The sequence below is a fragment of the Melitaea cinxia genome, chromosome 20 (genome assembly GCF_905220565.1).
Source record: "Melitaea cinxia chromosome 20, ilMelCinx1.1, whole genome shotgun sequence".
Taxonomy (NCBI): Eukaryota; Metazoa; Arthropoda; class Insecta; order Lepidoptera; family Nymphalidae; genus Melitaea; species Melitaea cinxia.
This window is the reverse complement of record NC_059413.1, coordinates 10,547,222-10,619,310: the sequence shown is the minus strand read 5'-3', so window position 1 is coordinate 10,619,310 and position 72,089 is coordinate 10,547,222. Positions and strand designations below refer to the sequence as shown.

The 72,089-nt window shown below is 31.8% G+C and overlaps 1 protein-coding gene and 1 long non-coding RNA gene across 2 annotated transcripts; one reads left to right on the top strand and one right to left on the bottom strand.

Annotated features, from left to right (window-relative positions):
* Nucleotides 1-20,182: 20,182 nt before the first annotated feature.
* LOC123663216 (ras-like protein family member 10B) lies at nt 20,183-47,901 on the bottom strand. The gene is made up of 3 exons (XM_045597913.1): nt 47,826-47,901; nt 29,453-29,601; nt 20,183-21,305 (listed from the first exon to the last, which is right to left on the bottom strand). The coding sequence occupies exons 1-3, from the start codon at nt 47,899-47,901 to the stop codon at nt 20,682-20,684; spliced, it is 849 nt and encodes a 282-aa protein (XP_045453869.1). The 3' UTR covers nt 20,183-20,681.
* On the top strand, nt 37,554-40,022 carry LOC123663217. Its single transcript, XR_006744629.1, has 6 exons — nt 37,554-37,781; nt 37,975-38,183; nt 38,278-38,440; nt 38,632-39,095; nt 39,504-39,770; nt 39,927-40,022. It is a non-coding gene; the product is annotated as an uncharacterized LOC123663217 (long non-coding RNA).
* Nucleotides 47,902-72,089: the final 24,188 nt, after the last annotated feature.

Sequence of the window (72,089 nt, the reverse complement as noted above, 5' to 3'; positions counted from 1 at the left end):
AAAAACTAGAAAATAAAAATAGGTAAAAAAACTTTTTAAGTTAAACGGTTTTATGTTAAACATACATTGCAATGTTTAAGATAAATGTACTAAAAACCAAAAAATAATAAAATAGATACAGTCGTGGGAATTATAAACATATGCATAGACTAGACTAAAATAAAACCGTGGGGCACGTCAATTGTCTACAATCGTTGATTAAAATGTTTGTTTTGTAATGTTACACTATAATTAGGCAGTTGTTCAACCGACAAAGATGGACGTGTGATAAGTAGGGCTTGAATGTGGAAACAAGCTAGCAAGCTCGATTATAAGCGAGTTTTAGGGTTTCATGTTCCATGAGCAAGAAAATAGTAAGTAATTTCCTCACCGTCTGCGGGCCAACTGCCTATTTTAACGACGAATTAAACGATCCTTCTATCGCACATTAAGTCGATAATTTGTAGACAATTGACGTGCCCCACGGTTTTATTTTAGTCTAGTCTATGCATATGTTTATAATTCCCACGACTGTATCTATTTTATTATTTTTTGGTTTTTAGTACATTTATCTTAAACATTGCAATGTATGTTTAACATAAAACCGTTTAACTTAAAAAGTTTTTTTACCTATTTTTATTTATGATGAGTTAGATAAAGAAGTTAGATAATGTTGCTACGTTACTTATTACATGTCTGTTAAAGTAATAAGTTATTGTAGTGAGAGGAAATCGTAGAGAAATGGCAATAATCAAAAACAAAATATCTGATACTCTAGGGAAATAAGCACTCAATGTATTTTATATAACCATTTATTGATCGATACCTCGTAGCACAGTGATGTTATGTAACGATATACATACACCGACCTCTTGGCTAATGACCTCTTCGCCTACTAAAACGAAAAGTTAAAAATTAAATTCGCTGTAAATTTGCCTGTATTTCCTGTATTGCGCTATCCGGAAAATTACTTTAGAAAATCCTTCAGGTATTATAATCAAAGGCAATTATAGTAATTATAGAAAAAAACATTCTTTTGATTATTTTTATTAACCATGTACTTAAATAATTATTTAGGTAAAAAAAAATGTAAATTTTATCTATATCACGGTACAATAGTGGTTTGAAAGTACTTATAATTACGGCTTGCATTTAAATTGTAACATAAGCGCGCCATAAAACGCTGCTGTGTAAAGTTACAAGGAACGTACAAAATTAAGCATTAATTATTGCTTTCATTAATTTTCCATTTTTAACTGATTTAAAAATAGGAGAAGTAAAATTATTTTAAGCGTGTATTTCCTACTACTGCGCTTACTACGCTTCAGCCTATAATATCCCACTGCTGGACATAAGCCTCTTTCCCAATGTAGTAGAAGGAACAGAGATTGACCCACCACGCTGCTCCAATGCGGGTTGGCGGATATATTACCTACCTAATATGAGTAACGATCGCTGTTAGGTGTACATGATAACAAACGGGACCGATAGCTTAACGTGCTTTCCGAGGCACAGTGGGTAGACTCACAAGGACTAACGATCAGACCGAAAATAAATATTTGTATAAACACAAATATCCACTCCAAGCGGGAATCGACCCCCGACCTTCGCTGTTTAGGCACCGCCGACACGGCACACGCACCATTATACCAGAGCGCTCGTCAAACAATACAAAACACACTACAAACCTATTAATTTAACAGAATACAAGAACTTATTTCTCGTAAAATGATTCGATATAAAGGTTTTCGTAGATGTTATATTTATTAACATCTTTTCTTCACAGTATTTTTGAAGAGCGCTCTGAACGCTTATAGAAGAGCTTCCGATTTCCTAGCGAAGTAAAGCGCCCGTTTTAATATGACACGTAGAGCTTCAATTTAGATGAAGGTTGAGGCAGTGAATTTTCATTTTTTTTTGTTGAAATAAGTAATTATAAAAAAGAAACTGTCATTTTTTACTTTTATGTTAAAGGAAGAAAACAAATTCGTCTTTGTTTTTTTTTCACGAATCATGTTTTTAGAAGTAAACTTGTGTCATTTTTTTATATATGTGTACTATTTATTAATAATAATTGTGTTTGCTCACAAATGAAAAAAATCGACTTCAATTACATCGACAAGCAATACAACATAAGTAGACGAATAAAATTAACAAACGGACTAGTCACTACGATTTTCGAGGGTGTCCCTCAATTTCTCTGGGATCCCATCGTCAGAACCTGGTTCCTTTGTCATGGTACCACACTTGGGATATCTCCTTTAAATAAAATAGAAGAATTATCAAAATCGGTTCATAAAGAACGAAGTTATCCCCGAACATACATTAATGAAATGAAATAATGAAATTAAATGAAATGAAAACATTAATTTTTTTTTCGTCATATTGTGATATACATACTTAACGAAAGTCAAAATAATGTCATTTACAAAAATGATAATAAAAATAAATTAAGAAACAAAACTCGATGGTAATAAAAGAAAGTTAAGGTAGTAAAAAAATCTAATAATATAAAAATAATAAATTAAAAATTTACATCTTAACATTGGGTACATTACAAACTTAGGTAATAAATATATCCAGTGTTATGTTCAATCTTAACTTAGTCTAAATAATCAAAATATTAACTAACTTTAAATTTATAATGTCTCGGTAGACATTACCTTTTCATTATGTCCTCAGCTTTATTAAATACTAGCTGCTGCCCGCGACGTCGTCTGCGGGAACGCTATACAGCACCAAAAATACCTACGATTATACCTTTTAAAATAACATTCATTTACCCGTTTCTTCTTTACATTTCATATCAACAGAAAAATCTCATAGATGGCGCTGCTTTAAGATTGTCTTGTCTACTTATATTCATTTAACTATGTTTATCGGCTTAGTTACTTATATTGCGTAATTTTTATAGTGTGAAGCTAGCTTATATAGCATGGTTATTACCATGATAACAACAACAATCAAATATGCTTCGTTAGATTACACGTTGTTACAGAATGCGTTGAGGAAATAAAGGTTCACTGCTCGTTCCCCGTAGGTGATAGCGTGATAATTTGTAGCCTATATGTTGACCCGACTTCTTAATAATATTCGTGCCAAATTTGAAGTAAATCCATGCAGTACTTTTTGAGTTTATCCCGGACATATATACAGACAAACAGACAAAAATTCTAAAAGCTATATTTTTGGCTTCGGTATCGATTGTAGATCACACCCCAAGTATTCTTTTAAAAAGATATTCAATGTATAGTTTAAACTTCCCTACCATTTTATTATATGTATAGATTACAATAAATAAGATAAACTAATGTCCCTAGTGTAGGCCGAGAGAAAAAAAAACCGGAGGAAAAACTCTCGGTACTCTTTTAAAAATTTAAAGTCATATACAAGACAAAAAGTAACAGTATGACCATGAAGTGATCAGGACAAACACGAGACAGCCAATCGTGTGTGTCGAAACCACCACATGTCACCTGCTCACAATATTTTAACTATATCTATTTACAGATTGAGATCAAAGACATAGCCGGTCGAGCTTTATTCAATCCCATGCCTTTTCATCATTAAGATATTCATTGATGTTATAATAGGCTTTACTACATAAAGTTCGCTTATTAATTTTTTTAAGCTTCAGTAAAGGCAGAGATTGAAGCGCAGCCGGAATCTTATTGTATAATAGGATAGAAGACATTCCTATAAAGGAACTACTTTTTTTCCTGAGCCGGCATTTAGGAAATATTAATTTGTGGTCGTTCCTAAGTGTTACATCATGGGAGGCATGTCGATCACTATGAGTAACAAATAAATGCCTATTTTTCCGTATGTAAATATTTTTTATATAAATATACTGCGATGCAAAGGTCAGGATAAGATACCCTTTTCTGCAAAATAAAAATGACATAAATATAAGCCGCATTGCCCCATAGCAAAATGCCACAGGACATTTTATACCATGGAAGTAGCTGAATAATATATATATATATATATATATATATATATATGCGGTCGAATTGAATAACCTCCTCCTTTTTTGAAGTTAGTTAAAAACAGTTATTATCATAACGTGTGAACGAAAAAAGTTTATTCTGTAGTATTGAAATTTTTTTTTTGAAAAAAAGATAAATTATTATTTATGTATTTTTTATGATAGTGCTAATGATAATAATAAATTCTTTATTTTATTATAAGTATTTGAATGTAGACATTTGTATGTAAGTTTATTATACATCTACACCACCTACCCAATTTAGATAATAAGTTTCCTTTCTATGTATGGGTTGTCTGGAAGAAATGGCTAATTAGCCATAAGTCCGCCCATTGTACTTCACTGTCTGTAACTATCTTTATGCTTTGTTTGTAATATATTTGTGGTGTACAATAAAGTATAAAATAAATAAATAAATAAATGTCAAAGAGCTTAAAATATTAGGTTGTCATTGTGCATTCAGTCAGGTGTAGCAAACCAAAGTATTTTATATTACATGCATGTTTCAAAGTAAAACGCATTTATTTATTGTTACTAATTGGTACTCACTAATCCCGTATTCTGCCTTGATATTTGCAAAGTAAAGGCAAATATGATTTTTTTTAATACACATACTTAAGATCGATAGAGGTAGCGCAGTATTACATCACATGCATTCCGTGTATACTATTTCATTCGTGTAGCGTTAAAAACGGACATTTTTTGTATTTACTTACATTATATTTACTGTTTCTATATTTAAAAAAAAAAAGAAATATTTAGTAGGGAATAAATAATACCTCAAATCTTTGTTCGGATAGCTTAAAGATTGATTTAATTTTCTTGTTTGTTACACTACTACATATGACATTTAAGTGTTCACACCATTTCTGGCGCGAACTTGGGGAGCCCTATGTCCAGCAGTGGATTGTGATAGGCTGAAGCGATGATGATGAGTGGTTATATGTATTAATTAAATTAATATAAAAATAAAATTTGCTATTACTACAGAATCTATGATTGCGTAGTTTACTTAAAGGGATGAACTTAATAATCATTATAAATAATATTGACACGTCTTTTATTTATTTTTTTAAATATCTTTTTTAAACGTGAGCATGTATTCAATCTCGTTTTATTTTCGTAGCCCTAACGACACGACTTTTGTAGAAGCTTTTTTTGTTTCATACATCTACTTTTGGTTCCTTTTTTATTACTGTATATTACACGATCTAAGATCATAGTAATTAATTTTCTAGAGGAGGTTTCTTAGATTTTTATATCAGCAATACGAAACATAAAATAATCGTAAATACGAAATCACTCACAAACTTATTACACTTAAGGAATGACTTGATAATAAATTGGTTAGTGCTGTGACGTAAATTACGTCACTTATTTTGTGCTTAAAAATATTTTTTTATATTTGTAGGAAGGAGGTCACATTGATTAATTACAATGTAAGGTAACACAAGATAGTTCTTAGTCAACGGGGGGGAGACTAACTTATTATTAGCATTCGATGGATTCACCGTGTGGGTGCCGGGTCCATCGTGTGGCAGAGGGCGTGTGAGAAACTCAGAGCAGTTCCTAGGACCTGAAACCTAGGTGTACGTCAGAATGTGATGTCAGAATGATTCGAAAAATAGAATGACTGAGGGTAGGTGAGTATCAACGATATGCAAGGTGGCGTGATCCGTGCATCTGTTGTTTTTACATTCCAACCTAATTGCCTACGACAGCGCGAACATATTAATAAACTTTGCTTATATTAGTATAAAGAAAAACAAATTAAATTCAGTATAATATTAACCGAGTAAACTATTTATTAAGTTTACTATACTTATAATATTATTATTATACTTATAGACAAAGTTAGGGGATTCAGAACTTTATATGAGTGCCGATCGTCTTAGGGCAACTTAAGTAAAATCCTCTTTATCCTTGTTTTGGTTTAATCATTATTCTTTTTAAAATTATTCTTACCAATTTTTATTAAAAATTAAAATTAAACATATTTTAGATCTTGAATTTACTATTTCACATATTTTTAAATAAAAAAAATATATTTATATATTGTTATATTTTGTTGGAATTCAGAGTTAATTATATTTATATGAGATTTAATTTTTTTTCGTGCGACAAAAATAATATAATTATGATGGTGAAAATCTACGTTGATGTCAATTTCTTTATTTAAATAGTAACTGCGGAGTTTTGTAGATACATTACGAATCGGTTGTAGCTCACATTAATTATTATGTTTAATTTAATCAATCAAAAGAACTTTTAAAGCCTATTTTTTTATGTCACTAGGTCGGCAAACAAGCGTACGGCTATTTTGTTTTATTAAATTTATTACAAAAATTGATTGATTGATTGAATTGATTCTAAATCAAGATCGTTTTCTGATATTTTTAAAATTATTTACTTAAAAGTATTCGTGGCAGTCATTTCACAGCTCACAAGTAAAGAAGTACTACTTAAGACAGAAGTGTAAAATAAAAATAAAACCTTTACTTTCTTTAATGTATTAATAACTAACAGGACCACCATATCTTCTTAGTCTTTCTTTTATTTTATATTTCTTATACAACTAGGTCGGCAAAGCCTAGTTGTATAAAAAATATAAAATAAAAGGAAGTCAGAAGGAAGTGAGAAGTAAAATAAAAGCAAGTCGGGTAAGCGATTACCGTAGCTTATAGACACCTGCAACACCGAAGCATCGCAAGCGCGTTGCCGACCCAATCCCCAATCCCCCCAGGAGCTCTGGTCACCTTACTCACCAACAGGAACACAATACTGCTTGAAAACAGTATTATTTTGCTGTGATCTTCTGTAAGGTCGAGGTACTACCCCAGTCGGGCTGCTCCAAATTTTGAGCAGGAAATTCCTGCTGTGCCCTACCTCAGTTAAATCCTCAGTTAAATAGTTAAGCCTATCTGTATGAAGATTTTTTTTTGGATTGTAATCGTAATCTGTAACTGGAAAACTTGCGCAATCTGAAAACGTCGCTCGTACAAGTTTTAAAGACATTTGCTCAATATGGCGTTTGTGGTCAATAAAAATAATTAATGGCTGAAGATGGCTGCATTTCACGAATGTCAGACTATATAATAAATATTCTATATTACTTAGAGTAAAATATAGGCGATTAATTAAACTAAGTAGTTAAAAAATGAAAGATTTAGTCAATCGATAGATACATATTGTGATAATTTTTGGATGCATTGCAGCTGGAGGTATTATAAGATCGCGGAAGTGCAACCACGCCCCAGAGGTGGAGGTATGTATATAACATACGTATATAAAACGTGTATATTGACGAGATTAAATAAATAACTCGAAGCTAGCTAGCTCGTTTGTCCAATAGTATATTTCCCATGGGTAAACTATCTATGAACTTTCACGAGACCGAAGTAGAAGCTTTGGTAGTATTCTCATCGGTATATCGGATTTTATTTTGTTTTTATCAAGTCCATGAGACCAAAAACAATTATAAAAAAGATTAATTGTTAAAGTTTTAATAAGAAAATGACAATGTACATGAATTATCTATGTACATACATACAGATATACTACATACTAGTTCATATTTTTAACGCTTAGAATTATTATAATAATAATAATAATAATTCTGGTTTTTTTTTGTCTTATCTCTAGTTTCTTTCAATTTTTTATCTTATACTAGCTGTAGTCTGCGCGTGTTGTTACGCTTTTTCTTATTTATTTATTTTTGGTCGTGCCAACTCAGAAACTCTTGTTAGCTCATGCACAACGCTTTCCTGAAGATCGTGACATAATCAAATGCATCGTTTACGATTTTATAAAGGACATACAGACAAATATTAACTTTTATATATATATAGACTAGCTGACGCCGCAAACGTTGTTTTGCCATATATGTTATTAACCCCCTAATCTCCACCCCTTATAACTTAGGGGTATGAAAAATAGATGTTGGCAGATTCTCAGACCTACCCGATATGCACACAAAATTTCATAAATTTCGGTTCGACCGTTTCGGAGGAGTACCTATTGTAATTAACATTATGACACGAGAATTTTATATATAAGATTTTTCACTGAATTTTTTATTCAATCACAATAAAATATAGCTTATACTCCTAAATAGTGTAGCTTTCTGTTAGTGAAAGAATTTTCGTGATTGGATCAGTATTTGCGAAGATTACCCCCTACAAACAAACAAAGTTAGAAACTTTACCTCTTTATATTATTAGTATAGATTACGCCTACTCCACTGTTGTTACAAGTGAAAGCTTTGTTGTATATGTAAAATATGTATTATTAAACGCTATTTGTTTTTCAATTAATATATAAATAAATAATTATCTAAGTGTTCGTAAATAATTTACGGTAATACCTATTACATGGAGAGTGTGCTTAAAAGCTCTTAGGTCGGAAGCTTGTAAGTAATTTGATAACCGTATAAAGACAATATAGGACATTGATAATTTGATAACCGTCAATACAATTTAGTATCTCGCTACTAACAAAATGTTGAATAATTTAATGAATAAAAGCATTTGATACATTATAATAATCCAAACGACGACACGACATATAGAATTATTGATTTTAAATAAAATGTAAAACTATTTATAAAAAAAGTGTAAAATGATTTTTGATACAGTGGTCCGATTTTAATTTTTTTTTTTTTTGTGGTGAAACGTGTTTTTATTTTACTGACGATCTTCATTTTAATTAATTTGTAAATGCGGAAATTCTTTGCTTGAATATCCGTTACTTTTACACAAAACTCTTGAGTTAAATAAGATTTAACTTATTATATAGTTTGTATAGTATACATAGTTGGAAAGACTTAGTAATAAATTAGTTACTTTATATTCTTAAATTCTCTAAATATCAAAAGATGCGCAAATAAAACCGCAAGATATAGATAGTAGTGTATGAGGAAAAATTCAACGACTTTTAGTAGTGGATGTAACCTCCAATAAACGTCTACGCGAATGACTTCGGAATGTTCAATAATTTATATATTCAGTATAGACTTTTCTTGCTCCTATATATTTTTTTTTCTTTGTGGGGTTACAATAGTTCATTCTTTTGATACCAAAACTTCGAAGCCTGTCCAAGTAACAAAATCAGTCTAAATAGAACAATAAGAGTTCTTATTTATTGAATAAAACTATCGACAATTAGTTCTTTGTGATTGTGTAGTAAAGTAGTTTCTTTATTAAGTTCTTATTGCTATATATTTATATAATTTATTTGTATGTACTTATTTTCTATCAACTTATTTTCTTACATCCATATTTTTTTAATGTTTATTTTGATACACCAATGTCTGAAAATGATCTCCTTTATTTTCTAATTAAAATATCTTTATAGGCATTATACGACAAAGTGACAAAAACTTGATTATACTTATTTACACTCAGTGAAATTTTGAGACTTTCCTTCAATATCGTTTCGTATTCAATTTGCCGTTTTGTAGTGTTGTCCTTTTGAGAAAAAATTCAATTTGCATATCAAAGGCTCACTTACATCAGCAAACATTTTTTTTTAATCTAAAAAGATTCAATCATAGTATTCCCGAAAGTAATCTTATAGTCAGAGATGTTTCTTTACTTGAATTATTTTTAATGCTATAAATATTAATGTCCTACACTTAACTAAATAATAATAATTATTATTATTTATTTATTCACTCCTTTAAACAAAAAAATTTACACCACATTAAATATTCACATTTTAAACAGAAACATATACAGGTTAACGTTGGCAGCCGTAATAGTATGTATAGACTGTGATACAGCTGCCTGGAAATAAAATAAAAATCAAGAATATGCTTTGCCAAATACATCCAACTGGTAATATTTTTATTAGTTGAGGTTCTATGTTATATTTTATTGTATTTTTGCCGATATCTCCATCAATTATAAACTTATTCTTAAAAATATTTTTGTTTAAATAAGCTCACCGCTGCTTTGGTTCTATGTTCATCAAAACTATCGCAAAAATAGTACGTTTTAGCATTTTTGTTTTTGCACATCAATGTCGTTTCTGGACCAAATTGTATTAATTTATTTATTTCATTTTCGTTAAATCAAATAGCAATCGATGATCTAATGAGTAGCTCGCGAAATTTAACAGAACCTCTCCATGTTAATTAGTAAATCAAAAGTGATACAAAATTGTCACTATTATCTATTTCTTGCGAAGAATCGACTTAAAAATAGTTAATACTCATAAACTTATTCGTTAGCTTCAAAATTATCTTCAATCAGCCTCCTCGGTAAAAATGCATTATGTAATTAATTAGTAAATGTCAAAATTTGTAATGATACAGCGGTGGTACCGATCAATAAAATTTGTCACTCTAACACGCTAATATTTTTGAACCGTTTACTTAACTTAATGTCCAGACAGTTGAAGACCTAAGTAACAAACTTATCGTCTAAATTTTAATGGAATCGAGACTAGGAACAAAAGAAGTACAAATTAATATAGTAAATTTCAGTTTTAAATTAGCAACGTATTTCAATTTAAACTTGCATAGCGCCTTCACTGCTGAGGTGACTGTGAAACTCTGGAAGCTAGTTTAAAATTATAACCAACGTTCAAATTTCATTTCATTAGCTACATTACTTTGTAGCATTTTAAGTTCTTAAAAACCTTAAAAATAAATAGGGAAATACATTTTTAGTTAATTATAAATCTTAACGCGATTGTACCTACTATTTAGTGACTTTAATTACTTTTCAGAATACTCTCATGAACCTTAACGGGGAAATTGAGGTTCGAATCCCTCTTGAATTGAACATTACCGAGTTTAAATATCAAATTTGTTTGAGAATTCGTCTCATGCTTTGTGGTGGAGGAAAACATCGTAAGGCAACTTGATCTCGAGAGCATATCTGGCACATGCACAATACACGCAGTATTTTAGCCGTTTTTATTTTTATTAATTCTATTCATTTTTCTTAATGGAATAAGACACTTTTTTCTGATTAGGTGCTGGTAGCAGACTTTTATAAATAAAATTATCTCCAACAATATGTTTTAGTATTAATTTAAGGTACAGCTGGAAGATTGTAGCTCAAAAATTGGAACAGCTCGACTTGCGAAGCACCTCAAACTTACAGAAGACTACAGTTAAATAACAATGTTCTCATAGAATTTTGTGTTCCTGTAGTGAGTAAGTAACCAGTGCTCGGGAGAAGAGTTGAGATAGGGTCGGTTATGCTATGATTGCAATGCCCTTGTAGTTGCTAGTATCCATAATCCATGCACCCGTTTACCAGCGTACGGTTTTTCGTCACCTTTGTAATAAAAAAAGTAATATGATTGCAATGATATATAATAGGACAAAGGATAAATATTATTTTTCTCATCCTTCTTTATTTTTTTTTTTTTATTTTTTGATCTCGACCTTGTATAAAAGAGAGTTACGCGTTATTAAAATAAATTAAAAAAATATAAATTGGATTATTACGAGGAACAAGATCTGCAACACATACAGAAACCCATTTGAAAGGTGGGTTATAGAAGATGAAGATTCTCTATAATAAAGTACCTTAAGTACGATATCAATAAAACCCAAGAATAAAAGTGTCCACAACTTTGTATTTACTTCGTGTAACATTTGTATAACGTTTTCTTATTCCTCAACTCTACACAGCAACAATTATTAATGTTCACACTTATATATTTACAAACTTAAACATTCAAAAACAACACATTATGTATACTTATGACCTAACAAACACTTAATGTACTAATTACAAATTAATCTTAAATCTTAGTGTAATAACATATTAATTAGCGACTAAGCAAGTAGCAGCCGTGTAGATTAAAATGATATGTTTATAAAAATAATTTGAAAGATTATAATGGTAGCGATACTATATAACAATTATTTTGATTATTAAAATAAATATATAACTATACTAAATATTTCGTTATACATAAAATTATCAATCAAATAATTATTAAGATCACAGCAAAATAATACTGTTTTCAAGCAGTATTGTGTTCCCGTTGGTGAGTAAGGTGACCAGAGCTCCAGGGGGATTGGGGATTTGGTCGGCAACGCGCTTGCGATGCTTCTGGTGTTGCAGGTGTCTATAAGCTACGGTAATCGCTTACCATCAGGTGAGCCGTACGCTTGTTTGCCGACCTAGTGACATTAAAAAAAAAACAAAATGTGTAAGTCACAAAAATCATATATTAGTAAAAAGATGGCACATCATTCTGGAACACATGACATAATAAACAACATTTGGTAAATGAATGCTAAATAACCTTTTACCAAAAGGCATCATCACAAATTACCGCAGTGGATTAACGGGGAGGTTGGCTTTGTTAACCATAATTATTATTAGGGGTATGTTTGTACAGAAATAATTTCCATCAATTTTCATTAACGTCAATTTTATTTACCACTTTCGTTTGATCAAAATTGTTTCTGATAAATAATTGTTTAATTTTATAGTTCGATTAAACTTTTTTCAAGCTTAAAATAAATTTGTGTATCTCTTTTTTATTTTAATAAATAAATAAAATAATATAAGCCTTTCACTTAGTAGTCACGAGTTATATGCCTTTTTGTCACTGTGCCGTCTTATCGTTATAACAACAAAAGTATTATTGTATTTATTTTGTTTATATTGTTCAATAAAGACGTTAGCCTAATACTTCATTTAGGTTAACTCACTGACTTTTTATTGTTTTGTTTCTAATTTGTTCATTGCTCTAAGTAATAAAATGTGATTTTTTCACGTTCTGTAACTTAGTTTTAAATGACATATCGTAACATACCGACAAGTATTTTTTTAATTGTCTGATGATATTCCGATATTATAATTTATTTTAGTTTTTACATGAACCACACCACGAAAAAACTTACAATTTGAAAGTTACACTACAAACGTGACTTGAAATGCAATACCCATAATCAGTATTGCAGTAATACAGCCATGAGAAACAGACAAAAGCGTTACAAGTAGGTTCGCTAGATTTTAACTATCTCAATCCTCAACCCAAAAAACACATTCATTTATAGTATTAAAGTATTAATAAAATATAATTCAACATTTCTGTGGGTTTATGGTGCTTAGAAGAAATAAGACTATTTGACTTCACTATCGCTATATTTATAGCACAAATGTAATCTTACAACTTAGGTATCGAGTTATAGATACTATCCTATGTACAAATCAAAATCAAAATATAGCTTTACTTAAGTAGGTTTCAAAAGCAGTTTTTAATCGTCAATTTACAAAACTATAGAAGATTGAATATTTCTGAAGTTCACATATCACAATTATTTTTATACGGAAGTCGTGAAGTGTCAATTTTCGTTTGAAGAATCGAATTCCTTCCACAGTTTTGAAATATGTAATATTTGCAGAAGATCGTTCAAACCTTGACGTGATAAAGAAGGTATTAAACAATGTAAAATTTTACGAATTCAATGGAAATTTTGGATCATATATCTTCGATGCCTATATATCGTAAAAGCGTGGTAACATAACACACTATTTAGCATTTCTGTCACAAATATAGTTTAATTTAAATATTTTAATATGCTGAATAAAATCCTATTTCTATTAATATCACCACTATTACTCTAGAACGGTTTAAATTGGATTTACCACACTCCTCTCTAATTGTCACATATCACTTCGACCGTAGCGTACAATCTAATTGGATGACGTATACCGTATAATGGTGACGAGAACATTTTGTAGTGTCACTTATGTATGATATACAACTACATAAAAGTTTATTCAGAATGACATTTCAAATGTGTGTGATTCTGAAAATTATTTTTAAGTTCGTAAGGTACAACATATAGGGTCGAAGTAATTACGTCATAAATGTCAAGGCATTAGAACCTGGGCTGTGTAATAACATTTATAAAATGCACATTATTTGCATTATGCATATTAAGAAAAATACAATTAAATTATGGCTTTAGCAGTTTTAGCTTCGACTTATTTACTAACGAAATATTTTAAGCGCACACTTTAAGTTATAAGTGCTGATAAAAGAGATGCGTGAATATTTGAATCTTCGGTGTGTATTTAAGGCTTTCAAGCTTGTGTTAATAATAAATCTATCGAAAACGTACCGCGATGAACTATTCGCCAGAGACACTACATTTTGCGGTTAAACATACGCAAGGGGGTTTTTCAATATAACGGAACTATTATAATATATATAAACTACAATACTTCTTGTAAAATATTAATAATTTGTTATTATTTAACTTATTTTTATTTTTAAATAAAACGCTTGACACTCATAGATACGACTTACTCATGAGGTGGGGGTTACGAAACACACAATATTTGTATGTTGTATATATACACAATGCCTGGACCATGATGAATGATGATGTTCGATAATAAATAATCGAACCCGCGATATACATGTACCTAAATACAAAATCTGTCTGTGATAATGAAGTAAAGTCTTATTAATAAAAATATTAATTGTTATTATAAATAATGTAAATTGAAATGAATAAACTTTGTGCGTTTCATATTACAATATATAATCATCACCGTCATAGAAATTTTTAAGACATTTTAAATACATATTTTAATACTTTACATAATTATTAGTTAGATCATTAATTATAATAAATTTACAACAATCAAGTATTGATGTTTATAATATGAACTAAGTTTGAAATTGATAAGTCATTTGTGACGTCCACTGATGTCCAGTGAAGACATGTCATACATGTTTTGAGACACATATTCATTGAGTAATGTGTTACAACATACAGTGTATTTCAATATTGACTTTTAGCTGGAGTATAGCATAGAAGGAAATAGCTTGTTAAAAATCTGGAGCAGCCCCACTAGGGAAGTACCTTACAGAAGGTCACAGCTAAATAATACGGCTTTCAAGCAGTGTTGTGTTCCTGTGGTGAGTAAGGTGACCAGAGTACTTCGGGGGGATTGGGGGTAGAGTCGGCAACGCGCTTGCGATGCTTGTAGTGTCTATAAGCTACGGTAATCGCTTACCATCAGGTGAGCCGTACGCTTGTTTGCCGATCTAATTGTATAAAAAAACTGAGGTTTCTCAGAGTTTTACAACATTACTATCAATTCTGTTGATCGTTTAAAATCTCAAATGAATTAATTATCATTTGTATTTATATCAATTAAAAGGGATTACCAAATTTATAATTCGTGCTTTGACAAGCACAAGAAATGCCAGTTTGTCTTTTACGTTTGTTCATTGATAATTGTTTATATACAATTGATTTAATCAGTCACGAACGAGGCTAAAACATTGAAGAATTCATTTTAATTGCAACAACTTAATTCAATTAAATTCATCAGTAACAATAGGTATAACTGTAAAAAATAAGTCATTGTCTCGGGGAAGCTTATAGATTTTTTCTTATATTCAGACAAGGGAATAAGTAATGATCGATAAAACTAATGTAATTTTACTACTAGTTACATCTAAGAGGGAAGCACTAGGGTACAACAAGCACAACACGGAGTTCAATTGACAAAATAATAAAAACGAACAAAAATTTTGTACAACGTTAGATAAAATCTTAAAATAATCAATAATTTTCAACATAGCTTAATTACACGTGTAATATGATTTACTATTGATAATTGTTAAAAGTAAAGTATTAAAAATCTACGTATTTATAAAAGTGACGATGTTAATATGTCCTAGAGAAAGCATACAGGTGAAAACATAAAGCCCTATCGGTTTTGGCAATGCTATAAATTTATTTAAAAGTATTATTTGTCCTACTATCTAAAATATTACTTACATCATATATCATTACATTTACAACATTTCACTATATACATAATTAATTATCTAATTATGACTTGAAACATTTGAAATAGATAAATAGTAGGTTGCTAGGTACCAGTTTTTATTAATGTAATTTTTGTTTTTTTTTTTTGAATTTTTTGTTACTACCTTTTCTTGTATAAAACTGGCTGTATAATATTAATGGTAACCTTATATGACTTAACCTTATATCGGCCATTCTCCGATTAGCAAATTTTTCGTGTCCGGGCTTGTTTAAACCGTAATATCATCATATTCAATCATGCACTTTTTTATATATTTTAGATAGCATCCGTACCTAGCTGTAAAAAAAATATTGGCTTCTGTTTTAAGTAATTAAGACTAAATTAATTTAACTTATGTTCAAAAAACCTCTGTTCTCTAATTACCGTGGCGTGTCCGCACACAAACTTAATCTTAAAACTTGCTTGTAATTTTTATAGCGTATAGATTTACTTTGATCCATTCAACGTTTTAAACGATATTAAGCAGCGTCTATCGCATAACAAAATATCAACTCAATAGAACCAGTCTACAAATAATTATTATGAAGTAATCGTATGTCCAATGGAAACTTCTAATTACCGTAACATCTGCTGTTCTCGAGTGCACATCCCTAAATAAAAGTATTTGGCACATCACTACCGTACGCATCGCGTCTCCTCAGTGTGTACCGAGGTCCATCAGCAGTTGTATGACTCTCATGATAATGTACCGCCAATGAAGCACGTGACTATATAATTACCGTAGCCTTGGTTAAAAACTTTTCTAATTACCGTTGTTCTTATTTTAATACTAGATTTTTAAGATAGACCCAAGTTGATCATGTAAATGGAGACAGTACTTTGGCCTCCGTACGTTGTGATAAGCTAGAATTTGTATACTGTGTCGGTTTTAAACATTTTAAAGAAAATTTATCGTTTTCTAATTACCGTATACTAATTGCCATATGTTTATAATTACCATTGTATGAAAAAGTAATACTTGTTTACCGCGGTTTTCGTAGATTATTATTATTATTGTGCGTAAATATGTCTATATTATATGCTGACCATTCATCAAATTATTTAATTTATAAGATAGGAAAACCTAAAAAGACGAAAGAGGAAGTTAAAGAAAATAGAAGGCTTGCCGAGCGACAATGCCGAGAACGAATTAAAAATGCCCCTTTTTGTATTAGCAATCAAAAAAAAATAAAGGAGAAAGAAGGGTAGAATAAAAAAAAAATAAAAAATACTGCCTATCTGCGAAATGTCACCAAAAGCCGGAAGAAAACTCAAAAAAGAAGTAGAGAAAATTTCAGAGCTTACTATAAAAGACAAAAGGAAAAGAAGAAGTGACCTTAGATATAGAGGTGCTTGATAACAATATAACAGATCCTCTTGAAACTTTGTCACACCACATCTCAATGATTTATCATATTCGCTGCGCTAAAAAGTACAGTAAAAGAGTACAAAATTGTCCTGAAAATCCCAAATCAAAAAAAGAAGATAATCAGCAAGACGAAATTTTTCTGCAGTCGACTTCTTTTGAATAAGAATTAGTTCCCTTGAAAAAGACACCAAATTTTAAACCTTCTTTAACCACATCAACGCCGCGTCCATCTAGTGCTCTGTCATCATCTTCTACTGAAAGTATGTTATTTTATTATTAATCAATAATGAGCATTTAACCGAAAATAAAGATACAAGTGTGAATATTACAGAACGAGCGTCTTCCTTGTGTTCAACACCAACTTCACCAACTTCACCATCTTCAAAGATAACTGTCGAGAAACCGATACGTAAAAAAAATCTCACTCTTATTGTTATTTAGAAGGCATGTATAGAAAACAAATAAAGAAATATCATATTTGAGACAAAACAATAGAGCTAAGAAGAGCAAAAGAAAAGTACAGGAAGCAAGAATTAAGACTGAAATATAAAACACGCTACATCCAAAACCAAAACAAAGTCATGATAAAGAAATAGAACCAAAGTATTTACATAATAATAATATAGGGACTACTGTAGAGAAAACCAAACAAGACGTCCAAATTTTTGTAGAGCAAGATGAGATCAGTCGCATTTGTCCTGGCAAGAGAGAATATATTTCAAGAAAAACGTGGTGTGAACTCATGTGTCTTGTCTTGTCTTGCCCATAGTCACTACGCTGGGCAGGCGGGTTGGAGACCGCAGGACTGGCTTTGTTGCACCTAAGACGTTGCTGCCCGTCTTCGGCCTGTGTATTTCAAAACCAGTAGTTGGATGATTATCCCGCCATCGGTCGGCACTTTCAAGTTCCAGGGTGGTAGTGGAACTGTGTAATCCCTTAGTCGCCTCTTACGATACTCACGAGAAGAGAGGGAGTGGCTATATTCTTACTGCCGTAACCACAAAGCATATTTTCTAATTACCGTTACATTAAATATAAAAAATTTCTAATTACCATAACCATAAATTTTTTAACTCTCATTATCTAGAAAACCACAAATAACTGTTACATGCCAAAATAATTATTGAATTCGTATTTTTGATTTGTTTCATATTTTAATGTGTTTAAGTCAAATCAGTGAAAAATAAAAAACGTCACGGTAATTAGGCAAAGAACGCCGAATTGGAGAATGACCGATATGAAGATTTTATGTACTTGATTTTATATCTTATTTACATAATAATAGAAACATGAAACTTGTGACGGTCAAAATCTCTCTCAAACAGTTTATTGTTTTCGTAGAATCTAATTTGGAAGAATAAGTAGAAAAGTGTAAAAGTACCCTGACTCGAATGTTTTAACCTAATGAAATAGATTTTAATTTTTTTGGAGTCTAGCTCTCGGCGAGAAAGTAAATGACGATTATTAGGGCTACCACTTAAAAAATCGATTATCAGAAATAGCACCGCAACATAAAGAGACGGGACATAATTTACAGAACGAATATTATTAAATAAATGTTTAGATAAAAGGTTTTAAAAATACATTAGCCAGTTACAATTGACTTTGCACGAGATACTTGTAGTTGTTTACTAACCATTATACATAATTATATATTTTCTTTTATCAAAGATGTACGTATATAAACAAATGTAAATATATCGGCTGGAATTTGCTTAAATTTTTTAATTATATCTGGTTATATTATATTAGATTTTAATGAATGTAATTTGTCTGGCAAGTGCTTATTTTGTGTTGCATTCTGAAAATGATAATTTCACATGAAACTCGTGAGCTATTTCTAAGTAGCAAAGCGCTCATAAACATGATGCAAGTTAATCAAAGTGACACTCAGTTCACACTTTGTAAATATTCTTGCACAGGCGTTAATTACAGAACGTGTGATGTCTATGCTTACGTTCTGTTAAATTTGAGCTGAGTTTACAAACAAATTAACTTGCAAAGGTTTTATAGTATAGCATTTTGGCCTATGTTTAATAAGCCCGCGGTTAGTTTTTAGATACGAAAACAAAGTGCTGTGGAATGGATAAGGTAATTCTTTACCTTAATTCTTTACCTTAATTCTTTACCTTATCCATTCCGTAGTATAAAACTTTACCTCTTTTACATTAGTTACTAATGTAAAGTATATTGTGTAATTGTATGTGTAATTTTGTAAATTATATTGTACAAAAATTAAGATTTGAGATATTGAATCATCATAATTAAACTTGAAATAAGCCTTTGTGATGATAAAATTTGAAAGAAGAAGAAATAATTAGTCATTTTTGTGAACGCCATTATACTTTAATTATGTTAAAATTCCGACCTCTTAGTTTTCCTCCTCCAACTTTTAAGCTGTTTTTTTCTTTTTACATTTTTTAAAATCTCCTATTAAACTAGGTTGATGGAAAAAACCAATCAAAATTGCTTATATGTTAAAATTGAATAAAAAGTAGAAAACTAAAACCGTCACCAATTGACACCCTTAACGAATTAGCTCGCGTCCGAATTCATAACGAAATGTTGACCGAAGCACTAATTGAACTAAATTTGTGTTTGACCTGACAATTAATAGGTAAATGAATTGGTGAAAATTGAAATGTTAATTATAATTCCATTAGTATTTTGAAACAAAATGTAGTACTCGTATACTTAAAAGTTTTGGAATAATAAACTAAAGTAAGAAAAGTAAGAGTTTTGTCTCAGTTTTATTCTTAGCTTACTCCATAGATATTTTTTTTGTATTGCTTCATTTAGAAAACAAAACTATTAAGCTTATTTTGTAAATTACTACGATCTTTTGTCAAAAATAAAAAGAATGCAAGGTTGGCGCAATTCTTTTACCAATAAAATTTAACCACTAAATTTAAATTGAACGTTATTAGTAATATTATCTGCTTTTTCATTTCTCGTTTTATTATATTATGCCAATAAAAAAATCTACAATAGGCTGGATAGACAGATTTAAAAATTAAAAAAATCACGTATAAAAATAAGTAACGGTAATAAGTTATAGATTTAATTCATTTTGAGTTAATTCATTTTTCAAGAGATTTTATGGGTTTTTACCATAATAAAAACAGTCCAGTACATTAATATATACATGTATGTAGGTATGCTAAAGTTGCTTGATATTTCTGACCTAAACATTAACCATAACAGAATACAAAATCAACACTAATAGAAATCATTTCGTTTCGTAATGGCATCGTTACGGATAACTTAATGCTAAGTAACCTTAATACTTAAACATTAATGTTATTGAGGTGATGAATTGCTTTCATATGAGAACACATATTTGATATCCATAACTTAAAATTACAACACATTTGTATTTCACACAATTCGAAAAAACATGAGCTATTATTTACAAAGCATATTATTAATTATAATTTAAAACTTTACTTCAGAACAATCATTCAATTATTTTTTCTCAGTTCCTCTGATGTTTCTGGAAACCCAATAATTTGAACACAAATTTTAACAAACAAAAGTGCTAAGCAACAGTGCATCGATTTTCATTAGATGAACCACCTCCAGTTGAAGAATCAGGAGGTGGTTCCGAACTTTTACCACCTCCACTCCACTCAAGAGCATCTACCATTTCCATTAGTTCCTTGAATAATGCTATAACACGCCAATTAAATTTAGCTGAACACTCCACATAACCACACTTCCAATGTTTACGAACGAGATTTACAATGTTTCTTCGCTTTTCCCTAGAATCACCGCAAGCACTTTCCGCTATCGCCAGTTGCTGCAAGCCACTCGCAGCCGAAGGTGTTGTACTGCAGAGGAGGTCCTGTTTGTTACCAACCACAAGAACTGGTACATTTCTCATATCCCTACTCTCGACCATTTGATCTCTCAATGTTCGAATGTACTGGAACGTTTCTACATTTGACAAATCGAATACCAGGATATAAGCGGTTGCGTTTCGCAAACCATAAAATCGGTAATGAGCCCATTCGTAGTAGGAATTGATCGGAAAGTAAGGTATAACTGGTATGTCTGTGATTTTAATTGAATATAAATGTTCATTGATTATCACCGACGGGTAGTACGTGTGTTTGCGATCAGTCGGATGGTACTCGTCCGAGAAGTCGCTCCAGACGAATTGCTGTAACAAAAATATGTTTTCATGAATATAAATTATTATCGTATTGTTGATAACAATAACTTATATACGTAAAAGATTTTGATAAGAACGCTTTACGGATATCCGGTCTTAAATATTACTTTAAAATGTAAATAATAGTATACCTGTACCGTTATTTGAAGTCACGTATCTAAATAATGAAGCATAAAATCTGATATCGGATTCTTAAGGACTACGTGCTCATTTAATACTCGATCTCGTTTTACATTTGTATGTTTGATCCAACGTTGGAATATTGTCGTTGGTACGTAAAAGTTCATCATTATTATTATCAACAGCAAACAAACCGTATACGTCCTAAAGAATGAATATTTGTTCCAATATTGGTCCTTTAGAGAGGGCGTTATTACAATAATTTCGCACATTTTCGAGCAATATCATATTCAGAAGGAGCCTGTATGCATATAAATGGGTTTTACGAACGTGTTGATGTATTTGTTATGATACAAAATGTTTGTAAGATAGGAATATAAGTGATATCATTTGAATATACGTGCTCCCAATATACACAAGATTTAAGATAGTATTATACAAAAACATCGCGTCAGAATCACATTAAATCTTAATTTTTAATCGAAAATTTTATTTTATGACTTCGTCCGCGTGGAATTTAATAAAATAGTTATTGTTCAGTTCGCAGAAAGTAGCTTAAGTTACTCCTTATTACACCAGCTGTCTGCTAGTGAAAGTCCCGTCAAAATCGGTACAGCCAAAAATTGTAAAAAATGTTACTTTAGTATATGTACCGTGTATGCATCCACATGCATTTAAAAAAAAGGTTGTTTTAATGTTACAAACAGACACTTAAATTTTATTTATTTGTATAGATGGTGTGCTGAAAAAATTTTATTTCAATTTTTCGTATAAATTTTCGTTTCACGTAACGGTATTAACAATTATAGTTTATAATCAAATGAAACTTTTATTGAGTAATTTGATATTTAGACTTAGAATAGACAATGCCCGCGTTTTTTATCTATATAGGTACCGATAATATGATGGCAGATTGACTTTATTATTTTTATTTTTATTTTTTTATTTTATTTTATTTTGGAAACAAACAGTACAATAATACAAAAAAAAAATCTTATAAAACTAATACATAAACCAATAAAGTTTCCAATAGTAAACAATTCATTAATAAGCTAAAAAGCACACATTAATAAGAAATAATCGATACACACAGAAATATAAATAATTCAACAGTAGTAAATTGAATAATTAGGTAAACATGTACGAATAGAAACATTTCATACAATCATCAATTAAATAATAAATAATTAAAAGATAACAAATTCAGATATATACAACATTAAAAATAATCATACCATAATCATACTATAATAAAATTATAATTAAATTAATTTATAACAAAATCAAACTAAAATTCATGAATTATGTATATAATTAATGATAAATTAAAAATTAAAAATTTATTGCATATCGTAATTCACTCCTTAAAGATTGCACTGAACAAGTTGCAAAATCAATGTGATGAAAACATTGGTTGTACATTTTACATGCTCTAAAAGTAAAATTATTCTGCGTATATTTGGTCCTAGTTCTAGGCACGTAAAATAGGGACTGATTACGTGTATTTATTTTGGGACACCTAAATAATATATTACTTAGTAGATAAGGGGAATCAATAAAATTACGAAGTAACTTAAATAAAAATATTTGGTCTCTCTCCAATCGACGATTTTCTAAAGAAGGAATATACGGGATATCTTGAATATGCGGCGAAGCTTTGTAACTTAAAAATTTATAATTAATTTTTTCCAATTGAGCAACATGACATTTGTAAAATGGATTCCATACAGTTGAGCAGTATTCCAAGATAGATCTTACAAAAGAGTTATAAAGGAGAATAATTGTGCTGACATTTTTAAAATCACGTCCCACTCTCAACACAAAGCCAAGCATTCGGAATGCTTTAGCAGTAACAAAATTAATATGTGACTTAAAAGTCAATTTACTATCGATGTAAACACCCAAGTCTCGCACCTCGGTAACTCGTGTTATTGTCTCTTGATTAAGTTGATAATTAATATTAATTGTGTTAGTCTTACGAGAAAAGGATATCACGTAGCATTTTTTTATGTTCAGATACATAGAATTCACTGAGCAGTAATCACACAATTTGTTTAAGTCACTCTGAAGTAGTATGCAGTCAGAATTATTAGATACACACCTAAAAATTTTCATGTCATCAGCATAAAGAAGTATATCTGAATTCTCGAAAAATTTATGTATATCATTTATAAAAATATTGAAAAGTAGAGGACCAAGGTGCGAGCCCTGGGGTACACCAGAAGAAACGGGCACAAAAGAGGAAACATGCCCTTTCACTGTCACTGCTTGGCTACGGTTATATAGGTAAGAAGAAAGCCATCGAAGTAGATCGCCATGTATACCGACTCTTTCTAGTTTATTTATCAATATTGCATGTGGTATCTTATCAAATGCCTTAGAATAGTCGGTATACACGACATCCACCTGGTAACCCTGATCCATGGCAATAGAAATGCGATGGACAAACTCACACAAATTACTCTCCGTTGATCTCCCGTCCACAAACCCATGCTGTTGACTCATTAAGAAAGGCCTAAGACTTGGATAAATATTGTTATACACAATTTTCTCAAACAATTTAGCAACAGTAGACAATTTTGAAATCGGTCTGTAATTTTCAACATTATGCCTATCACCAGACTTGTACACAGGAACAACGTAAGATCGTTTCCAAATATCAGGCATGATACCCGATCGTAAAGATAAAGAAAACAAAAGCAGAAGCGGATAAGCCAAAGATTTGTGGCACAATTGAAAAAAAATAGGTGGCAAGCCATCCGGTCCTGAACCCTTATCAACATTCAACTGCCTGAGATATTTCATAACAATATTAACAGTAAGTTCAATACGTCTTAACGACAAATTACTTTTAGAAGACACATTACCTTGGTTACATTATTATTTACATTATTACATTATTACATTATTGGTTACATTATTACATTAGATTGGTGAACATTTCTCATTTATAGCGAGGTATTTTATAGTCCATCGTATTTTTTAATTTCGTAGGATTTTTAGGACACATTTATACTAAGAACGTACCTTTCTAGGTAACGTATCTTGATATACTTAGATAGATATATATTAATTCTCCTAAGGTTTGTAATATTACAGGTAACAGACAGAGCTATACATTAGAAAATTCAGTATGTAGATATCAAAGGTATTTCAACTTATGTAGGTAGCTAAATAATAAATATGGCTTTATACACATCGCTTATTCACTAGCTGATAACAGTTAATAAGGGTACAATTTGAATAAAGATCATGGATAAAAAGTTCCCTAAGGAAAGGTAAATTATAGGATCAAACAAAGATCACGAAGAACTTGATCGTATGTTTTTATTAAGTTAATTATACATGTACACGTGAGTCTAAATTTATATGTAAAACGGATATTTTAATGTCATGTTGAAAAACAAAAAAACATGATTAACATCTATTTTACATGCAAATTCAACGGGGAAATGCTGCCAGCATTCTTGGCACAATTCCAAGCGGACATGATTTATACCAAAACTATCTGTAAATATTTAGTTCTTAAGTTTGAATTGTAAATATGTATATAATGTTTAATAAACTATTGTTAAAAATAATAATAATTTTTACATGCATGTCGTTATCTCTCTTCTTATTAAATTTTCAAGATTTACAACATATTTATCATTATTTTCCCTTTAAAAATATATATGGTCAAGTCTTTCGTGGGTGGGGACATTTGAATCATATATCGAAAACGTATTAACTTATTTAAAGCTCAAACTAATGAGTTAAAAGTAACTTTTGTTATATAAATATGTAACCTACCTATCCTATTAATATTATAAACGAAAAGTTTGTATGTATGGATGTATGGATGTTTGTTCCTCTTTCACGCAAAAACTACTGAATGAATTATACTGAAAGCTTACAATAATATAGTTTATACATTAGAATAACACATAGGCTATACTTTTTAAAGATAGTGTGTGAATTGTCCAATATATAACGATAATTTTCAAATAACTTGCGAATCTACCATCTGCGAGCTATTCTGACGTACGCTGCAAAAACTGCAGAGTTTACACGTATATAATGTATAAGAGAAATGTTTATCTTAATTAGTCCTACAAAAAAGTCCGCGACAGTCTTATGAGTAAGTTATTATCTCAAAAACAGTCAACCACAAATATAATAAAAATTGATAATATATTTCTAATGCACATGAACGTGAACTTGTGGAGTCCTATGTCCAACAGTGGGCTGTGATATGCTGAAGTGACTCAGAATTTGTCCTGTAATATTCATATTTTCGACTGATATTCACCTTCACCCTGAACATGAGATAATTCACAAATAAATTTATCACTTGAAAATTCAGCGAAATCAGCTACTCGGCTCGGAACAACTTTAAGGTAACAATTATAGTAAGCTTAATTAATAATAGCTGCTAGATTTATAAAATAAAAAAAATTCTATTTTATTTCTCTTATATTTTGTATTATATGATTATATTATACGTTATATTTTCATAAATTTAGCTTTATTTTTGCAGGATCTTATTTTAAATAATTGTAGACGACAATGTTTCTCTTAATAACATTATATACTAAGCCAGAAAGGCTTAATCGACATCTGCAATGACTAATACCCTTATTAAAGGCTTTTAGGTCTTTAAATAAAGTGATTCATGCTTTGAAATTGTTTGAAACATCAATATCTAAATGAACGATCGCCCCGGTTCCTGGATTAGCGTAATCGACTATTTTATAGTGAATGTGACCCTTTTAGTCTTAAATCTGTATATATATATATATATATATATATATATATAAATGAATGTTTGTCTGTATTCCCTTTATAGAATCGTAACTTATGCATTTAATCATGTCATGATCTTCATCAAAATGTTGTGCATGAGCCCACGAAGGTTTTTGAGTTGGTACGACCAAAAAAAAGCTTAACAACGCGCTCAGGGTACAGATAATGATGTATATTTGTTTTATTTATTTTTTTAATAACATTTTGTCTCGAAAATATCTGCGTCATTTTAATAAAACATTGATATATTCATTTTTAACCTTCCTATACTCGCTCATTGGTTTCAAAGTCCGACAAATCAATGATTCGTTGTTTTTTTTTCAAAAATTACAATCAATGAAACGTCGCGCTTTCCAGTAATATCTTAATTTGTTGTTACGCATTGATTAGTGAGTGTAGACTTGACACTTTATTATCGTGATCGGGTCTTAAGACCGACGCGAGTACATGTTTTAGTATTGTAGGTAAGTTAGTAATTTGTTACTATTTAAATGCATTTATTTACTTTAGTGGTGTATGATACTTATTAAACGTTATAACTAGCACTATTTATAAACCATTCTTAATCAGGTTTCAGAAAATACGGACACTGAGTAGAAGATATCTTGCGTATGTCTAAAAATTGCAATATCAGCAGAGTTACAATAACTATGTGTAGCAAAAATTGTCCATCTTCTACCGTTTCAACAAGCTATGCTACAATAATGACGATACGGGCGATAATAGGATAGACAAAATGTGCGAAACCTATAACTGGTCTATAGCAACTAATCTCGTAATCAAGACATTCGAATTCAATGTCGAAAATAATAAACATGGTTAATATCCCGTTTTCGAATAATTTTCGTATAGCAACTAATCTGTGGCCTATGGTAATTTTTTACAGTCTAATTAATGTCGCAGAGATAAATTCTTGTATGATATATGGGCTAAACAATGAAAATGTTAAATTAAGATTAATATAGTTCATAAACAGTTAAAGAAAAAAGAGCCGCCAGAGGATCCTGGAATAACAGCATAACTCCGTAATTCAGTTTGTAAAACTAATTTCATAGTAGTCAAAGCATGAGCTGTTTTCTTAATTATTTATTATTTGAATTAGTGATAGTAAACTTATTATGCAATTTCTCTTCTTAAAGAATCGATCTTCTTTTATTAATTACAGATATATTGTGCCAAAAAAAATCCTTTTAAAAATGTTTTTGTCAATGATAAAATTAGTTTTTCAGCCGCGAGTATCATAAGTAAATACTTCCGTAGCGATCCTAATCTATACTAATATTATAAAGCTAATGAGTTTGTTTCTTTATTTGTTTATTTGCTTGAACGCGCTAATCTCAGGAACTACTGGTCCAATTTGAAAAAATCTATCAGTGTTAGATAGCCCTTCGAATCGAGGAAGGAGGGGGCTATATACCACGTTAAGACCAATAGAAGTGAAAGAATTTTTGAGAGCTTTTCCAATTACTCCAAAGTAACTATTCCACGCGGACGAAGTCGCGGGCAGAAGCTAGTATTAAATAAATTTCAAATATTTCGTTTTTGCAATTTCTTATACAAAAATTATTTAACGAGCTCTTTCCAATCATTTGAAATTTATTTAAAAAGCCTTATAAAACGCTGAATGAGAAATGTTTGTATATTTTATTATTACTCAGAGCCAACAAAATGGAACCAAGTGATTACCTATTAGGCTCTAAGGCGTCTATTTATGATCACAGGTTTTATCATTTGAAACCGTAGTTATATTTGTTGTAGCAGTAGTTTTTTTTTTGAAGATTTTACAGAATTCGTATTACTATGACCGTTGTAAAAATATGTTATAAATCAAAGTCGGGTTGCCCTACAAGAAAACTGTTTTTTCGGCGTTATAATTTTAGCCGTATCTACGGAAATCTACCTGTAAATCTAAATCGTACTGTGTCTCTTTTTAATTGTACTCAATCAATAATAAATTGAACGTATCATATTTATTCAAATAAATAGAATTTTAATAAAATATTTTTCACACTAATTAAAATATAAACGTACTGTAAAACAAGTCATGACTTGTTAAAATCAAGGCAGGGCCTGCGAAGTTTTCTCTGTGATTTAAAATGGTATTTAATACCTCAATACGGCTTATATAAAATGAGCATATAATAAACACAAATAAAAATCTAAAAGGATAGAAACAAAATGCACAAAACAACAAGGGTAATCAGTAACTGTAAAGTAAAATTACATTCAAATTAGATAAAATATTTATTATGTTCCAGATTTATATATCAAATATGATACGGTTATTTGATTACGTGTCGGTTGGTTTGCTACGGAAGGGGAGCGTGGAGGTAAAATTGAAAAAGATATATTTACGGATATATTTAACGTTTTATTTAATTCTTTTAGACTCCAAGTTTAATAAAATTAAAACAATTTTAATGTATCCGACTATTTAAAGTTGTTAATTAATACTTAATCTATGTTTACTAGTTTTTAATATTCATATAATTATTATGGCTTTATTTATACAATTACATATATTGGTTGTAGTTAATAATTACCTGATGCATATGTTTATTAATTATTATTTTTATACCGAGTTCAGTTTATTTGCTGTCAAAACTTTCACAATAAACACATTAAAATCTTTGAAAAGAATGTAAGTTTGTCATACTAAAAATAACATTTCTTCAAACTCGTCTCAACTCAACTCAACCTTGTACTGCTGTAAATGCACTAAATATATAAGTTCACTTAGTAAAGAACTTGTTATGACGTTAAAATGAAAGACAACTTTTTATATAATTCATCCTTCGTAAGAATTTTACAACTTTAGGTGAAAATAGCGAGATAATTATATTTAACGCTCGCAATGGACTCAATTGTTGATAAAAATTCAAAAAGTTAAAAAGCTTCCTTCAAATTAATATTTCATGCGTAGTGAACGAATAACTTAATTTAAAAATTCATTTCTGATTTTATTCCGTTTGTGCTTAACATTTTCCGCTATCATCACATTTAATTTTAGGATTTAGTTTTTATGCTATCGCTTAATGACTTTGCTTTTAATATACGGTTATTTTTCTCATTTTTTTTTTTTAAGAAGTCGAAATAATACAACATCCATTGAATTTGTGTTAACCTCAACCTTTTTTTGATAATATTTAAGAAACACAAAATATTTATAAACTGTTAACCAATCACTTGTAATACACAAAATTAGAATATTTATTTCATTGATTACACACCTGAATGATACTGGTCTTGCCAACTGCCGGTGCGCCTAGGAACACCACTTTGACGAGATCCAGACTGTCTGGACTGGGTTCCACGCTGGGTGCTCCGCCTACCGTCATGTTGCCAACCCCACCGCGCTCTAGGTAATCCAGGTCCAATTCTAGAAGCAATATATATATTTTTTTAATCCACTGCGTTATATTAAACTTAATTTTATATACTTATTTATTAGTTTAAAATAAAAATAAGTATGTTTTTTCGTGTCCGGTTTTATCATCTTAGTTATTTTGTTTTACTTTCTTATTTTCACGTTTGTTAATTTAACATTAAACGGATGAATAGTCGTAATTGGCCCTTATGATATTTCATTCATGGTTTTTTTTAAATATTCTGTGCTGTGTACCATTCTTTATAAATAAATAAACTTATTTTAAGTTCTGTTGATGTAGTTTTTGAGGTCACTATATAGCAAAATTGGAATAGTACAATATTTTATATTAAGTGTGAAACTATTTTTTACATAAACTTCACAACAACACATTTCATATATAACTATAAATCTAATACGTAAAATTAACCCCGATCCCGTTCTAAAATGGCGCAAAGAATACTTAAGAAATAGTTTCTATTTCGTAAAAATAGGAAATGTTACAAGTGATGTAATATCTCTTTCTGAAGGCACAGCGCAAGGATCGCTGCTTGGTCCATTGCACTTCATAGCGTACGTAAATGACATGAATAATGTATTTAAGTTTTGTTCATCGTACCAGTACGCTAATGACACTTGCCTCTTAATAGCAGATTCAAACGTAAACAAAGCACTGGAAAAAATGCAGAATGATTTTGATTTACTAAATAAGTGGTGCCATGACAACGGGCTTGTACTTAACGCATCCAACACAAAATTAGTTCACATATACTCACCATACACTAAGACATTCTGTGAAACAAATAATAGATTAAAAGCCCATAATTATAATTGTATTCATCTAAATATCAACCAATGCAAGTGCCCAGTCGTAGAAACCGTTAAAAAGCATACTTATCTTGGATTGGTGGAGGACTGTTATATTAATTGGAAACCTCATATATGTACTGTATGTGACCAACTCAGATCCTTCTTGGCTAATGTAGTTATAATTAAGAAGAAAATACCATTTAAAATTCTACTTATGCTACGGACGGTATCACGACCTATGGTAGAACCTTTAAAACTTATCTTAACACTATACAAAGTTTACAAGTTAGAATCCTAAAAAAAATCGTAGCTCCTAAAATAAAATAACAATATAAAACTGACGACAATAAACTTTTTAAACATTGCAACGTGTTTTACCGGTCGAATATAAATTTCAATATAACGTATTAATTCTCGAGTAAAATTTCTCTCGCAGCTTTTGACAAAAAAAAAATTGTATATCATAGTTACGAGTATGTATGTACATAATTAAATGCGACATATACCTGTATACTTACCTATTTATCTTATCTCACCTTCTTTACTTTGTAATTTATAATTATAATTACGTATATTACTGTTAAACTATCATTTTTGGCCATTTCGGTATTGTAAAAAATCAAAATTCGAATTTCATATTCATACCTTAAGTTGGTTACAATATTACACAGTAACTTCCGTATATTATTGAATCATTTTTTGAAATTTTAATTATCGTATATTACCTCTAAATATTTATATTATTTTCAGTAAGCAATCTTTTAATTTTCAAATAATTTAATACACCAAACACAAAACATAAAAATTCTGAATTTCCAGGTATTACATAATTATTGTTCACAGGATTACAAAAATATTTCGAAAATCTAAAGCAATTAATGTAATCCAAAATTACAACGCTAGAAAAATTTCTCAAATAACTACTTTTGTTTCTAAGATAATATTGTACAGATTAACTTTTATAGTTCACGTTCAAACACTGCAGTGACATTACTGAATCTATTCCAAACAGCGGTCGTAAACAACATGCTGTAAGTTATACATTAAAGTTTTCCTGGAAAGCATCAGACCAGATATATTTTCCTGTTGTGCGCAAAAACAAGTCAATAAATTACAGATTCAGTGATTCAAGAGAGATTTTTGTTTTCACTGCGACCCATTTCCTTGATTTGTAGAGTGAACGAAAATACTTTGTCCTCAACTTGTTAGCGTTCTCGTTGAAAGAACGATGGTAAAATTGGTAAGTTCGTATCGGATATACGAATATAAAAATAATAAGTAATAACGTAAAAAATTTGCTGTAGACTAAATACAATGAATTTTCGTGATCGGATTAGTATTAGCGAAGTAACCTCACCCATACCCCTTACAAACAAACAAAGTTAGAAACTTTACCTCTTTAAAATATTAGTATAGATATTATTATACACACACCTATTAAGTATGACTTATTTTTGTTTTCTTTAAATATTCCTCTAAATATTTTTTTATTTGCCCTAAAAGATAGGCCTTTTCCTGTTAGGTAGGCCTTTTCTTCATTAAGGAGAAAAATACCATGTCATCTATATGTTTTATGGCTTAATATGCCACAGCGCTCTATTGTGGGTTGACAGATATATATTTCTGAGATTTGTTTTAATATATTTACATTTGTTTACGATGTCTTCCACTACTACGATGTGGTGATTCTTAAGTATAATTTTAATACTAGTGAATTTAGCGATACTTTCTTACAACTTTCAGTTCAATGTTATAACATTTTTATTTAGAAACGTTCTGGTTTAACGATGTGGCATCTTCATTTATTTTGTTACAGGTTTACCTGCATTCTATTTGATTTATAAATATTTGAAATATTTAAATGTTTAATATTTCTGATTATCGTACTTTAGTATTCCTATCCTAAATGATCGGAAAGACTATTTTAATTTTGTGAATTACTACAATGTCAGTTATGTACTTATGCGTTTATATAGATTTTTTTTCTGTATTCAAAATTGATATCGATTTTAAATAAAGTATATCCTTTCAGTGTGTATAAAAAAATACTCAAAATCAAAATCAACTTTATTCAAATAGGTCCCATGAGCACTTTCGAATTTTCATTTTACAGATTAAAAACTTTAAAAATCATTATTATTTTTGTAAAAGTAAAGCTACCAGCGATTCGGAATGTAGATCCTGCAGAGAAGAACCGGCAAAAAACTCCACTTAATACAGCTCTTAATAGAGCATCACAAAGATCACAATTTTTACAAAAATATTCAGCTGTTAGTAACACGAAACATACAACAATTAATAACGCTCATCTCAAACTTCAACTAAGGCAAGCACTACGTCACGTGTCATATTAAAATTGATACTTTAACTTTAAAAGGAAATTGGAAACTCATTACGACAGATACTTCTAAAATCCTTTGTAGGAGATTTATTGCTAAATACGAGTACTTTACAGATAAAATGTTTGGTGTTTCGAAGAAGTTTATTTCGATACTGGTTCACTGGTTGGAATTTCGTCTTTGTAATCATAGATTAATTATTTCTAGCAGCTTACTTCGTAAAACCATCTCTTACATTACCGCCTTCATCAATATTTTAGATGATTTTATCAAAACTTTGACAAACGAATTCCTATTAATTTTTTATCATGAAATCATATTATTTTTTTTGGATGGATAGGCTTCAAACAAATGTTAAGTCCTTAAAGTTCAATGTTCAGTTAGTTTTAGCGATTTATACATGAACACATAAGGTAAAAAAGAACATGAATTATTACGTATTTTTATATTATTATTATAAATTTTTACTTAAATAAAATATATGACACGTACTAATATTGAGACGTTACCACCGACAATGGGACTAATCCGAAAGATTAAAGGAATTTAACGCTCAATGAAATAGGTTGTACTTGAAATCTCTCTCCAGGATAATAACAAAAACTGGAGTATCCACGAGAGAATCAAAGTGGATTGACATACAAATAATTGACATACAATAAATATCTCTTGATGGTATTTGAGAACTTAGAGAGTCTAATGTGGAGCTGTGGACTGACATAGTATGATGTGAGACTATATACATACTATGTCTGTGTGTGAGTGCGTTTATAACATATTTTATAAGAAGAAATAGAATAAATTGCTTTGCTTAGACAAAATAAAATAATAATATAACAATAATACTACATTGCTAGTATTCATTATTTATTTATGTATTTTATCTAATATATAAAATTCTCGTGTCGCGGTGTTTGTAGCTAAACTCCTCCGAAACGGCTTGACCGATTCTCCTGAAATTTTGTGTGCATATTGGGTAGGTCTGAGAATCGAACAACATCTATTTTTCATCCCCCTACATTTTAAGGGTAGTCCACCCCCAAATTTTCTTTTAAATTTTTAGATAAATTATTTATTCTTTATTTTATTATGATTTGGCGTTAAAAAATACATACAACCCTTTTTCACCCTTCTACCACCAACCTCTATTTTTAAATAGCGTTTAGCGGCAAGACAACGTTTGCCGAATCAGCTAGTATTTATATATATTTCATAAAGCAACACACATCAGAGACAAAGCACAAGCACATCATACCTATCAACATGTTATATGTTTATAATGTACACATTTATAAAATATTCAAAAATAATAAGCTATATGAGAAAAAAAGAAGTTTATGGTATCATAGTGTACATGTTATATTTAACAATGTATGAATTAGTCGCAACATTCAGAGTTCGTTTTTTCCAGGAAATAATGGTTAACATCAAAACTGTATCCAGGATTCTATATTTCGTTCAAAGTTTCATGTGATTTTACACACAAATAAATGTAGTGTTAACAAATCGTTACAGCCTAACCCAAGATTATCAAGAGCTTTTATGTGATATAATAACTATTACGAACTGACATACTATTTACGAACGATACATGATTAAATTATGTCAGAAAATTGGGTCACTTATGATTAATTATCAATATCTATTATATGTACAAGTATAGGTTTCGATAGCTCTTGATTATATGGTTAATCTTTCAAGTGACTGTATAATTTGGGTAATGCGAAGTAAAAGCACTTAAATTAGATCATAAATTCAATAAACCGTGTAAGAGATATATATTTTTTTTTATTTTATACATAACTAGGTCGGCAAACAAGCGTACGGCTCACCTGATGGTAAGCGAATACCGTAGCTTATAGACGCCTGCATCACCAGAAGCATCGCAAGCGCGTTATCGACTCTATCCTTAATCAGGAACTCTGGTCACCTTACTCACCAACAGGAACACAATACTGCTTGAAAACAGTATTATTTAACTGTCTTCTTCTGTAAGTTAGGTACTACACCAATCGGGCTGCTCCATATTTTGAAGCAGAAATTTCCTGCTGTGCCCTACCTCAGTTAAACCTACCTACGAAATAGTGGCAATTTATCGAAAAAAAAAAAAATACAAATATATTATAATTAATGTCAAAAAAATTGTTACAATCTTACCTTTAATTTCTTTACAAAATACGAAGAAACTTTTTCCCCGACCGATATGAACAGTTGCTAAGGAATCACGTTCCTAATGAAAATATTCAACTTTATCATAACATTTTCCAAAATATATAAAACATAAAGCCTCCGGTCACGTAGCGGTTTCGGTTTAAGCTTTTGATAAATAACTACAGTTTAGTCAGTTTTTATACATAAATTTATACTATAACACTGTTAATTAGCGTGAAGTTATTGAAAATGTTGGTTTATCTGTGGTATGAACTTTTATTTAAATTGTATAGTTGTTTTAATGTTACCTAGAGCAATATTTATAACGTGTTTAAATTAAATTAACTCTATGTAAATTAAAAAAAAAAATAAGAAGAAGAAAAACTATAAGAGTATTATGTCGGAAGAATATAGCTTTATATGTACCCAGGAACTAAAACTAAACTGCAGGGCATTAAAGGAATTTAATTTACAATAAAAAGTACTTACTAGCATAATATAATGAATAATCTACGCAGTCATTTATCCATACCCACACCGACTTACATACAAATACACAGGCATAGACACTCACAAAATTACACATACACATCCACACATTATTGACCATGGATATTTTACATTTTATATATTTCTCATTTTATTACGTTATTACGTATTAACGTTGAAATTACAGCGCCTATGTATCTATGTATGTATGTCATTAGGGTTACGTGAAAAAAAATTACAAATTTTCTGCTCCGACTAGGTGAAAATATCCACTTTTATAAAGCAATGACATTATTATCGATGATGATAAATAGCTATTATCAGACAGAGAAAGGTTTAAGCGGTTAAGGTAAGAGAGGATAACAAGGGGTTTCTATTAAGGAAAACGTTTCGTCATCAAAACGACACCTTCAATTTCAGTTACACGAATCCGACAGGGAAACTGGTTGCGCCTTTCCCGTTGAACAGGGGAGGGGGGTGCAGGGTACCTCGGAGGCGAGCGATTAAAGTATTGACTCGCCGACGGCACTGCGCTGCATCCGGTCTAGCAGCTAAACCCGAGTAGAAAAAAGGTCAGGCTCAACCAGATCATGTATCTGGACCGGATCAGGATAGGATAAGGTACGCCTGATCCGGCAAGCTCTATCAGGACCAGGTCCGGTCCAGACAAAGACAGCCTGATGTAAAATGTAATCAAGTATGGTAAGGCATACTGGATCAGGACCAGGTCCGGTCCAGACAAGGATAACCTGATGTAAAATATAATCAAGTATGGTAAGGCATACTGGATCAGGACCAGGTCCGGTCCTGACAAGGATAGACTGATGTAAAATATAACCAAGTATGGTAAGGCATACTTCATCAGGACCAGGTCCGGTCCAGACAAGGGTAGCCTGATGTAAAATATAACCAAGTATGGTAAGGCACACTGCAATATCAGGACCAGGTCTAGATCAAATAAGAACAGCCTAGGTAGTAAAGAATATAGCCACTCCCTCTCTTCCCGTGGGTGTCGTAAGAGGCGACTAAGGGATAACACAGTTCCACTACCACCTTGGAACCTAAGAAGCCGACCGATGGCGGGATAACCATCTAACCGCTGGCTTTGAAACACACAGGCCGAAGATGGGCAGCAGCGTCTTAGGTGCGACAAAGCCACTAAGTACACTAAGTTCGAACGCCCATACAAAAATTGACCATGTCATTATAAGAGTAGCCTAAGTTACTCCTTGTTACATCAACTATCTGCCAGTGAAAGTCCCGTCAAAATCTGTCCAGCCGTTTCAGAGATTAGATAATAACAAATTCGATTTTAAATAATAATCAGAAGAAATTTCCATCGATTTAATGAAATATTTTTAGATTAAAAATATTAATTATTTATTCGTTTATTACTTGTTTTGTTACTTTAACCAATAATTTTACTTGTTTCATTTGCATACCCAATTTCGTACCTAATTTGTTAACTCAGTATACAAAAAAAACTGTGTTTGTTCTGTATTCTAAATTTGTTAGATAAATAAGTAGGTAGGTATGTGATTTTCCAAGTATTTTTGCTCCATAGCTCTTGATATAAACCCTGCCTGATTAGCCTGATTTAGACCTAGCTACATATATGTATACTAATCTGTTATTTAAACTTTATTAAATTTCACTAACGCGTGCATAGTTAAATTTTAAGATAGCCGTCAAAAAATAAATAAATCAATGAACAGAGTTATTTTTCTTTACTCTTGATTTGAAATTCAATTCCAAGATTTCGACTTAATTAGATACTATTTTTATTTCCGTTTTTCATTAAATTTATAGAAACAATAATTACATGACGTAAAGTTATTTTTATCATAATTATGATCGATTTATTCATTTATTGTATTTCAAGATTTACAAGCACAATTTGATAGTCTTTCTTCACATCCAGTCAATTGAGTAAATTATATATAAAAAACTGCCTTTAATTTCTATTAAATAACATGAATATAATAACGAATATAACATAATATAATCTTGTATTGAATTATATACAATAAATAAAAATTAACGAAAATATTAATATAAATACAACATAATAAGGAACGAAATAATAAGCGACAACGCGTGACGTCACGAAGCAACATGTCGGATCTTGTTCACAGTGTTCTTCGTTAAGACGCACATCACTCACAAGTCACATCAGTGTTTCAGTGTATTAATCTTTGAAGTGATAAAGAATTTTGTGTCATAAAAAAGCATTTTTTGAAAGTATAATTATATTTTTTATATAACTTAAAAGTTATTTGTCGATTAGCATATTAATGTAAATAATATCAAGATTAAATAAGTTCAATACAAAAACTGAACCATAATAATATTGTGTTAAACAAAAAAAAGTGTACTATAAACTTCTCTCTAGACGTTTACTCGGTGTATTGTGTACAAAATACGAACTTGTGGACTAATTTAGAAAGATAAAAATTTGTGTTGTGTGTAAAGCTTCGTTTTTTGTTTAATTACCTACGTAAAACATTTAAGGTTAGTAAAAATCATTGAAAAAATACATTACAATTCTTTACTATTTTTAAAATAATTTTATATTTCAATAATCTGTTTTTTTCAGATGGCTTTTATGTATGCATTAGTTTTATTTTTAAATGATTCATCCAATAAAGAAATTGATATATTGAATATCGTGGTACCGGATGTAAATAGCCCGAATCATTGTTAAAAAGTACTAAGTATTGTAAATTATTACAAATGATAGTTAAACATTGTGAAGGGTCTGCCCGACATGGCCAACGTTTTATGTTCAAATAAGTGGCACAGCAGGTAAATTATTATTTAAATTATAGATTTTTAAGAATTGTTATTTCATTGTCATAATAATAAGAAAGTAATTCATAATTACAATTAATATTATCAGAAACAATGGAAGAGGCAGAGAAAAAATTAATAAGATTAAAAAGAACCCCTATTCTTCTCTACCAATAATGAGTAGTCTGCTAAAGCAAAGGATTGATTAAAAATAGATAATATATTTAGCTAAATAGCTTTAGAGTTAACTGACGAACCCACTGAAATTGCAGGTAATATTTATTGTTTAAAATGTAAATATTGTTGATTAATTTCTAATATTTTTTTTACTAATGTTTTTTTTTTTAACAAGGGATATATATTATATATTAATTGATATAAATTTATTTTTAATCGTTAATTTTTATATTATCAATTAAGTTATAATACTGAAATTTTATTTCAAATTTTTTCATTCCACTAGAACTAAGAAATAAAAGCCAAAAAAATTTAACCAAAAAATTGTGAAGAAACAAGCCTAAAAACATAGTCTCAAATGGTCATCTACATCAATAGCGTCTTCGATATCTTCATCACCACCGTCATCGTTATGTAAACCTATGAAAATAAATAATGAAACTAAAAAAACGAATTAATGACAGTACTAACTACATAGTTGGCTCAAAAAAAAGGAAAAAATTAGTTCATAATCTACACTATACCACCTTGATCATCTTCATCATCACCATCAAATAAACGTAGAAAAATAAGAAAAATCAACTCGAATTTGAAGGACATAAATATGCGTATGGAAATAGCACATGAAGACAGTACATTAGCAACAATTGCTGATAATCCCTTTTCATCATCATCATAAATCTGAAACAGAAGCTGAAATGAATATATTAGCAGCTAGATCATCATCAACAAAAAATACTGTATCCAGTGGTAAGAAAAAAATATATATTGTTTTTAATTTATTAGGATATCTATACTTATTATAATTATTCACAAAATCATAATATAGATTCCATTCTGAAATTGTGGAGTGTTGTAATCGTGATAATATTTATCTATCAAGATTTTTTTTTTTTTTTTTTTTTTTTTTTTTTTTTTTTTTTTTTTTTTTTTTTTTTTTATGTCACTAGGTCAACAAACAAGCGTACGGCTCACCTGATGGTAAGCGATTACCGTAGCTTATAGACGCCTGCAAAACCAGAAGCATCGCAAGCGCGTTGCCGACCCAATCCCCGATCCCCCCAGGATATATTTATATATTTACATCAGTGTCACAATTTTGAAATTTAAATCATTGTATTAGTTAAAAAAAAATAATATATAATTTATTTTCAACAGATTCTTTGCTGGAATGTATCAAACATAATTATAACAGTCTATCAAAACAATTAGCGAATTTAAAAGGCCATATCTGCTGACGTTACCAAATCCTATCTGAAATAAAAAAAAAAATAACAGTACTCAGCTGTTAGATTTCAGTTTATTAACAGATCCTGAAGGAAATCCAGTGGTCCAAAAATTAGAATTTCCGCTATCAACAATGGAAGATATTATTTTGATAAATTCAATGAAAAATTAAAAGGCGAAAAATATAAAAATAAAATGGTAAGTTTTTAATAAACTATATTTTTATATACAAATATATTAAAGATCTAATATAGTGGCTCTATCTGACAATATTGAAATTGTCATATTTGATAAAATGCTAATCATAATAATTAATTAATCATACACATAATTATAATAAATTTTCTTTTCCAGAATAAACGTATATACTTTTCTCTTGATGGAAAAAATACTTTTACCCGTAATATGGGAAATATTAATCGTGTTTATATAACAAGAGATGTCATATGTAGCAGTTAAATCAACTTCAAAAAAAAGTTTTCAAAGATACGAATTTTTCACTTCTATAAAAAGTATGTTAATCATTATATAGTGCAGAATTACTATCACTGATACCTAATTATTTCTTAATTATATGTTAATATTTTATACCTAATAATAATTATTTTTTACTATTACTAATTTAATTACGTACATGATTAATTTAAATTTTGTATTTAAGCTGCAGTAAGACAGAAATTCGAAAATAATCAAGAAAGTATTTTCGATAATAAATTCCATCAAGCATTGTCTGCAGTATTGAATAATGCTAATATAATAATAAAGATTGGGATGGGTACAGGGTATCCAGGATCAAAAAACTACCAATCTAATGAAGATAAATAAAAACAACTAATCGCTTTTAATTTATTTACTTTTTTAAAATCTTTTTTTTTTTGCTGTGTAAAATATTTTGCTAAGCAAACAAAAAGAAAAATTAATTCATAATATTTAATAACAATCATTATTATTATTAATTAACTATAACATAAAAATAATTGATATTTAAAGTAAAAACAAAAATAAATAATACATTTGAAAAAATAAATGGATATAAATATGTTTTTTTTTTCAATCGGATAAGTTTTATTTCTGTTTAAGTGCACAATAAAGTGTATTGTTATGTTATGTTAAATATATATAATATGTTATTTTAAATATACATAATATGTTATTTTAAATATACATAGTATGTTAAGTAACATAATATCATTTCTTTTTTTTTTTTTTGACGTGACGTCTAATAAATCGATTAACGCCGGCTTCGTTACGCTCATATGTATACTTGTGCCGCATCTATCTGATCGGCCTATGCATCCGAGGAGATGTTTTGTTATGACGGTTTGCAGACAACCAAGTTTTTTAATAAACAATTTTGTCAAGACTGTACATTCGTGTTTTATTTAAAAGGACCGCGCTGGGCATACTCGATTTGGATCAAGCAACCAAGGACCGGACCGTGCATGCCTGATCAGGACTAGATAAGGCATGTAACGCAGATGATGTATCTGGACCTGACCAGGGAAACCTGATCAGGTCCAGATCAGGTATGACCTGAGATCAGGAAAACCTGATCAGGTCCAGATCAGGTTGTCCTGATCAGGTCCAGATACATCATCTGCGTTACATGCCTTATCTAGTCCTGATCAGGCATGCACGGTCCGGTCCTGACTAGGAAGACGCAAAAATTTCTACTCGGGAAAGTCCATGCTCCTCAGTGCAAGGTATATGCTGGTCTTTTACAATTATTTTATAGTAGATGGTTGTGAATTACCACTGACCTTATCATTCAAAAACGAATATATATAACGAGATATATCTCAATACCCATTTTAGTATCATTTTTTAGTATGAAGATAAAAAATATCACTCCTTATCGTATTTGTCCTACCGATCGACAAAATATGCAACAACATGTATTGACCCATTGCATTAACGGAAACTCTGGTCAACATTTTGTAAGCAATCTACATAGTTTATACCTATACGTAATGTATCATATAAATAAATGAACGAATCCGTAAGTTGCTGTACGAATTTTTATTTTTGAAATTCTTTGTAAAATATTATTGAAAGTTTCTGGCTAACGGCACTAAAGGATGAGATTGTTTTAAATGAATTGATGCTAAGAATCCATCAACGGCATAGATTGAAGAATTTCTTAAATGTGTGATCAACGGTTATCAATTTAATTGCAATTCTGTATATTGTTCATGGCTTGGAGAATATATATATATATATATATATATATATATATATATATATATATATATATATATATATATATATATATATATATATATATATATATATAAATAGCTCTAGATTACAGTCATTTACTTATTAATGTACAAAGTTGCTGATGTATAATAGCACAGTTACGCATTAGCATTGCTATTTACTCTTTTTCTAGACGACTGATTTAATTTTTGGAATACCCTCGTATTGTATTACGTCGCGGTTCACCTTAGGGGGTAGTAGTGTCGCGACGCGCTGGGTTTGCTGTATATAAGCCTCAGGGCGAGGGTTTGCGGTCTCTTTGTTGGATTCTCTCGCCGACTTAAGATCTGGGTGCAATTTATTGTGGGTGAGTCATTGTAGTTCCATATGGTTTAAGCTTTGCATTAGTGTAAATTGATTTTGTGAGTTTTTGAAATTTGTTATAATGTCCTGGCTGTGTAATTTTTGTATTGACTTCTTGTTTGCTTATTGCTGTGTAATGGTAGGGTGTGCTTTGTCTCTGGTGGGCCGTTTCCTTTGTCAACCCGGTGATAGTGGAGGGTTGGCTTCGGAAAGGCTCACCGTTTTGGTGTGTCCTTCCAGGGTCCTTGGTGTGGCGTTTGCGGCGGCGCTTGTGGATGGAGAGTTACCTCGTGGCGTCCTTCTGAAGGTCCGAGGACCCCACATTCCGAGTTCTCTCACAACCCGAATCACCGACAACCCGAATTAGCCACAACCCGAATTCTCTTCAAGCCGGCTTACATTAAACTGCTTCTGGAAGCGGGGCTACCGATGGCGAGACGACTGTTAAATTTATTTGTTAGCCAATTCTCCAGCCACTTGTCCAGGAATTAGGCAAATTATGTACTTTATTTATTTTATTCTCCCCGGAGTAACTTTAGATTAAATTCAAAATAAATTGTTAAACTTGTTATTTTTTTTTTATTTCTCTTCATCCATAATTAATTTAAGATTCTGTAGGATTTTTTTTACTCTCTCTCTTGTACCCACAATTCCTAATACGCATCGTATTAGGAATTGTGGGTGACTCTCTAACCCAACAAACAATTTGTTCACACGTAGCAATAGTGGGACTCATGCAACAAAAAAATTGCTTGTCTGTAAAGTTGGTTTACGGGCGATAGTTTAACGTGACAACGACATAACAAAACATCTCGGACGTATAGGCCAATCGAGTGATAGTGTATGAAATATAGATAGATTCTTATTATTGTTTGTTTTCTAATTTCTTACCTTTCACATATGATAAATTTAAAAATAATAGGAAGATCTAATTTTAACTGTTTACGGAAACTACCGTGACATTTTGAATTTCTTTTAATTAAAATAAAAAAATCTATATTGTTTTTGATAGGTAGAGCCACCTAGCGTGTACTATAGTAACTACAAAGGTTGTTACATTAACATCGATAGTATTACATTGCAAACTAACTAGATGGCGCTGGAATCAAATATTTTCTAAAATGTCGTTAAATAATTTTTGACAGTATAATTTATTCTCATTTCAAGTTTTTTGTAATTTAGCATAACTGACTAACTTATAGATTACATTATGAACCTAATTTGTATTAAAATAGATACTTAGAGTAAAATCGTATGGAAAAAATTCGAGATACGAAATGTAATGTCTAATCTGACATAATTTAACAAAATAAATCATGTTCTCGCGGATAATTTATTCTTTCATGACATACAAAAGAATGAAAAATTAAAGGAGTTTTTTTTACAATTTACAGAAAACGACGTAAAAAATTATATTTATAAAGTAACTGTGCCCGCGACTTCGTCCGTGTGGAATTAAACAATAAAGTAGTAAAATATTGTTCAGTTCACAGAGTTATAAAATAAGTAAATTTCTAAAATAAAAGTAGTCTAAGTTACTCCTTACTACATATGCTATCTGCCAGTGAAAGTTCCATCAAAATTTATCCAGCCATTTCAGAGATTAGCAACAGACAGACAGACAAACAGACAAAAATTGTAAAAAAAATGTTATTTTGGTATATGTTCCGTGTATACATCCATATGCATTTAATGAAGTGTGTGTTTAGTGATGACAATACACGGTACGCCGCCACATCTGCTACTCGCGCATCAAGTGTTCATTCAATGTATATTAGATGTCATTGGTAAAACGTCAGGTTGGACGACCACTGATTTTCAAACTTTCATGAACTTTTATCAACGACCGGCAAACGAACATGACAGTTTTGCGAGGTCCATATTTATTGCTAGTAATAATTACAGTTAATTTAAAATTATATACAAACAGAAAGAAAGTTAATTTAGAACCTGGAGCTTCCTTGGTTTATGTAGCAAAACTTAGATGTCTCTAACTATGTACCTAGTAAATTATATCTGAAGAATGAAACAACGAAATGTAATATACGAGACGGACTTCTGATTTACTAACTCGGGATTTTGAACTTATAAATTAATCGGTAGTCCTTGTATCCTTCAAGGTAACCTCGCATATTTTAGAGAATAAATAGTAATTCACAATTATTATTTGTTCAAGTACCTACATTTTTTTTAATTTCTACCCACATGAACTGTACATTCGCTTGTGCGCTCCGTTCAAGCCTCGTTTGTTTATAGACTATATTTAACAAAACTTCAGGGTTTTCTGGGATAGCGGGTACTTATATCTTCAAATAAAACAACTACAACATATAATAATGATCGACCTTCACTTGAGAACTTTGATCGTATTTTATAATCCAATTGCCTTTTATAACCACAATCATAAAAATGTATTTATGTAATTACGTTAAAGCTAAATTTATTTCTGTTTAAATCCAAAAATCTCATTATTCTGTTGCTATAAATGGATATAAATTAATGTTTAATTAAGTTCTCCCAAGGAAATTAAGTTTAGCCGACCGAGATGCGACTTGAATGAGCAATAAATATTGTACAGTTTCGGAAGATTTTGTATTTGTTACTCGTTAACCGGCTTGGCAATTACTGCGAATGTTCTATGCGTCATAATCATATCACATATTCGATGATATGTACGTATTGTAAATACAGCAAGTATCAATTAAATTATGTATTACATTTAAAATTAAAAGAGTAGGTCAATGATATTATATATTTCTAATCCTAACAGTCTGATACTTCAAAATTTCAACATCTCGATATAACTTATAATTATCATTATTAATTATTATATACCATTAAATATATCACAATTAGTATTTATTTATACTTTATTGTACAGCAAACAAATTTTAAGATAGTTACAGACTGTGAAGTACAATAGGCGGACTTATGGCTGGGTAGCCAATTCTCCCAGACAATCCAAGTAACGGAAGTGTAACCAAAAATAATATACCTATAATAGCATACCTAACGTTTTATATTTTACAAGTACTTATATCATTAACAAATAAAGTAGTCTACTACTAGTAAAAATATTTAAAAGATAAACCTTATTATATTATGAAGAACATCTTTTTGATAAAAAAGGCTATATATATCTAGATCCAGCAGTCAAGGAGCTCTAGATAGCACAATGAATGGACTAACTACAGTGAGTTCTAGGAATGTTAGTAAAATGTGCGCTTCAATCATCTAAAAGGTTTGACTCCACTTTTGAAGTCTTTGATTTAATAGTACCAAGAAGTTGCACTTCAAATAACATTTAATTACTCAGCTGATCAAAGAAAGTAAGATTTTTAGCCGACTTCAAGGAGGAGGTTAATCATTTCGACCGATCGATTTTTATATTGTTGGAAAGAGATATCCCAAGTGTGGTACCATGATAAGTAAACCAGGATCTGATGATGGAATCCTAGAGAAATCGAGGGAAATCCTCGAAAATCGTAGTGACGACTAGTGCGTTTGTTAATTTTTTTCATCCACTTATGTTGTTTTACGTTTTATTATGCTGTGTGGTTACGGAATTAAGAACAAAGCCATCCCCTCTCTTGGAATTTATAAAGCCGACCGATGGCGGGATAACCATCCAACTGCTGACTTTTAAATACACAGGCCGAAGACGGGCAGCAGCGTCTTCGGTGCGACAAAGCCAGCCCTGAGCAAATACAATTATTAGCACATTGAATTACTTATTTGAATATATATATAAAGAAGAACAGATGAACGCATACATTTCTCTGTGTACGTATTTGTTATGTCTTTGTTCTGATATTTATTGAAGATAGAAATTAAATTTAGCTCAACAATAGAAACCAAAATTCTACGACATTAATTAAATTTGTTTTAGAAACTTATAATTAGATCCTCATCATCATTCCAAAGATTTCACTCGAATTCAAGAATTATTGTACATTAGCTGCCCGGAAAAACTTCGTTCTGTCAAAAGTTAATCGTAAAAATTAAATATATTGGCACCTTATGTCCACTTTCCTGCGAACCGTCAAAGAATACTTATAACAAATGGATACAACGATAAATAATTAAATATATTTTTTAACTTTATTTTTAGTATTAAAACCTTCCGTGAGCCTTAAGGAACATACAAAAAAATAAATTAGCCGAATCGGTCGAGCCATTCTCGAGTTATGCGCTTAGCAACATTCATTTTTATTTATATTTAGATGATACATATTAACGTTTTCTTTAAGACAAATTACATTCGTGTCGCGAGAGTTTTCTTTAGAATAATAATTGTCTCAACATCAGCTTAGTTTAGGCTTAAGACCATACATTTTTGTATTTGTTAAACGGCTTCCAAAAAAGACGGAAATCCTCATTTCGATTGTATTTTCTTTTTCATTTATGTATGTTTAATCAGAAGTTTTGACTGGGTAGACCGATTTTGATGATTTTTTTAATCGAAAGGCGGTGCGTGTCATGGAGTCCCATTTAAATTTAATTGAGATCTGATAAGTACTATTCGAGTTATATTTAATAAAGCGTTTACACCGCATAACTTTTCACTGAGTTTTATTTTTTGTTTTCGACCAAACACAGTTACGTCTTACTATTAATGATTAATCGTTAAAACAAATTTATGACTAATATCAACTTTTGTATTGTAGATATCCTTTTCAACGTCTGCAGAGATTGTTATTAATATTTTAAGTTTTAGTAAAAAACAATCGTTAGTATTTAGTACCACTAACTGTACGTAGTAAATATTTTAACACATATGTATATGGCAATGTTATAATATTAGTTTAGTGACTACATTTATATACATAGATTAATATCTTTACCAGTTGATTAGTGTCCTACTGGTGGACATTGACCTAATTTTCTATGAAAGAAAAAACATTGGAGAAAAATATACCGCGATATTCTGCTACGGGTAGATGAATAACATTATATTGGACACGATATACAATTAGCTTGAATTGTTTATGGTTGATTACCGGTAACATACCTCAGGTTTTATATAATTTACATTTTTAAAGGAATGTTTAAGGTGACATAAATAAGCACGTAACTTTAACAAAACTTTTAAATTAGTCCAGTATTGTTTAGATGAATTTCAAATGAACATAATTATCACACGGGTAAGTTGTATAAAAGTTTAAACTCCCTCGACTACCATTTGCAGTACCAGGTCAACGAGGCCATGTCGCAAGATCATAACTTGCAAGGAACTAGTCATTGAAACTAAATTAGTGAATACAAATACGATATAATTATCTATCGTAAGTTTTCGAAGAGTTTGGCTCTCGCGGTTCTGGTTTCAGCATCAAGTTAATATTTTCTTATAATTTTCATTTTCATTTTAATGATTATACTGGCACTTTTGAAACGTGTAGTTGAATAATCATACGAAAATAGAAAATAATTACATTTGTGCCGAAAATGTCATATATATTTGGAGAGCTAATAGTCTTCAAACCGTTGAAGAAATTTTTACCCAAAATAAATAAAAATCACCGCAAATAAACTTGCTTTCTTGTAAAAAGAAAACGCGTCGAAATCGGCCCATCTGTCCGAGAGTTGCGATGCCACAAACAGATACACAGGCAGACATTAAGGTCAAAGTTATAAAACTCTTATTAATACTACTATTAAATATAAATATATTATCAAATATGATAATATTACCCATTGCTTTCGTACAGTTGCTCCGCGCTTTTTCATCATCCTTGTCTTTCTTCGACGAACTTTCCAATCTATTCATTTCAAATAAGCACTATCACTGCACATACATTTACCAATATACATAATTGTCATTAAATTTAATTTTAGTGATGAGTTTTCACATATGCGTATATTATTGATAATAAATTATTTCGCAATGCTTCACTGAAATCCTTGTAATCATTTTAAGCACACACTCACAAACACAAGTTACATACACTACTTAATAATTTTATATACTTTATTGTTTGAGCAAGGCTTAAAAGCAAATCACAAACTCGATCACACAGTCATAGAGTAAGATTTCAAACAAAATTGAATTTGGTTTGCGTAAATTTGGCGGCAAATTTTATTGAGATGTATACGTCTGTTCTCCGTGAGGAACATTCATCTACTAACGTGACTCCACCAAATTGGACATCTCACGGGATCAGGGATGTTAGGAGTAAGGTTTTATTCTATTTTCACCTTTGTTGCACACGTAATAAGATGTATAAAGAAGATGTAAAGGTGAGAACTATCTATTTTTCATTTAGGCTGGGAAATATTTGTCTGAGGATATATAATAAATGTTATACAAAAAGAAAAGTAGATTTTTTATTGCATTTGAAGATAAAATTGTTATATTAATAATAATTCTTTAATGCTATGTATTTCTAGGGCTAAGAAGCCTTATGATGACTTAAATGTAATATAAATTAATAATAATAATATAATTGTATAATAAATTATTATATTTAATTTACATTAACTTAAATGTAATAATTCAAACTGTCCTGATTGCTTTACCTAAGTTAAATAATAGAAATCTAGAAGACATACTACACATATAATTAGCATAACAATATAAGATTGTAGCTTGTCATACAATGTAACTTTCATATTTAAGTACATATATATAGCTTATGTGTTACTCGGGATAGTTGAATAGTTGAATATAAATAGTAGAATTATACAGGTATATATTATTTTTCTTTAGTGTTGGAAATATTGTGTGACAAGTAAATAAGCCAGTAATAGTTGAAATATTTTTTCTGGCTTGGATATATTGTACCTTATAGTATACCTTGTTAGTATTTCATTAGTTTTTTGTTGAATAACTCAAGTCGTCTGTCCTAGATAAAATCAAAAACACCTGATAACAACATAATAGTTTTAGAAAACCAATAATTCGATAATTCACTGTGTAAGGTAATGTTTAATAAGGTAGATATTATTTTTCTTTCATATATAAACATTGAAGTTTTTTTTTCTGAGTATCGGAAGATATTGTGTAACGAGTAAATAAGGCAGTAATAGTCTAAATATTTTTCTGAATTGGATATTTGTCCTTATTAGTATGTCTTCAGTTCTTCGTAAAGTACCACAAGTTATCGGTCAAAGTTAAGATCAAAAACACCTGACAACAACATTATCTATAATTATCTTAGAAAGCAAATTATCCGATAATAATTCTCTGTCGAGCTGCGTGACTGTATTAGCTTCTATTTAGGAAACGGATGAAGGAGCATAAACAAATACCATTGGCCAGTGTTGGGACATTGACAGCAAAAAAACCTTCGTTGTTTTGGTGAATTTTGTAGAACGTTTTAACTATTTATATCTGTACTGAGATAGCTTTAGTTGAAGAGTTTCCTTGTTTAAACGTAATCCTTAAACAAATATTAAATACAAAAACCTTGGGTGCATTAAACTGAGAAGGAAGTCTACTTGTTTTAGCGGCCGCCCGCGACACATTTGCACATAATTTTTAATTATATATTTGAAAAAGCTAATGAAAAGAATTATGAAAATATTGGACTTTAATAACAAGTAACTGTAAAAATAACAAGTAACTGCGGTTTCGAACGTACACGAGGCAAACGCATATGAGGCGCCCGCGCATCTATCCTCGTCATACGTGAGGGGTAAGGTGGCGGAAGATCATAAAGCTGTCTCTGTCGCTCCCGTGTTAGGGACGGAGATGGCGACTCGAGCACTCGTTTCGTCCGAGTCAGCTGGTATGATGACGTCATGCAATGAAGTGAATGCCGATATACAAGGCGCCGTAAAGAAGCAAGATGTAATTGACGGGGAATGGATACGAGTTGAAAAGCGTAAAAAGTCACGGTTTAAAGGTTTGAGAGGAACTGCTGTGATAAACCCGCTTGGGAAATTCAGGGCGGCGGATGTGCAGATTCCATTATTTATTTACAATGTTTCTAAAGAGGCTACAGAGCGGGATGTTGCTGAATATATCTTTGAGAAAACACAAATACATATACTGCCAGAGAGAGTAAAGAATAATAAAGCTGAAAAAGATTATACGTCCTTTAAGTTTTGTATACCTAGAAGTAAATTGTCATTATTTACAAATAATGAATTGTGGCCGGAAAATATATACTTTAGAAGATATATAATATTTGGGAAGGGAAGGAAGGCAACGACAGAACGGGATACGAAGAAAAACAATATAAATAATGGATCAGAAGGCAACAGGAGATGATAAGTATAAATTAAAGCTAACTAGCTTTAACTGTAAGTCACTAAAACGATCAAAAGATAGTGTGAGAAGTCTCTGTGCAGCGTCGGACGTAGTTGCCCTGCAGGAAACTTGGTTGCTACCGCATGATTTAGCCTACCTAAGTACTGTGAATGACGATTTTGTAGCCACGGGGACGTCAGCAGTAGATACGAGTGCAGGCATGTTGCGCGGCCGTCCCTACGGGGGCGTCGCGCTGTTGTGGCGTAAGTGTGCTTTTACTGCGGTATCTGTTGTGAAGTGCAATAATGTGAGGCTCTGTGCTATAAAGTGTACAATACGTGAGTATAACGTGTTAATATTCTCGGTCTACATGCCTACTGACTGTACTGACAACTTGCCAGAATTCACAGACTGTCTGAGCGAAATTAATGCGGTTGTGGAGGACAGTGGAATTAGTATGGTTTTTGTGTTAGGAGACTTTAACGCTCAACCCGGTGAATTATTTTTTAATGAAATGCAGCAATTTTGTGTTGAACAAAATTGGTGTTGTGCAGACTTTGAACTTTTGCCAAACAATGGGGAGACGTTTACTTATTTTAGTGATGTTCATGGGTGTACACGTTGGCTTGACCATTGCTTAGTAACTAGCATGGCTAGGGGTTACGTTGAGAATATAACCGTAAATAACAGTGTCTCGTGGTCTGACCACTATCCTTTGGAAATTTTTTGTAACCTAAACCCCTTACAAACTCAGTTTGTTTCATCTCGAGGTAGTCATAATAAGATATTTTGGGGGCAGAGAGATAGTGATCAGACTAAGCTATTTACGGAGTTTTGTGATGATAAATTAAGTAAAATAGTTTATCCTATGGAGCTTATAGAATGTTGTAGCAAAACCTGCTGTAAAGCTGAACATAAACTAGTTATCGATAATATGTACTCTCATATTGTAAGCATATTGCAGTCAGGAGCGATGGCTATTCATAAAATTGTACGGCGAAATAAAAAAGGTTATGTTACGGGATGGAATAGGCATGTAAGGCCACTACACGGGAGAGCTCGTCTGTGTTTTCAGTCATGGGTTATGGCTGGGAGACCGAGTAGTGGAGTTATATATGACAATATGCGGGAGTCTCGTAGGCTTTTCAAAAATAAACTAAAATGGTGTCAGGACCACGAGGACCAAATTAAAATGGACATCTTGGCTTCTACGCATGAGACGAAGCAGTTTGGTAGATTTTGGCAGCAAACAAATAGGCTGAATGCACGGGCGGGCCTTCCTGTGGAAGTGGGAGGTATAACAGGAGGTCAAAACATTGCTAATATGTTTAAGACTCATTTTAGGGTGGAACCTCTAAATACAGTTGATCCTACGGAGAATGGTACTCGGGACACTGTGGACCCCTGGATGGACCCATTGAGCTTCTCTGTATGTGAGGTTAATGACGCAATAAGGAGCATGAAGCGGGGGAGATCCCCGGGACATGATGGCCTGAGTGTCGAACACTTGCGATATGCTGGAGTGCACCTTTCCAGCGTCCTTACCATGCTCTACAACCTCTGTGTCAGGCATGGTCACCTGCCGGATGCAATGATGATGACGGTGGTTGTGCCTATAGTGAAGAACAGGACGGGTGATGTGGCGGATGGGTCCAACTACAGGCCTATATCCCTAGCGACTATCATAGCTAAGGTTCTGGACAGTCTGCTTGATACACATCTAAAGAAAGCTATCAAAATTCATGATGCTCAATTCGGTTTTAAACCCGAATTGTCTACGGAGAGCGCGATTATGTGTCTCAAGCAGACTGTGCGGTACTACACAGACCGGAAAACGCAGGTGTATGCGTGCTTCTTGGACCTGTCCAAAGCTTTTGACCTTGTCTCGTATAAAGTTCTGTGGCACAAACTTAGGACGGAAACGAGTCTAAGGCCGGAGCTGTTGTCGTTGTTGCAGTACTGGTATGGTAACCAGTCCAATGTAATTAAATGGGGAGACGCTATGAGTGACCCCTACAAGCTTAATTGTGGAGTGAGGCAGGGTGGGCTTACGTCACCAAGGCTGTTCAACCTTTTTATTAACCAGCTGATAGAGGAGCTTAGCGGAGCCGGTGTCGGATGTTCGGTTGATGGTGTTTCTATGAACAACATCAGCTATGCGGATGACATGGTTCTGCTTAGTCCTTCGGTCAGTGGCCTCCGGAAGCTACTCAAAATCTGTGAGGAGTATGCAGAGAAAAATGGGCTCAAATACAACGCCAAAAAGAGCGAGTTCCTTGTATTCAGGGGAAAAAACAAACCCACGAACTTTCAGCCCGTTATAAGATTGTGTGGATCTCCCCTGAAACAGGTGGCTGAGTTCAAGTATCTCGGCCACATAGTTAACGAGCGCCTCGTGGACGACGGTGATTTAGAGAGGGAGCGAAGGGCGCTGTCGGTCCGGGGCAATATGTTGGCCCGCAGATTTGCTCGTTGTAACGAAGGGGTAAAGTTAACGCTGTTTAGAGCATACTGCCAAACCTTTTACACGTGCAGTCTGTGGGCGGACTATACGCAGGGGGCCCTCAGAGCTCTTCGCGTGCAGTACAACAATGTGCTGAGAGTGGTACTGGGGAGGCCACGTCACTGCAGTGCATCTGCTATGTTTGCGGAGGCTCGTGTGGACGACTTCTACGCGATCCTCCGGAAACGTGTATCGTCTACGATGAGTCGACTGGTGAATAGCACTAATACCCTTCTCAGCACATTGGCGTACAAACTCGACAGCCCACTCTGGAGGAGCTGGAATGGTGCACACACACATACAAACAAGCGTGTGTGTACTTAGCCTCTTTTTAAGTGATTATTATTATTATTTAATTTTCATTTTGATTTAAGCTTTGATTGTAGTTGTGATTTTAGTTTTGATATTTGATTATGATTTTAATTTTGAATTTATATTGAATACGGTGATAATTTAAGACAATTTATTATATTGACATATTTTTATTTTTATTTAAATTAAATTGAGTAATTCATTATTTTAAGCTTTTAATTGATTGAATTTTACTTTTTGATTTAGTTGAAATTGTTATTTAAATTTAGTATTGATTGAATTTCGATTTTAGTTTTAATTTACATTGAATTTTAATATTAATTTTTGTTTGGTTTTTTATTTTAATTGCAGTTTAGATAGAATTTTAGTATTGATTCTGTTTTTAATGTTAAATATTGTAATTTTGGTTGAATTTTAGCAGTTGTTTTAGTTTTTAATTTTAAATATTGTATAATATTGATTGAATTTTGGTATTGAATTCGGTTATAATTTAAATTTCGGTATTAATTGAATTTTAGTTAATTGATGATGATTTTAATTTTAGTGTTGTTTAATTGGATTTTTGTTTTAGTATAATTTGTTTTGTCACAATTATTGAAACTAACATAGTTAAGGAAAAAAAAAAATGTAACTAACAAAAATATGGACTACGTCTGAAATAAATTATTATTATTATTATTATTATTATTAATACAAACTACCATCCCCTTAACCCCAAAACGGGGGTCGATTTCTAAATATACACCTCCACACCGTCTATAGGGAATACATTTTAAATTTCAAGTCTCTTACTTCAAAAACATAGGACTTCATACAAACTTCCAACCCCATTTTTACCTCTTTTTTCGTAGAGTTTCGTAAAATCGTAATCGTAATTTAAGGAACCTACTGGCCAAATTTCAAATTTTTAGGTGTTATAGCTTCTGAAATTTCTTGATTAATCTGTGAGAGGTATTTCGATTTTATACACTTGACTTCGCCCGCGTGGAATTAAAAAAAAATATTGTTCAGTTCGCACAGTTACGAAATAAATAAAATCTTAAATAAAAGTAGCCTAAGTTACTCCTTATTACATCAGCTTTTTGCCAATGAAAACCCGTAAAAATCGGTCCAGCTGTTTCAGGGATTAGCCAGAACAAACAAACAGACATACATACATAGATACAGACAAAAATTGGACAAAAATGTTATTTTGGTATATGTACCGTGTATACATCCATATGCATTTAGTAAAAAGCGGTAATTTTAATATTACAAACAGACACTACAATTTTATTTATTTGTATATATATGAGTAAATATGCCAGATTTGCTGCTGCAAATACTGCGTTTTAATTAAAAGAAAAAGTTGCGAATGTTTGTTAATTGAATTTGTTACAGTTATCAATTAGAACTAGAGAATAATTAAGTACTTAGAGCAAGTATAGCCATAATATATATTATAGGTTTAATTATATACTATCTATTACTTTTTTACTTTTTTTAGAAAATAAAAACGACTTTTTATTTATTTAACTGAAATATTTATGATTCTTTATCGACATACTCGTACGTTTTTCTAGCCAGTCTGACAATTTGTCACCGTTTTGAATTCACGTCAATTGTGTCGTCGTGGCACGGTGGGGAGACCCACAAGGACTGCACAAACACCCAGACCACGGCAAACACCTGTATGACCAATACAAATATTTGTCATGTGCGGGGATCGAACTCGCAACCGCTAGCGCAACAGGTAGATACAATCCATGGCTGTAACCGTTGCGCCAACGCGGTGTCTCATAACATAACAATGTATAGACTTAATTCTTTGATACAGTAGGTTTCATAACAATGTCATTATTGTGTATGCATATAATCCAGATTCGTAGTTAGTTTTAGTTAATTGTAAAATATATTTGTCGTACATAAACCATGAGACATTTTGATCATTAGTTTATTTATGTCCAGTGTACAAAAAATAGTTTCAAATCAAGTTAAAATATTATAATTACGTTAATATTTTAATTATATGCGATTTATCACTCTATTAATGTGTAATTATATTTGGCTGTGTGGTTACGGCATTAAAGATTATAGCCACCCCCTCCCTTCCCGTGGGTGTCGGAAGAGGTGACTAAGGGATAACACAGTTCCGCTACCACCTTGGAACTTACAAAGCCGACTGGTGGCGGTATGGTCATCCAACTGCTGGCTTTGAAATACACAGGCCGAAGACGGGCAGCAGCGTATTTTCTTTATATAATCTTTAATGCCGTGCAATGAGAGGGTGGCTATATTCTTTAGTACCGTAGCCACACAGTACAATAATATTTAATGGAACGTAATTCTTTCAATGTGATTGATTATGTGGTAAATCTGAGCCAACAATTTATTCCAAAATTCAAGGCGTTAAGTGCGATCCAGATACAGCAATGCTTTTGTATTTCGGTACAACTTAATTTATGTATTTTACCGTAATCATTTTGTAAATATACATAATATGCCCTTTCAATTAATAAAATTGTACCCTAAATAATGTTATTTTTATATTCGTAGTATTATGCATTTTAGCTTAAATTAAGTTGTCTTCTCATGCCTATAGATAAAGATCCACGAATTACATAAAATTAGTTTTTATTACTTTTGGGACCTTTAAATAGAAATATCCTTTTTTTATACATTGCCTACTATGAGTAACGATCGTATCAGGTTTATATAATAACAACCGGGACCGACAGCTTAATGTGCTCTCCGAGGTGCGGTGGGGAGAGCCACAAGGACTGCACAAACACGCAGACCATGGCAAACATCTGTATAGCCAATACAAATGTTTGTTATGTGCGGGGATAGAACCCGCAATCGCCAGCTCAACAGCCACAAAACAGCGCTGTGACCATTGCGCCAACGCGTCGTCAATATATAGAGAAATTATATCTAAATTAAGCATTAGAACATTTTCAGAATGTTACTTTACTTATATTTACATCATTTTCAATAAAACTGGACACGCTGTAAAGTGAAACGATATTGATCTAGTATCAAATACCAAGACGAACCGTCCATTACTTCTCATAAAAGCTTTGTACGAGAAAAACGGTGCTACGACATTCCAATGTCTTACGTACAGTAAAGTAACTCAATAAAAAATGAAATGAATGAATGGATATGAAATTGATTTGATCAAGTATCTGGTCTGAGGTATTTTGAAGACATTTTTGACATATGACGACGCGTTGGCGCAGCGGTCACAGCACTGGCTGTTGCGCTGTTGGATCCCTGCTCACGACAGACATTTGTATTGGCCATACAGATCTCTGTCGTGGTCTGAGCGTTAGTGCATATGTATTGTATGTGTTTCCGGACCTCCGATACAGGAGAAAATCCTACTGAAGGCCGTTGAGTGTAAAGCCTTTTTTTCATAATTTTTTTTTTATAAATGTTAATCTTGGCGATTTTAATAAATTTTTCAAATTGATTTACTTTTATGGAAAACGATATCAGTGCAACCTATTACAAAAATAGCTTTTCTATAATAGTATGAAATCATTTTAAGTATCAAAACTATTATCCATCCATTTCCCAATTGTACCTACTTCTCTTAACATAGTTTTTTCTTAATTTTTCAAGTAGCCTTAATTATTGTCTTAATTTTATATTTTGAACAACCAAAATTAAAGAAGTCAAGAAAACACTTGAAAGAATATAAAAATAAAATCACTCAATGACGCGACAAATAGCCCAAGGAACAAACATAAATTTATTTTTCACAATGAAATAACCTTTAGAAAATTCTGTTATCTCTTGCTAAGCAGTTTCTTCATTCCGTTATTATTTGTCCTTTGAGAAGAGTCTTTGGGATTAATATAAGGCTTTATGAGGATCAAGTTTACATCTCAGTTATTACGATTTCCTTTTATTTTATAAACCTATCCACATGACGTCGCCTGCGATTCGATCTCTCTGAAATTTACTTTCGTCTTTGTTAGACAGGATATTGCTCTGATATTATGAAAACATGCTGTTAACTGAAATTAATAGACCTAAAACAACAAGCAAATACTAGTAAAGAGCGTCTCTCTAAGCAAGAAGGAGTTGGAGCTGAAGCAGACGCAATGCTTCACTGCAGGATAACGCTAACCTTAACTGAGGTAGGGCACAGCAGCAACTGAGGTAGGGCACAGCAGGAATTTCCTGCTCAAAATATGGGGCAGCCCGACTGGGGTAGTACCTCGACCTTACAGAAGATCACAGCAAAATAATAAATAATAATAAATAATAAATATTTGCACAATACACACACGGTCGTCTGTTCCTAAAGTAAGCAACTTAATGCTTGTGTTATAGGTTACAGCCGACTGGTATATAGCTACATTTTTTTTTTCGATAAACATACTTATAAATAATACATATATAAATATATAAATAAATATTTATATTACACCCAGACTCGGGGTGGGAATCGAACCCACAACCCTCGGAGCAGAAAGCAGGGTCACTACAAACTGCGCCAACGGGCTAGTCAAATAATACTGTTTTCAAGCAGTATTGTGTTCCGGTTGGTGATTAAGGTGCCCAGAGTTCCTAGGGGGATTGGGGATTGGGTGTGCAACGCGCTTGCGATGCTTCTGGTATTGCAGGTGTCTATAAGCTACGGTAATCGCTTACCATCAGGTGAGCCGTACGCTTGTTTGCCGACCTAGTTATATATTAAAAAAAAACCTACTAAGAATATCAAAAGATATCAGACACTAATGAAAATGGCTCTGGTTTTACTTGCTAAGTAATACGACAAGATCTAAAAGCATTCGCACCGACAAAACCTTGTGGAAAAAGTTTCATTGAGACATTTTATTACAAGATTTCCCAAACGTTCATTAAAAGCCATTCATATTCAATTAGATTACTCGTCGACCGAGCAGTTCATAGCGACTTGCTTTAGAAATTTATTGAGGAAATTTACGACGAAATTGGCAAATTTAGACGAAACAAAATGCCGAGTCGCAGTCGGATACCTTCGATCTTGGCGAGGGTCCAATACGTCTTGAACTAACGAAGGTCTTATGAAGCGATGTTATTAAATATTTTTGGCAGGGCACGAGAAAATTGAAGAGGGGTGACAGTGCTGGTATATGACAGATTTATGGTTGTAAATGAAGTACTAACCTTATCCAACTTTAAAATGTGTATTTTAGGTGAATGTGTTTGACGACTGGTTTAATTTATTAGTAACAATTGTTTCAAAGTGGATATTTACATTTGTACACATATTTTTTCTCTGTTACGGTGGGAGTGATACGTGTATTGTAAAAAAGGTAAAGCTGAATCCGATTGGTAACATCACTCATGTTAACACATTTTCCATATAGAAAAAAGACCCTTGTCTTTCGCTCTTTATGAAACAAGTTAACTATAACTATAATACAAATTTAAATATATTATTATAGTATTGAAACTGAAGTATGTTTTGTTTGATCACGCTACTTTCTATTACGGATATAAATTCTCTTCGCTAACTTATATTTACTGCACGAAGCTTTTCATATTTTTATTAAATCTGAATAAAAGTGAACCTTATGTCAAAAGATTATCGAAGTATCAAGACACCTCAGTTAAGAGCATTCGAGGGTGTATTTTATCAGATTTTGTACAAGCTACTTAACGTAAAGAATTAATTATGGCCAAGCCATCTCTTTCTAACTCTTTAATAAAAAGAATAGTTGTCTCGTTCGCTCGGCAAACGATACCCCACAGCTATTTTCATATCTGAAGAATCTTCATTCGTGATAAGATTGTATTATCTTTTTGTATTCACGTTTTATGCAAATAGGCTATGCTTGAGCTTTCAATTTATCTGAGTGTCATACAGCAGACGAATCTGTTTTTATTTTATTTAATGTTTATGTTTGTCTGATCAATTAAAAATAAAAAATAAACTTGTAGTAACAAGTATTGTAAAAGATTTTTTGCAGTAGTTACAACAAGTGGCTGTTTGAAATCGCGATCGAGGATTTTATACTCATTCATTATAAATATTCATTAGGGACCATACAGTGTGTGTGCTCTGGGTTTGTCTGTAGCCTGGGACTTTTTGTTTTATGCTTCGGCCTGAAATATCCCAGTGATGAGCATAGGCCTCTTTCCCTATGTAGGAGAAGGATCAGAGCTTAACCCACCATGCTGCTCCACTGCGGGTTGGCAGATATATTCTCTACTATGAATAACAATCGCTATCAGGTGTACATAATAACAACCGGGACCGACAGCTTAACGTGCTCTCCGAGGCACGGCGGGGAGACCCACAAAGATTAATAACCAGAGCGAAAATAAATATTTGTATAAACACAAATATCCACTCCGAGCTCGAATCGAACCCGCGACTCTTTGTGTTTAAGCGCCACCGACACGGCACATGCACCATCACGCCAGATCGGTCATCAATATTTCCGAATCAAGGACACAAAATGTTCACTACTTGACTGGATGCTGTTAATATGTTTAATTATATTCATTGCAAAATTTCAATGTCATTCAAATTTTGGATATCAAAAGGTAAAATTATAGGCGACTTAGTCTTTGAGGCTGTATGGCTGTATCTAATAAAGAATAATATAATTATTTGGTTTCCATTTAAATTTCATCGAGATCTGATTAGAACTTTTGGAGTAATCTTTGATAATGCGTATTTACTCGACTATTTATTCGTCTACCTACGTTTTATTTTACTTGTCGATGTGATTGAAGTCGGTTTTTTTCGTTTGCCCGCAAACACAATTATTATAAAACACAATATTACCTTCAATTGCAATATTTACCTCTATGAATATTAGTCATATAAATGGAATAATCAATATTTCAACCGACTTCATATTAATTGGGTTACTCTCTATTTTACGTTCAAATAAATATCAGCCATAGCTAAATCCGTAACAGCGTGAAACTGAATTTCGTATAATTGTTGATCAAATTTGTAAACAAACATTCAAACAAGATACACAAAACATTTTTATGCAAAATATACTCGCACTCAATAAAAAGGCAAAGATGAAATCTAGATAAGAGTTAGTTAAGGTAGAAAATACTTATTCAATCTATTTTTAAGGATTACAAGTCGAAGAAATACAAGTAGAAAAAAATTAAGGTAAATTAAAACTAAAATGAACCTCAGCAGTTGATTTCAAAAGTTTGTGGATTGAGAAAAATTTAATGTCACTAAATTGGATCTCAACCATGTAATTGTCACAATATTAAATATTATTTATTGAAGTAAAACTTGACACACGCTTGACTTGGGGAGTAAGCTGGTGAATGCGTGACGAGAGCGTTACGAAAAGTTTGATCGGCCGAGGCGAACGGGAGATGAGAGGACTCTCTCTCTTTCTATCTTCAGTTAGTGAAGATAGAAAGAGAGAATTAGATTTCGTAAGTTTAACATCAGTGGTGTGGTCGTTTTTTTAGCATATTAAATATTCAACAGTGTGGCAAAATCGATTAGAGAAATAAAAAGAAAAACTAAGGTTGTGAGTTTTTAGCATACTCTTAAAACGATATCCTGTTGCAAATGAGATACACATCTTATACCAGTGATAAAAACGATTTTGCCTGTCTAGTTATTCCATTTTGAAAGGATCTTGATCAGATCGAACTTTAAAATTACAACAACAATAAAATATATTAAGAACTAGAGCCTCCTAATTCAACTGTTCAAGCTTGTACCAACACCTCGAGTCTCTCATAGTGCTAAATTATCAGCAGCTGCTTTGTTCTTAGATATGATGCACTTCCTGCAAATCGAGATTACATATACATGCCTCAAATAGAACAAACTTTGAAAAATTTAAACCGTGATAAAGGAGTATCTTTAGTAGTAATTAAACACACAACTTCTCTTTTACAGTCGAAATAAAAAGGTCGAAAAAAAAAAACAATCTTTAACAAAAAAAAAAAATCTAGAAAAACCTCAGTGTTATACAATAAGGCGTTTATTTTCAAGGAAGTTATTATTATTTAAAAATAAAGAATACAATACTGTAAAATCACGTAGAAGATAGAGATCACGGTATAACTTACAATGAACTTTAAATGACATACCATTATAGCTCTAAACACATAGACACAGAGACTATTAAAGCGTGTACTAAGTGTACAAAGCGAAAATCGACTTAACCGGAACAAAGAGCTTTAAATGTGCCTATAAAAAGCGCTTTTAGATTTCATTTTATATGAAAAGCTAAATTTTCCAGCTTACTAAAAGTATAGACTGCATCACAAAGAGTTCTTGCTAATAATGTTAACAAAAAGGTACTTTCTATCAGTATATGTTTTAGATCTGTTGCCAGCTTCATAGTTTTGTATTGTTATTTCTAAAATATAAAATAATACTAAAATTATATTAGCTTCAACAATAATAAGAAACTTCTTTCTACAAATTTTGTGTAAATGTTTCTATAATGATAACGAAAAGATTGAAAATAAAGAAGATCTCGACTTCGGCAATGCTAATTGCAAATGTAGTGTTCATCTTCTCTCAAGCTGGGATTTCATTCTACTGACGATCTTAGGATATTGAAAGCACTTTTAAAATTGTCATCATCATCATCATCATCATCATCATTTCAGCCTATTGCAGTCCACTGCTGGACATAGGCCTCCACAAGTTCGCGCCAAAAATGCGTGAACTCATATATGTTGCCCATAGTCACCACGCTGGGCAGGCGGGTTGGTGACCGCAGGACTGGCTTTTTCGCACCGAAGACGCTGCTGCCCATCTTCGGCTGTGTCTTTCAAAGCCAGTGGTTAGATGGTTATCCCGCCATCGGTCGGTTTCTTAAGTTCCAAGGTGGTAGTGGAACCTTGTTATCCCTTAGTCGCCTCTTACGACACCCACGGGAAGAGAGGGGGTGGCTATATTCTTTGGTGCCGTAGCCACACAGCACGAATTTAAAATTATAAGTTTTAATAATTCGATTGAGTAATTGTGTATCTATGTTGATATTCGAATATAAATGAATTAATTTAAAATTACTTTATTCCACTTCATCACTTCAATATTTTATGTCACCTGTACATTCTAAATTATTTAATGTTGAAACTATAATAAAATGGTGTAGGTACTATTGTTTAGACTGTAGCTATATATTAGTTTATCTGCAGTTTATTTTAAATCTAGCTTACAGAGTACGAGAACATCTGAAGCAATGACTTTATCTGATAATGATATAAAAAAGGTTACGAAACACATAAGAAATACCCGGAGGGAAGATCTCTTTGGATACGAAATGTAATTTGTGAAAAGATGAAGACTAAGGCATGTATGATATGAATGGGAGACATAATATGTATAATGTACCAAATCTTTTGAATCAACTAGTAGTAGTAGTAGCATCGAATAATAAAGGATATCAAAAAGAAAATATTGAAAGCTACTTGCCTATACAATCCATAATAAATTGCTATATAATCCCTAATAAATACAAGATTTGATGAAAACCTTTTTTCAAATAAAGTTATGAAATATTTCAATAGAAATAAATTCCACGTAATGAAAAGCTTTCAAAGTGATGACAAAAGGAACGAAAATTTATTGAGGAACGATGAGACACCTATTATTATACAATGTTATGTAAAAGAAAATCTGAGTAATTGAAGGGAAAAAAGAAGTGCATATAATAAATACCATATAATCTTTTATCTGAGGCCGTGAAATCGGGGCTATATGATGGATGCATTAAGACTGGGATTACTCTCAATTTTTGGTTGAGTAGGTAAAACGTTTAAAACTACACCCTTTCTGTTGATCAATTTTGGCCGCTTATTGTCGATTTCTTGCTTAAATCTCATCAGCTGTTGACCGTAGAAATCCGAATCGATGGTTTTACCCGGTGGTAAAAGCGAATGATGAATGAATGCCCTTCCAATCTCACCATACACTCAATATCATCTTATTGCGTGTCAACCAGGGTTTTGCGATAGTCTGTGCAGCTAGACTGATCTTTGACTACGATCTCATTTGTGAATTCTTATCATAGGTGATCCACTTATCGTCGTTTCGTTTCAGTTAGGGAATTATGATATCAAAATTCCCTGACTGAAACTGCTTAAACCAATTTTGTGCTACTCTTATTAACACTGCATTAGGTCCATAAACGTCCCACTTCCTCCCCCTCGTAATAGTGGGGTCGCCGCCCGATAGTCGGGGGACTTCGGCCGGCCGGACGACACGACCTCACACGTCTGAGGGGTGGCCTTGTTGTAAGCGAGGCCACCACACCATTGTGTCGAGGGCCGGAGGCTTTGTCCGGGCCTACCGCCGGGGCGAGATGGCGAATGCTAGCGCGACCCCATCTCGCCCTACCCAAGCGGACGACTGCTCACACGTGGTGGTTCACCCATTCACCCATTTACGAAATTAGAAAAATAAATGAACTGAAAAATGAATGAATGAAACTGTTTTTTACTTTTTAATTTCATTTTTAATACGTCACGTTTTAATGGTATCAAAACCAGCCAGTTACAAAAAATACAATCACAAAGATTTCATTGCAACTTTTTACTAGAAAATATTTTTTCCCCGACCTATTATAATCCAATATAACTCAAAAGACTTCATACTCCATTCAGAACATGATATGAATAATGCTTGCATTAATAATCAAATAAATTAACGTAATTAAGCTACAAAATCCTCACCATTATTTTACTTTTATACCTATCAATTACGAATATCGAAAACGTTCAATTTAACAAAGTAGGTAACAGAATAAAAATTCCACTCTGAATAATAAATTTCGATCCCAACCATAAAAACCTTAAATGGGAAAGGAAATGAATTAGTTCGATAAAACCCTAGAAAATTGTATAGACACAATGCGAATTATAAAATTATTTTTTTCTTCTTTCGGCAAAAATACTGGGTTATCTGATGTGACTACGTAATTATGCTCAATAGAAGACATAAATGTATAAATAATTTGACGAGGATAAAATGTGAATAGAAGTAAAACTAAGTTTAACTGAGGTAGGGCACAGCAGGAAATTTCTTGCTCAAAATATGGAGTCACTCGACTGGGGTTAGTACCCCGTAAGAACGAGAAGATCACAGCTGAATAATACTGCTTTCAAGCAGTATCGTGTTCCTGTTGGTGAGTAAGGTGACCAGAGCTCCTGGGGGGGATTGGGGTTAGCGTCGGCAACGCGCTTGCGATGCTTCTGGTGTTGCAAGCGTCTATAAGCTACGGTAATCGCTTACCATCAGGTGAGCCGTACGCTTGTTTGCCGACCTAGTTGTATAAAAAATATATAAAAAAAGGAAGACTACGAAGATATGGCGGTCCTGTTAGTTATTAATACATTAAAGAAAGTAAAGGTTTTGTTTTTATTCTACACTTCTTTCTTAAGTAGTACTTCTTTACTTGTGAGTAACTACTTCTTTACTTTGAGCTGTGAAATGACTGCCACAAAAACTTTTAAGTAAATAATTTTAAAAATATCAGAAAACGATCTTGATTCTAAATTTCTGTTATAAATTTAATAAAACAAAATATTCGCACAATGAATACAAAACCCGCTAAAATGTTTAAACTATAATAAAATTTGCGAATTCTGTTACTGATACCTATGCTCAACCTTTTTTCCCTTCAGAAGGGATTACAAGAGCTATTTCAATATTAGGAATTCGAAGGAAAACAGTTTCTACATGTATTGTATAACAATTTTCACTATCGATTGTAACTCAACTTTTGTCCAGAAAATATTGCTGAGGTGATAAAAAAATTTGTATCGTACAAGTATGCAAAAGATATCCGTAGCAAGGCTTTTCGTAATTAACTTATCTATTCTATCTTTTATATCTATTGTAATAAGATGTTTTGAAATCAAGTTTTTTATATATCTGATATTATTGATTTTACTATTTGTGATGTTGTAGGGTTTTTTTTTTTTGCTTGAAGCAAAATTTTATCATTTCTTCCAATATTTTTTCATCTTCTTCTTTTCGAGATTGGATAGGCCATTAAGATGATTGTCGTTGCCTGAGAGCTTTACTTGATTGTATTTCTAATCTTGATAAAATTAGCTGTTGGGGACCCTTAGATATTCATATATAAAATGTGTCATATCTATCTTCTGGGAGCTCCTTCACCTTCCTTCGGGTTTCCGTTATCATTAATGCCATAAAAAAGTTAGCGAAAAACAAAAGTCCACGTAAAGTTGTTAAAACGAAGTAGTACTAGCCAGCGAAAAAATACCTGACATCAGCAGAAAAACAATTTCTCTGGGACAATAAAAAACACCCAACGGTGACAAAGCAAACGAAAATGGATTAACCCAACAAAACCCGAGAATGAAGGACGGGTCAATCAATCTATTTTTCGGACTGTTCTCTTGGAATGAAAACAGACTGCAAACATTTTAAATATATTGTTACTTTGTTAGAAAATTGTTTTATTTTGATAAATATTACACAGAGAAAAAATATAGTTATTTGGCAATATTTATTATTATTAGTTTATTGGCTGTGTTGTTTGGCAAAAGATTAAAATAAACTATGTTTTCTAATGTTTACGCGAATTTTACTCATTATAATAAAACAACTTTTTGAATTTTTTCGCGGTTTTTTTAAATGTTTTGAAGATGCCCAACCATGCAACCATGGTAATGGGAGGACTCCTCCCGTGACCAGGGTTGCTGTAAAGTATCCGAAACGTCGAGCATCTAAGAAAAATAAACCACGATGAAATCCGAAAAGTTGTTTCAACTAGGACTTAATTTTAAGAATATTTATCTAAGTAAGATATATTAATGATATAGAATATAGATGAAAGATATATGTACTTAAATAGAATCGCATGCATTGGATAACTGCTCTTATTACTAAGATACTTTTGTATATTTTGGTTCGTTTTGGAGTTGTGTACATCAACTGGCAGAACTTACGATCGACACGAATTTTTTTCAGTATGTTATCAGAGACGTTTCTGACTTCAAAAAGAAAACAATACAATAAAATTTTATGTCGCATGTACCTCTCTTATCGAGTAAAATAGCACCTAATTACTTTCAGAATAACAATGCTATGTACACATCTCGACTAACATATTTATAATTTAATTTTGTTTCCGTTTCTCTGTTGAAAGATAATATCGGGACCTACTGGTATAACTTAAAAATATTTCTACGTTAGATATCCTATAGTCAATTATAATTTCACTTGGGTGAATTCTCATCTCGTGGAAATGTCGGAATAAAAAGTAGCACATGTGTTACTCTGCATCCAGATAAACATTCAACCATCTTATCCATCTTCAAAAATATAATGTTTCATGTTTTTAATATTAATAGGATAGAGTATTATATTTTCACGGTGAAGTGTATTATGAGATACGTATGACGTACCGTACGACTGCCAGTTCACAGTTCATTTATGAGTTTTTTTTTGCTTACCCTCACAATATTCATATTGTCTTTATTTTCATCACGTTGCTAAGATACCTACACACACACTAAGATACATACACTTAGTAGTGTAATCTACTAGTGAATAAATCGGGATTTGTATTGTTAAATTTTTTTTCGGTTAAAAACACCATTTTTGATTTTTTGATTTATTTTTAATTTATTTTTCATTTAATGATTTTTTCATTATGTTTTGTCTGTGTTACTAACCCAACATGGACCTTAGTCTGAAATAGTTATTAATACACCCCCCCCCCCGCCCCGACCCCGCAAACGTTGTTTTGCCACAAATGTTATTAACCCTTAATAAGCCGCCCCCCCCATAGCTTAGGATTATGAAGAATAGATGTTGACCGATTCTCAGACCTACCCGATATGAACACAAAATTCCATAAAAATCGTTTGAGTCGTTTCGGAGGAGTATTTTAACTAGCATTGTGACACGAGAATTTTATGTATAAAGATTATTTATAATACCAAAAAATAAAGAATATTTTTTTTTTTTATATAAATAGAATCATGTCTCTATTTTATATTTCAGTTTTATTTAGTAGCTAATGCCAAGTGAATTACATACACCTTTAATTGAATTTATATTTACTATTTAATTATTAACCATAAATACATCGTTATGTAAAATTAAATGCTATAATATTTATAGGATACTTCGATACTTATGTATATTAAAATCAGTTTTCTCTGCAACATTTTTCGTAATACCTATCAACGATTTCCTAAAACCTTAATCTTTGATAACGCATATAGTTTAGCTAGAAATTGTTAACTTGACGCTTGAATATCTAACTAAAGTGACTTTACCAAGACGGAAGCGTGTCTTTTAGTTGTAAAAGAGTCATTTCACGTTAACATCAACAGTATTGTATCTTTTAGTCAAGTGCGTCAATTCTAAGGCAAAAAAGATGACAATTTTTTTTTGTACATAGTGAGACGGTATTTCACGCTAAACAAACACAATATTGTTCCAGATTGTTCCATTTTAGAACAAATCTAAATCTCTAATAGCATGAATATTGCAGACATCGTTCAGATCATCATTTCATTTCAGCCTATCACAGTCCAGTGCTGGACATAGGCTTCCAAAAGTTCACGCGAAAAATAGCGTGAATTCATATGTTTTGCCCGTAGTCACCACCCTGGGCAGAGGGGTTGATGACTGCAGGGCTAGCTTTGTCGCACCGAAGACGCTGTTGCCCGTCTTCGACCTGTGTATTTCATCGTTCAGATAGAGCTGCCAAATGCACGCTCGCAGAATTATCGAAAGGAATCACCAAAATAGTAAGGAAAAACTTAAAACATCTGCCAAATGCTAAGATTATTTGCAAGAAATAATTTGAAGAGTATACTAATGAACTTCGTAGCTTTGTCCTTTTCGTGATATTAGTGGGACGAAATGAGTTAAACCATTTTTAAGTGATCGAAACATAACCATCGCCTCTAATATCAGCTATTAACCACCAAAGTGTGGCACATCAATTACAAGAATAAGAAGCACTACAAAAGGTTAGACAAGGTTGTAGTCAGGTACTCGTTTGTGATTTGTAGAGTCAAAATGAAACTGTTTCTTCTAAAATAACGCAGTACTGCAGATTTTCATTATACTTTATAGTTTCGGTGCTCTTTTACTGAAGAATTGTACATAATGAATGTAAAAACTAAACTACCCTTACTTAGTCGTAACATTATCTATATATTAATACGTAAAGCAAAAACTTTGTACCCCTTTTTACGAAAATTGTGCGGACGGAGGACGGAGGACGGAATTTCGTACGCTTATAGTTTGTATAGAGAAGGATTGCACGATGCTTTTTTTTAAATTATGCATACAAATATATTTAATCAACAAAAAAAAAAAAACATTACACCACGTATTTGACACACATAAGCATATATACTCTTTTGTTGATTGTCAAAGTCTGTAGTCAAATTGAAATTTTAAAAAATAGGTTCTCTATTTTCATTAATGTTTTTTTTTAATTTAAATTTTTAATTGGGGTCGAATTTCGACCACTTGGCGACCACTAGTTTTTATTAACACCTAATACGGCGGGTTCGAGGAATCGAATATTTGTATCGAGTCTAACGATAAATGTAAATGGTATAGTTTCTTTACATAATAATATAGTTATTCGTTGTAAGTCTACATTTCGTTGAATATCACGTAAATCCATCGGTCTAATTGTTGTCATAAACAACTTAATGCATGCCATAATCTCACACACTTTACTACCCACTCAATCTATTTCATCGTGTACTGTTGTGATTAGATTGCAGTGGAGCAGCGCACAGGCGCATAGGCCTCTCAAGTTCCAATTCTGCTCTTGTATAGGTAAAGAGCAATAACTTCAGAAGCTGTTTTAATTTCTCATATATAAGCCAATAGTTTAGCTAGCATGATATCAAATGTATTGTAAATGTAAAAATTATTCTTATATATTTTTTATATCTTTAATTATATCGACAAACAAGAGTACAGCTCACCTGATCGTAAGCGATTACCGTACTTTGAGTCGTCTGCAACACCCGAAGCATCGCAAGCGCTATCCCCATCCCCAATTCCCCCAGACTCTTGTCACCTTACTCACCAACACAACACGGTTTGAAAACAGTTTTATTTAGCTGTGATCTTCTCTAAGATCGAAGTACTACCCCGGTCGAGTAACTCCATATTTTGAGCAGGAAATTTCCTACTGTGCCCTACCTCAGTTACTTAAATTCTTATATAAATGTATGCACCTACTCTAAGTCGATAATATCATTGAAATATGATTGATCATACATATTTCCAGTCTACGTCATCAATTATTAAAAGGGGATTGCTATCAGCATCATTTTTCACGTCACTAATGTTGAAAACCTGAAAATACACATTGTACGAGGAGAAATATCTCAAGAAAGTATGCTACTATACTTGATGTTAACCTTAATGATAAATCGACGGCCACATTTCATTCATTCCGCAAATCCCAACCGCCCTTGATAACAACGGTTTTTCGAAGAAAAAATCCGCAACCGTCTTAACATCGTCGCCATATTTTTTTCATCGTATTGTTTTCTTGAAAAAGCGGTTTAACGTTTACAAGAATAAAACATTAATGTCGGTTTCGAGAGAAATTGGAACGTTGTCTTGTTAACTTTGTCACAAGAAAATGTTTACACATTTGTAAAATATTTTTAATTACCAGCTACTTTGTTGCGTGTCACCTTTTTCATTAGGTCGAATATGTCCGCTTAAGATGAGCCGCATTTTATATAGTTCTGTAGGTTTCAGATGTCCAGTTACTAATATTAATAATAATAATACACTTTATTGTACACCAAAAACAGAAATAATACATAGCAATGAAAGATTTTTTTTTAACAATATATTCATTATTTTTTAATGGTTATGTTGTGAACATTTTCTGAACTAACAAAGTAAATACCTTGACCTAGATTTTAGCATGATGCGAACAATAAAAGTCACTACAAACTTTTTAACTCTCATTGTCAACGTTTAATTTTTCTCTCTGTTACTTTTATAGTTAAAATGAAAAAGCAAATAGTTAATTAATAGTAAGTGTTTAAATGAAAATAAAATTCACGCGCACTTTGAACGAGAAAATGTAAAGCAATTAATAGATTTAATTGTAGTTGTACGTTTCAGTATACATTCGAGAGAGGTAAATTACGCCATGTTTTTTTTTATTTACTCGTAGTTAATTAAAAATCCCTGTAAATATTTTCATACAGCAAACTATGCATTTGATCATATCATGATCTTCAGCAAAGTGTTATGCATGAGCCCACACAGATTTCTGAGTCGGTACGACCAAAAAAAAAGTGTAGCAAAGCGCGCAGGGTTCAAATAGTATTAAATAAATAAACTTTAAGGGTTACTTAAATATATGTAGTGTTATATGGTTTGTATAAATAAAGGTTTAATGATTAAATATATAATAACATTTTGTAAAGAAATTGCGAATAATATAACCATAATACTTCACAGAAGTAAGCAGAAGTATATGTTTGTTTAAACACACTACTCTTAAGATCTAGCGAATAAACTTTACAATATCACTTATTGTTACGTTACACACATATAAATCTATATTAGATTGTAAAAGTGTAATATTTTAGTTACTTTCAAATTTTGTAAAAAATACTTAAAACTATTACAATAAGGAATTATTTGTTTGTACATCTGATACAACTTGTATGCGACGCTAATTTTTTCTATTTGTATCTAAATGTAAAATAAGGATATGGTATAAGAAAGAACCTTAAATAAATAAAAAAATTGAAAAAAAAACAAAAATATTAAAGCCTGAAAAACCAATCAAAGCAAATTTGATAGTTAATGACACATGTGTTTAATATTTGAATATATTTTAATTAAATTTAACGTAAACGATACTTAAATTTTCAATTAACGTTAAGGGAACAATCAATAAGGAATTAATTATGACATCATCAGCCTCGCTTCGGCGATTGACATTTAATCAACTGATAATAAATCATTTCTCTTAGGCCTTCGCACACGGTCAGGATAATAAGCCGCGAGCTTCGAAGTATTGTTACGCTATTGTTAGATTTTCAATGGGTTTTCTAATCAATATTCATAAAAAAATAAATGGTGCGTTAGCAAGTTACCTTAATTAAGGCAACGAACCTGAGCAATAAAAATGAAAGATACATTTTATTGGTTTATTTATGTAGGTAACTACTTGTACTATTTTTATTTCGTACACCTACGTTTACGTCTTAGGGTCCAGTTTTAAATAAGGTAGTATGACTTAAAGTCCACTATTTACGCAACGTATTTTTTACTTACAATTGGCTACGAAATAAAGTAAGTGAAATAAAAAATATGTGTCTTCATCCATTAACACTAGCAATGATAGGCAGTCGACATAATATGCACTACTGGATCTATATCCATATGAGATAGTGTCACAATGATATCGGCATCCAATTTCAAGATTGACTCTATAACTGTGTTTCGATAGTAACTTGCTGGAAGCTAACGAGCTTTTACCCCTTTATTCGTACAAAAGCTCTGTGCTACTTCATTGTCCATAGGGACAATAGGGACATAGGGACAATAGGGATATACGATTCGACCATATTCGTCGTATAGGCGCTAAACTTGCCTCCTACCCCCCTGGTAGTAAACAATTCTGGTCTCTGTCGAAGGCAGTAGAGTCCAATTTCTGCCGCCCTACATTGCCTCCTCTGCAGAAGCCTGATGGTTCGCTAGCTCACTCGGCAGTGGAAAAGGCAAACTTGTTTGCATCTCTCTTTGCGAGCAATTCGCGTCTTGACGCTAGCTCTACACAACCACCATCCTTGCCTCGATGTGACTCTTCTATGCAAGAGATCACGATCCACAATAAAGAGGTCCGTAGAGTTTTGCTGAACCTTGACGTGAATAAGACTAGTGGACCTGACGGTATACCTGCGCGCGTCCTAAAGGCCTGTGCACCTGAGCTGTCTCCTGTTCTCATGCGCCTGTACCGCCTCT

Coding starts and splice junctions, on each gene's coding strand:
- LOC123663216 (XM_045597913.1), bottom strand. CDS start 47,901: ATGAATAGATTGGAAAGTTCGTCGAAGAAAGACAAGGATGATGAAAAA. Junction 29,602..47,825: donor CAACTGTACGAAAGCAATGG/GTAATATTATCA, acceptor TATTGCTTCTAG/AATTGGACCTGGATTACCTA. Junction 21,306..29,452: donor GCAAGACCAGTATCATTCAG/GTGTGTAATCAA, acceptor TTTTTGTTACAG/CAATTCGTCTGGAGCGACTT.